Here is a 60,948-nt window from a genome sequence, read left to right on the forward strand (position 1 = left end):
GGGGTTCACAGGTTCGGATCCTGGGCGTGGACCTAGCACTGCTCATCAAGCCATGCTGTGATAGGATCCTACATGAAATAGAGGAAGACTGGCACAGATGTTAGCTCAGCAACAATCTTCCTCAAGCAAAAAGCGGAGGATTGGTGGCAGATGTTAGCTCAAGGCCAATCTTCCTCATTAAAAAAAATTAAAAATTTTGTTTTGGGGAGTCAGCCCTGATGGCCTACTGGTTAAAGTTAGGGCTGTTCCACTTTAGCAGCCCAGGTTCGGTTCCCAGGCACAGAACCACACCACTTGTCTGTCAGTAGCCATGCAGTGGTGGTGGCTCATATAGAAGAACTAGAAGGATATACAACGATGTACTGGGGCTTTGAGGAGGAAAGAAAAAAAAAAGAGAGAGAGGAAGACTGGCAACAGATGCTAGCTCAGGGCGAAACTTTCTCTGCTAAAAAAAAATTGTTTTGTTTTCTGTTGGCTTCTAGGTATTTTGTTCCATCTGAGGTCACAGTTTCATCCCTCATTTGGCCTCTCTCATCTCTCCTGGCACTCCTTCAGATCTTGGAGCCTAGGGTGCATCCCAGCCCTGAGGTCAGGAGGAAGAGCTCCTCCGTATGGCACCCCCTTTTCATGCCATTCCACACCTCATTTTCCATGACTCTCTACACTGGTGTTTCCCAACACTGCCCCTGTGGGACTGTTCCTGCTGCCCGGAACAATCTCGTCCTTCCAGGTCCCACCATGACTTGCTCCTTTTTCTCCTTCAGGTCTTTGTTTAAATGTCACTTTCTAAATAAGGCCTTCCCTGCCACCTTAGTGAAAATTGCACACTCCACCCTCAGCCTGAACCCCTTCCTCCTTCCCTGCTTTCTCGTGTCACCATCTGATACCCAATATATTTTACTTATTTATTTTGTCTCCACCCGTAGAATATATACTCTGTAAGGGCAGGTTTGTATTGGTTTAGTTGATGTAGAGTAATGCCTGGCATGTTGTAGGTGCTGGATAAATATTTGTTGAAAGAATGAATATCACACTACTGAGTTCCTGAATCCCCTGGTCTGGTGACACGGTGCTCAGCCAGCCCTGGCTGGGTCTCAGCAACCCAGCCTGTCATTGGATCTGAGATGCAACCAGCTTCCATTGCTTCCCCATCATTCCTTTCCCAAAGGTAGAAAGCTGTGAATCCAGTACTCCCTACAGCCAGAGGAGTGGAAATTTGGAAGGGGATGGAGAGTGGTGTGTGTGCTCTGGGCAAATGGAAGGTACACTGAAGAACTGGGGGCAAAAATGGGAGGAGGGCAGGAGGAAGAGGCAGGAGCCAACCTCAGTTCATTTACTCCTTGCCTTCAACCTTGAAGTGGAAAATCACTGTGGAGGTGGAGAGAAAGGAGGCTTGGCCCACGGTGGCCAATGGAAAGGAGAGTTGGAGAAGGAAGGCAGGGAGGAGGGGGAGGAGCGGGGTGGGGGGCGGGAGCACAAGGAAGAGGGCTTCTGACGCTCCACCTAGTTTGGCTCACCTATGAGGAAAAAGCATAGATCTGTGCAGTCTATTCATGTGCGTGCAAGTGTCTCTTCACAGGTGTGTGAGAATTCACAGGACTAGGGCTCGGGGGTGAGGTGGGAGGAGATGAATCTGTGACTGTGTGGAGACTGTCTATGAGCACATGAGCATATGTTTACCAAAGCCTGAGGATTGGGGGTGCAGAGAGGTATGCGTCCTGCGTGCGTAGGTGGGAACGTGAGCACCTGTGCATTTGTACTTGGCTCCGTGGAGAACAGTATGTCTCTTTCCAGGCTCTACAGCCCAGAGAGGCCATTGAGAGCTTGGCAAAAGGCCCGAGGAGCAGTGGAACAGGGAAAGGGCCAGACAATAGGGCCCAAGGGAGGGAACAATAAAGGGCCTGGGATTAAACTTGTTGAAGACAAGGGTAAAGGGTAAATTGGTAACTGTCTCATTGCAGAGAAATGAGTCTTAGTCTCTGGCTATGGAGGTTGATTGAAAGACAATGCAGAAATTTAGGTTAGACAAGGAAAAATGATCCTCGACTCCGAAGGTCGTTAGCCTCTGGACTCTCTTAAGGGTCGGGAGGAATGTCTTCAATAATAGGACAAATTCCATCTTCTTAAGGTAGAAAATGAGCAATTCTGCCTGGGACTGCTCATACACACACCCATTTTTTCATTCATATATTTGTTCATTCAACAATTATTGAGGTTCTATTGTATGTCAGGCCTTTGGGGGGATATGAAGATGATTAATACTTGATCTCTTTGCTCAAAGAGCGCATAGTTCTGCAGGGGAGACAAAACATGGATAGGAGTCATGACGATTCAGGAAGCCAGCGATGTGTGCCCTTGGAGAAATGCAAATAGGGCTCTTTGGGAGGATCACTCGCCAACCTCCTGCGGTCCTGGATCATTTCCAGAGTGGAGGCTGCTGGTGATGTCAAGGCGAGCTGAGGTTACATATCTCAGGGATTCTCACGCCTGATCTGCCCAGGGAAGTGGGGCTGCTGGTTAGAGGGCTCCTTCATAAAAAGGAGCAGTCGTTGGCTCTGTGGTCAGAGGTCAAGTTTCAGTGAGGGGATGAGAGGCTATTCCTTTCTGGCCCGGAGTGGGAGCGGAAAAGAGGCCCGGTCAGGGTGAGAACCAGCAACTGGGGTAGGGACAGATCAACATCACTGCGGGTGGAGGGTGAGGCAGGGTCATACAGACAGCTCCTCAGATGCTGGGGCTGTCACACCATTTCACACCCACGGTTGGCAGGACCTGAATTTTGAATTTTGTTTCCATCAGAGAAATGTGCTCGGTGTGGCAATGAATTGTAGTGATGATGATGATAATGATGATGATAATGATGATGATGATATTCATAATCACTTTTCTGCTAGTCACTGGGCTAGGAGCTTTACCTCTATTTCGTATTGGTTCTTTCATTGTTTCAAAAAATATTCCTTGAGCACCTATTCAGGGCAGGGCTCCTGCTGGGTGCTGGGGGATATAGCAGTCAACAAGACAAATATAGTCTCTGCCCTCCTGGGAGGAGCTAGAAAAGCAAAGAATCAATTATAGTGTAATGTGACTTGTGGCAGGCTGAGGGGGTGTCTAGGGCTGTGAGAACACACGGGAGGGGACATGACCCAGCCTTGTGGGGAGGGGCATCAATGAAGATTTCTGGAAGATGGTAATGTCTGAGCTGAGGATGTAAGGATCATTAGAAGCATGAAGGAGAGGCGAGTGGTGGTGATGAGGAGCACAGTGTTCTAGGCAGGGGTGTGGCATGTGCTTGAGCTGGAGGTGAGAATGTGCAGAACTGGACTATAGAATGTATGTGTTTAGAGGCAGGAGGGGTGGGGTGGCGAGAAATGCAATTGGAAAGGGAAGTCAGGATTAGATCATCAAAGGAGCTTCAAAGTCAAATTAATAATTTTGGATGTTTCATTAAGGGCATGGGAGCTATTGAAGGATTTGAAGGAGGGGAATGAAGAGCTGAGAGTTGTTTTTTTTTTTTTGAGGAAGACTAGCCCTGAGCTAACATCTGCTGCCAATCCTCCTCTTTTTGCTGAGGAAGACTGGCCCTGAGCTAACATCCGTGCCCATCATCCACTACTTTATGTGGGATGCCTGCCACAGCATAGGTTCACACCCGGGATTTGAACTGGCGAACCCGGGGGCTGCCGGGGCAGAACGTGTGAACTTAACCACTGCACCACCAGCCAGCCCCAGAGAGTTGTTCTTATTTGCAAGTTTCCTTAGGTTGCAGGGTAAAGGATGGCCTAGGGTTGGGGAAGACTACTGGGGCAGGTGGACCTTAGGAGGGTACTGCGGCAGTCCAGACTGAAGTGAGAGTGGCCTTGGCTAAGGGAGGCCCAGGGGGGACTGAAGAGAATGGATTCTGAAATTGTTTAATACTCTCTGATTGACTGTGGACAGTGAAGAAGGGGAAGAGGATTCCAGAAAGCCAGGCTTCTGGCTTTAGCAACTAAGCAAATGGTGGCATCTGTTGCTAGGACAGGAAGTCCAGGAGAAGGGGACCGATGCTACCACAAAATAGTATTCTCTCCCATTTTACAGATGGGGAAACTGAGGCTAAGAGAGCAAAAGTAACTTGCAGAACCCAGCTGGTGGCTGAACTGAGATTTAAACTTATGACAAAGGAAGTCCAAGCTAATTGCTCACCCCATCGTGGAGCTCCCCTGTGAGGTGGCCTGCAGCCAGCACAGGCCGTGGTTTTGCTGTGGGCGGAGGCCAGGGCCACAGTGAGGAAGTGAGAGGTCAGGCCCGGGAAGGGACGCACGAAGTTCAGCGCTGCAGCAGCCAGTCCTCTAAGGCAAATGAAGATCTGGCAGCTTCAGAAAGGAACTAACGGAGAGACCCCCGAGGCCCAGTCCCTGGGTCCTGCAACTTGGGGTTTCTGTCCTCAAGGCTCCCTAAGCTTTCTGGAGGCCCCTGACAGCTCAACTTTTCCCTCCAGGAATACAAGCTGCCACAACCACCAGGACAATGTGGAGAGTTGCCCTTTCAAGGCACTTCCATATCTATTAACTCCAGGGAGCCTTTCACCTCTGGGGAAAGCTGCAGTATTTTTATACCCTTTGGGGAGAAGACAGAAACTGAAACCTAGAGTCTGTAGGTGATGTGCCCCAGGTCCCAGGTTCTTGAGAGGAGAAAGCACACCTTATGTATCTTGGTATGGCTCATGACCCTCAGAACAGTAGTACCTGGCCCAGAAGGAGCTCATTCAAAGTTTATGGTTTTGAATTGGTCCTGCATGGACTAGAATCCATGTCTCTGGACTCCTGGTCACTCACTGGATGTTGAAAATACCCAGAATGAAACATCCCTGGGGAGAGGGCTGACTGTAGACTCCAGCAGATATAGGATGGTTAGGATACCCCAGTCCTCATCCTGTATCTTCCCCCACCCTGCCACAAGGAGTCCCAACTTTGTGAAACTTACTCTGCTTTTTAAGGGGCAGCCTCAGACGGCCAGCATGGGCATCATCTGGGGTGCTGGTTGGAAATGCAGATTCCAATTAGACCCATTAGGCCTATTAGACTGAGAATCCATGGTGGAGGTAGTAGGGTGCTGTCTTGAATTTGCATTTTAAAGTGGCTTCCCCCATAATTTTTAGGCAGCGCTGTCCTAGGAGATTTTGAGAGAAGTTTCTCCAATGAGCAAATTGAGGTCTGGGAGGGCCCTGGCCTGAGGCCTTGAACAGGAGTTATCCCTACCCCCCACCCCACACTGTTTGGTGACTGTGGCTGGGTTGCCAGGGGAACCAGGCTGTGTAACTTCCTGGCTCTGGCAGTTTTCCCCTCCTTGGCCTTATCTCAACATCCGCCACCCAGTCCAGGGCCTGTGCTGGTCACGTAGGAGGGGAAGCGGTGCCAGGCGTGTGGAGGCATGTCCAGGGCATCGGGCAACGCAGGCCCGAGGACTAGGAGTGGGTGGCAAGAGGGGTGGAGATGAGGTTTTGAGGAAGCGAGGGAGGCTGCAGATTCGTTCATGTCCTTCTGTGTGGCCTGAGGGATATCTGCCCAGTGGGAAGGTGGCCAGGAACAGGGGAGGTGGAAGGGGTGTGACCCTCTGTTTCTCTGTCATGACTCTGGAGGTCCAGCTCCTTATTCATTGCCTCATCCCCCCTGACCCCGCCCTCCCATATCAGAAGGTGATACTGTCCTTCTGGCCTGTGCCCTCTCCACCTCCCCTCCCTCCCCCTCTAGACTCAGCTCCCAGCCCAAGCTTCCACTCCCACCCTACCATCTCCCTCCCCCATCTCCACTCCACCCTACTTTTTTCTCCTTGGTCCCGAATTTCTTCTTGTTCCTCAAACTCTCTCCCCTGTCCCCGCCCCATGCCTGGTCTCTCAGGCTATAGCAGGAAGGCCCTATGGTTTTTGAGGACGGGAAAGAGAAAGAGAGTTTTGAAGAAAGAGGGAAGGCAGCAAATACTTTGAGTAAAATAATTCATGCATTTCAGTATTTATTTATGTTTTAAGTCCTACTTTGTTTTAGAAAGACTTGAAGGCAATTTTGAGAGTTCAAGTATTCCAGGAAGAAGGGGGTAGCAAACTGGCCTCTCAGGCATCCTGGCGACTTAGAGGATTTACAGTCTGATTCCTGATGGTGTTTATACTACACTGAGGACAAAGGCCTCCCCCCACCCCCGGATCCCCCTGCTCTGGGGGAAGGAAAAGGGAAGAAAACCACCAGGCTCTGTGCAAATGGATTTTCGAGCCCCGTCTTCTCTTCACAACCCCTCTCTTCTGGGCTCTTCCCCCACCTTGAAGATAAGGGAACAAGCCCCAGGTACTTAGGCAGGTTGCCCAAGGTTTCTCAGCTGCGAGTGGCCCAGCCAGGGTTCTAACCTTGCTAGTCTGGCTCCAAAATCAGTCACTGCTTTCCTTCTTCACTGAGCTGCCCCAGGGAGCACAATTGATGGGAGAGCTTCTTCAGTCTGTCGGCCATAGAATAGTTAGTTGGCTGTGAACCAGCCTCTAGAAATGGTGCTTTACTGAGAACTCAATGGGTATCCCAGAATTCCCTTCATGGGCAGTTGGTCATCCCTACAAGGGGAGCAGAAGCTGCACAGGGCAATAGAGGTAGGTTCAGAGGAAGGAGGTGGGGTCCCTATCCTGGAGAACTCCCAGCATGTTCATAGCAAAGGAGTTCAGAGAAAACATGAGCCGAGTAGACCATCGCTAACAAAGGACTGGATGCACTTAACACAAACTCTTCCACAGGAACGGGGAAGCCCCATCTCTTTTGTTCAGTCTACATATGTGGCCCTGCTACCCCATCCCACGCCCAGCCTCAGCATCTCTGATCCCTGTGCTGGGAAGTGCACGTTACTAAACGCAATTAAAGCAGAGAGAGAGAGAGAGAGAGAGAAGCAGGGAATCAAAGTCTGTCTTTTCATTTCTCTTAGACAGGAGGCATGCTCAAGTGAGAGGCCAGACTTTTCATTTTAACCAAATGGCTCCTCAGGGTCTTGTCTCCCAGGCTCCTCCCATTTAAGTGTGCTTATTTCATCCCAGAGTCAATTCCTATCCCTCCTGCTTCAGCCAGTGTGGGGAGCTCCTCAGGAGGCCAGCAGGGTGGGGCCAGCCTGACCCGGCACCCAGGAAGGTGGGGTGAGGAGGAGCTTCGGGACCCAGCCCAGCCCAGCCCGGGGTTGCCGTGCTCTGCTTTCAGCTCCGCGGCGCCCAGCTCCTTGCCTGGCTCTGGGCTCCTGGCCCCTGGCCTGCAATCCAGGGTTTAGTCTGAGGCTTCTCTGGGTGCGGCAACTTGATAGGAAGGGTCAGGCAGCCGGAGGTGGGGTTAGGGTTGGGCAGAGAATGCAGACCTGCCCTCTTCCTCAGGCGTCTTCGGCCTCTTAAACCTTCCCAGTTGTTCTCACCCCTCGGCTTGCTGGGCGGTGAGAACGCTGAAAATGGGATGGAGCAGAGGAGGAAAGCAGAGGAGAAATGAGAGCTGGGGGATCGGGGTAGAAGGAAGAAGTCTCCGAAGATGCACAGCAAGTAGAAACGAGAGGAAGAAAAGGAAGGGCACGGGGGAAGGTGGAAGAGGCCAGTGAGGGGAGGAGTGGGCAGAGCTGGCTGAGGTTGGGAGGTGAAAGCACGGGCGCCACCCCGGCCCCCCTCAGATATGGATATGGCTGTGCTTTTGAGCCAAGTTTTGCTGAGAAGGGAAAGGTTGCCTCCCTACTTATCAAGGGCAGAACCAGGCTTTGTGAGGCCTAAGGCTTATACAATTTTGGAAGCCCCACCATAATTAATACAAAATAATTAATACAAAATTAATTACAGGTGTGAACATTTATTTAGAATAATAAATCACAACAAATTATAAATTTTTAAAAATCTGGCAAATGCTATAAACATCATAACATCTAGAGGAGTAACATAAGATGTGTATGATTTCATTGCCTGACATGACTCTAAACTGGTTTTTACCCATAACCTTTTTTGGCTGCTTATTGTCTCTTCAAATGACAATGATTTTATCATATTACTTGATATATAGAGAATAGAACAATAACTTGGGCTTTCCTCTAGTGTGGATTGATCAATGCTTTTATGATTATTGATAGGTTAGAATGTTTCTTTCATTTGACAGTTTGTTGTTGGTAAAATCATTTTTTATGATTGTTGTCAAATTTGGGAAAATTTGTGCTCCATTTCTTTCTTCTATGCGTTGTAGGATTTCAGGACGTTGTTCAGTAATTGATCGTGAATGTTCTTTGAATTGACGGCACTCATTAACCAGATTGTCATAGGTCCTCATGTTAGTGTTTTTATGAGTTTTATGCAATGTCCATCCATGTCGATGTTTTATGTCAAACCAATAAGAAATTTAACATTTTCCTAATGTGTTCCTATGATTTTCTTCTCCTCATTCATTGGATTATCAAACAATCCAAGTGCCTGTTTATTCTATTCAAAATTTGTCTATTGCCCTTATTGAATTACCTTTTTTGGTATAATCTGAAAATTTTTATTCCAATTTGCTTCTCGATTTCAAAATAATTCCTACCGATTTCATGGTTCATTTTTTACCACTTTTGTTTCATAAAGCTATTAATTTTTCTATTGAGATTATAATTGACATAGTTTCAGGTGTATGACATAATGATTCAATATTTGTATATATTGCAAAATGATCACAATAAGTCTAGTTAACATCCGTCACCACACATAGTTACAAATTATTTTTTCTTGTGATGAGAACTTTTAAGATCTACTCTCTTAGCAACTTTCAAATATACAATACAGTATTATTAACTATAGTCACCGTGCTATACAGTACATCCCCAGGACTGACTTATTTTATAACTGGGAGTTTGAACCTTTTGCCCACCTTTACCCATTTCACTCATCCCCCATCCTTCCCTCCCCTCACCCTCAGGCAATCATCAGTTTATTTTCTGTATCTATGAGTTTGTTGGTTTTTTTTTTAGATTCCACATATAACTGAGATCATACAGTATTTGTCTTTCTCTTTCTGACTTATTTCACTTAGCATAATGCCCTCAAGGTCCATCCATGTTGTCACCAATAGAAAGATTTCCTTCTTTTTTATGGCTGAATAATATTTCATTATATATACTTATCTATCACATTTTCTTTATCCATTCATTCACTGACGGACACTGAAGTTGCTTCCAAGTCTTGGCTATTGTAAATAAAGCTGCAATGAACAGAGGGGTGCATACATCTTTTTGAGTTAGTGTTTTCATTTCCTTTAGATAAATGCCCAGAAGTGGAATTGCTGGATCATATGGTAGTTCTATTTTTAATTTTTTGAGGAACCTCCATTTCCATAGTGGCTGCACCAATTTACATTCCCACCAACAGTGCACAAGGGTTCCCTTTTCTCCATGGCCTCGCCAACACTTGTTATCTCTTGTCTTTTGATAACAGGCTTCTAACAGATATCAGGTGATATCTCACTGTGGTTTTGATTTGCATTTCCCTCATGATTAACGATGGTGACTACCTTTTCATTTACCTGTTGGCCATTTGAATATCGTCTTTGGAAAAATATCTATTCAGATCCTCTGCTCATTTTTTAATCAGATTGTTATTTGCTATTCAGTTGTGTGAGTTCTTTACACATTTTGGATGTTAACCCCTTATCAGATATATGATTTGCAAATATTTTCTCCCATGGGGTAAGTTGCTTTTCCATTTTGCTGATGGTTTCCTTTGCTGTGCAGAATAAACCCATTAATTTTTAAGAAAATTTTCTGTTCTTTAATACATACATTTAAAGTTGACAAAAGAAGAAAATATACTCTTGATATATATCCAAATCTGTTAAATCTCACCTGTATTATTTAAATCTTCTAAGAGACTTTCTAAAATGCAGTTTAGAATGACATGTTCAAGTTGTATCAACGTTTTGAATAAATTTTTTGCATTTTGTTTATGTTTGTGTTTCTCTTCCAAGCCTTTGAAAATATATTATAGATCCTTGAAACACCATCGTTACCTAACAAGGTGCAGTAGGCAGAATAATGCACTCCCCTCCTCCAAATATCCACCTCTTCATTCACAGGACCTGTGAATATTTACCTTACACGGTAAAAGGGACTTTGCAGATATGATTAAGTTAAAGACCCTGAGATGAGGAGATTATCTTGGATTATCTGCGTGGGCCCAACCTAATCACTTGAGTGCTTAAAATCAGAGAGCCTTTCCCAGCAGAGGGAGATGTGACTCCTTTGGAGAGCTCAGAGATGCAGTGTTACTGGCTTTAAAGATGGAGTAAGGGGACCATGAGTCAAGGAGGATGGGTGGCCTTTAGACACTGTAAAAAGGATTCACCCTGGGGCCGCTGGAAGGAATGCAACCTTGCAGACACCTGGATTTTAGCCCCGTGAGACCCATGTGGAACCCCAGAACTGTAAGATAATAAATTTGTGTTCTTTTAAACTACTAAATTTGTGGCAGTTTGTTACAGCAGTAGTAGAAAACTACACATAGGCTTGAATAGTTTTTAAATGGAAAGACGGTCTTATTAGACCTAGAAAAATACAAGTAGGCATGTGTGCTTAAAATACTTTTTTTTTTAAAGATTGGCACCTGAGCTAACAACTGTTGCCAATCTTCTTTTTTTTCCTGCTTTTTCTCCCCGAATCCCCCTAATATATATATTTTTTATTTGTCATATTATTTTGTATTATTTGTTTTATCAGTTGTATATATTTTTTTTAGTTGTGGGTCCATCTAGTTGTGGCTAGTTGTGCTATGTGGGATGCTGCCTCAGCATGGCCTGATGAGCGGTGCCATGTCTGCACTCAGGATCCGAACTGGTGACACCCTGGGCCGCTGAAGCAGAGCACGCAAACTTAACCACTTGGCCACAGGGCCGGCCCCTAAAGTACTCTTTTCTATGAGAGGAATGCAAAAAGAGAATGTATCACTGTTGGAAAAACAGAAGAAGACACAAAGTCTAGGTCCTCTCAAGGCAGTTTTTTCTCTGATGAGATGCATAACGTGTTTATAATTATATATGCTGCATTACTGGGTCTCTCCCTGGTCAGAGAGAACTTCAGTTTTGAAGGCATCGATAGGAACAGAATCTCCACTTACAATTTGACACAATGAAGGGTTCGAATTTTTTCACAGTCTGGCTTCCGGTTTTGTTTAATTCAAACCTTGTTTTCCCTCCGCTCTGCAAATACTTCTGGTATTTGGCACCATAGCACATATCGATGTGGAGAATATGGCTGGCACTTTCCAGTCTGGACATCAGGTGAGTTGGCATAGTGGACTAGTGGAAGGAGTGTTCCAGGCAGCCATTCCTACACCAGGACAGCAGGCAGTAACGTAACTATACACGGAAATAATGGAGAACCACACAAACATGTTTTACTAAATCCAGAATAAATCCCTAACTTAGCTTATTTCTGCAAAAAAAACCATGGTCAAGTAGACACATCGCTAAGAGCCTTGATATGAGCCTTGCATGGGGCTCATGAAAATAGGATGCCTGAAGCTTAAGCACTGATAGCTTCGAAGTAAATTTAAACAAAAGCCTGGGAGGTGATTCCCTCACGCTGCACTCTATCGTCCCTCCTTCCCGCCTCAACTTGACACCTTTCCCTCAGAGAGGCCGCCTGGGTTGAGAAAAGAACAGAAACTTTGAAGTTTGGACCGTTCTCTCTCTTCACCTCAGTTTCCTCTCTGGAGGATAAGAACTACCCCATAGAAATGTGGCTCTGAGGATTGGTGGAAAACTTACCGGAAGCATCCGATCCACAGCGGGCTGGTTACTTCACCTTCCCTCCTTTCTGGGCTGCAGGGAAGAGGGGGTTATGATGCCAAGGCTGGGAAAGGACTGGTGCCAGGAACAGAAAAGTCCTTTCCTGATTCCCAAGCCGGTGGGTGTGCCCCTCCTTCAGATCTGCCCCTATTGTAGCTACTCTTCTCTCCCCGCCTCTGATCCCACCTCCAACACTTGTGCCCGCCGCGCCCCCCACCCCCATCCTGTCTTTTTGAGCTTCCCAAAGGAGATAAGGCTGGGAAATCTAGAGAAGGAATGTGAAGCCTCCTTTTAAAACAGCTGGAGGTGACCTCTGCTCCCTTCCTCCATTTCCCTGGGGCTTGTGAAGAGCCCTCAATGGCCCTAGCTCGGCAGCCAATCCTCCTTTGGCCCAGAACACGTCACAAGATGAAGCGATTGGCTTTGAAACACAAAAGCCAAGTTGGAGTGAGCTTCAGAAAGGCGGGCTGTGAGCGTTTGGAGAGAGGTTTGGGAGGGGGAAAGCAGCACAGAATCACAGTCACCACTTCTTTTTGGCCTAAGAATTCAGCTAGTCACCCGTTGCAGGAAAAACAAGTACTGGGCCGCGTGGGAGGGTTCTGTGAGGCTTAGGGCAGGCAGGCCGTGGGGGTCAGTTCCGGCTGCAGGTTCAGAGCGATAGGGGCCAAACCGAATTGGGAAAATCATAAAACTCCTGAAAACCCTTCTAGAACATACAAATGGGGAAGCATGAAAAGGCAGGTTCCCCTAAAGCCAGTTCCATTGATTTCGATTCAGGTCCTCTAGCAGGGCCTACATTTTATTTTTAATAAACTCTCTCAGGTGATTCTGAGCTGGAGGTCTGAGGCCCACATTTTAAGGAACTGCTCCTGAAACTACATACACATCCTCACAGCTGGAAGTTCTTTCTTTGGTCTAACCAGACTCTCTCCTGTTGCGACACTTGTTTCTTCTGATCCTGCTTGCTTTTCTGCAGACTAAACTCTCATCAGGGTTTGGCTAAACACCGCAAGTGCACTGGGGCAACGGTAACCATGGTAACCTAAGAGGAGCGTCCGGGGAAAACCGTGACCCTGGGCCTCGCTCTTAGAGGGGCTGCCAGGAGTTCGACCCCCTGGGCCCATGCTAGCCCCGTGAGGATTTGGGTCCTGACCCAAGAATTCAGCCAAAGCCAAAGTGAAAGCGGAGAGCGCCAGAGCAGGTCAGACTTTTCAGAGCCACAGTTCCCGCTCGAGCCCCGGGCCGGGTAGATTCGAGGGAGGGGTGCGGGCTCCTGAAGCCGCCAGCACGCCGCATTCGCCCGCCGGAGCTGATGGGCCGGGCGGGGCCGGGGCCGGGGGCGGGGCCGGGGCCCGGGAGCGCGGGCTCTTGGTTGCTATAGCAACGCGTCAACACCCAGTGCCTCGGTGTCTGTGCCCGCGGCGGAGGCGACGGAGGCGCCGAGTCAGGGCGTGCGGCTGAGATGGTGAGGTCCTGGGTGGCGGAGGGGAACCTCGGATGGGGCCTCACGTGTCCTGAACTGGGTTAGGGTTCTGAGCGGGGAAAGCGAAGAGCTGGAGGAGGGCAGAAGATGGGTCTGGGTCTGGGGTCAAGAAGGCCCAGGAGCGGGGAAGACACCCCTAGAAGAAGGAAGGGAAGTCCTGAGGGGGATCCAAGAGAGGAATTAGGGGTGGGGTCGGTAGGGATTGAAAACGTGTAGTGGTGCTGAGCCGGGGAATTGGGGAGAAAGGGAGGTCCCACACCTCTTCCCTCTCCCTCCCTAGGCTGGGACTGTGGGATGCGATGTGGAAAAACCACTGGTGAGGAGGCCAGATAAGGGGTTATAGTACCTCCTCTGCCACTAACAAGCAGAATGACAAGGTGTAAGTCACTTAATGTCCCTGAGCCTGTTTTCCTTTTTGTGTGTGTGGGGGCGTTGGTGGGGGAGGGGTGAGTGGGTGATGGCCTTGGGTACTCAGTAGGTACTCAACAAACGTTTCCAAATGAATGAATGCATGCATAGGGAGGGTACCAGGTTTGAAAGGCCGTGGAGTGGGTTTGGGACTGGTCTGGCAGGCCTGGGGCTCTGGGATGGGGAGGACCACCGGGTGATAAGAGTTTAGAAGAGACCAGCCCTGGGAGGGGCTATGAAGGGGATGTCTGGGCTCCAGTGAGGAGGGTGTTGGTCCCTGAGGGGTAAGGGAGAGGAGCAGAGAATAGGTGTTGAAGCCTTGGGTTACTGGAAATAACCTGAGAATTTCAGGGGGCATACCAGATGGCAAAGGTGGCTCCTTGGGTGTACTTGTGGACACACTTCATGCCCAGAGGTCACACTGCTTTTCTGAGACTCAGTGGTTCAAATTCAGGGTCCCCAAGTAGAGACTTCAGAAGAGCTTTGTTAATTATAAAATAAACGCATCTCTAACAAAGAGCAGTTCCCAACTTCTGAGGACCCCCTCTGGTATTGCAATGGGGGGCCCCTTTCACTGTGCATTTTATTATACATAATTATCCCCAGCTCTCCTCAGTGCTTTACAGGCACAGTGGTGTATGTCTGTGTGTGAGGCCCTAGTGTCATGCCTGGCATCTGAGGGCACACAGTAAATGTTAGTTTTCATTTTCTCCTGTTTAAAAAATTTCATATTTCCAAGCCCAGTTAATCAGTGAGTTGCACCTGGGTTAGATGTGTGGGCTTTAGCGCACTCGGATCAGGGCCTCCCCACCCAAGGGCCACTCAGGGCAGGAACTTGGCCTGTTGACTGAGCCCTTCTGAAATCCTTTGGACAGGACTGGGCACACGGGCACCTTTGAGAAGCAGTGAGTCAAGTTAGTGTCCTCTGCTGTTCTGGCAGGCCAGGTGTGTGTGCGTGTGTGTGTGTGTGTGTGTGTTTGTGTGTGTGTGTGTGCGTGTGTGTGTGTGTGTGTACGTGTATGGTGCTACTAACTAGCTTTTGAAAGCGTTTGGAGGAATGAGGAGAGGTGATGGTGGGGGTGGTCGTGCTCAAAATTAGGCAGACCTCCAGGACTCTTATGAAAACAATGAATAACAATGTTCTCCGGAAGGAGGGACGGGACCTCAGCACTGACTAGGGTGTCATCTTCTGATGCTATCCCACAGATAGCCAACCTGGTCCTATTTGAGGAAAGAGGTGAAATGAGTGGATCGGATCATTAGTAAAAGCCAAGATGCCTGGTGCCTGGGCATCCCCACCTTCTTAGTAACCAAAGCCTACAGACAAAGGAAGGAGAATCAGGCTGAGAGCTCAAAGCCTGAATTTGTTAGCCTGCAGTGGACCTTTTTGCAAAAGAGGAAGTAGATCCCAGGCTGGAGAGGGCATCCAGGAAAGGACAGGCCTTCGTCTTTGTTCAGTTGACAGGTGTTACAGTTACATCAGGGAAACTCCACACTGACCTGTTCCAGCCCCGTTCCAGCTCTGTCCTGCCGGATTTGAGAGGAACATCCGGGATCCTGGGACATACCACACTGTGGTTTCTTAAGGGCTGCACTCTCCTGTGTTCAGAGGCAGGGCACCAGGCCCACTGTTACATTTTGTTTTCAAATAAAGATATTTTTTTTTTCCTGGTTGTAAAAACAGTTACCTACTCATTGCAGAAAATTATTCAATACTGTACAAGAAACATCTTAAGATGAGGATGCTCATCTGAAATTACTGTTAGAAAAATTTTGGTGAACATTCTTCCACTAATGCATTCTGGGTTCATACCCTTCATACAAACATTTTTACAGCAATACTTACATGTTTCTTATAATCTGCTTTCTTTAAAACTTAGTATGTTATGGAGATCATCCTATATCAATGACTAAGTCAAAAGCATCAGAGTCTCTCCCAGAGCCCCTAGCAGCGGCGAAATTTTTGTCCTCCTGGGGTGGGATGGTATTTGAAGAGAGAGGGGGTCAGCTAGGTTACCAAGATGAAGATATCAAAGCAGGGCTGGTGTCTTTATCTGTCCCCAATCCCCATCTTCCCCAATTGCCCTTGCCTCCTCAACTATTACAACCCGTTTTTATCAGTCTCTTTTCCTTTCCTTCAGGAGCTGCCTCCCCACCAGGAAGACTAGCCACACTTCTCTCTAGGCACTGCTCAGCTTCTTGGGGATATTTATTTGGTCATGCTAGAAATAAAGCCAGCCCTTCACCTCCTCAAAGAACCTCTTGGCTACTGCCTCTGGCTCAGAGGGCTCTAACTTCCCATTTCTGCTTGGTTCTTCATTTTTTTCTAATACTTGTACACAGTGACCTCCCTAATCCTTCTTGTTACTCTTGGCAAAACTGGTTATTCTAACCCTGGTGTTTGGCTTGTGGCTTCAAAGTCAGCATTTCCCCAGTGAGGTTTCCTCAGCCACCCAACCCTGGAGCTCAATGCCTCCCTCTGCCCTGTCCAGTGGCCACTTTTCTGTGGTCATCTCTTTTTCTTTCTCTGTTCTGCCTTCTAGGCTCAGGCACTCGAGTATCTCTTGGGTAACTTCCTCTTGACTAGGGTACCAAGGGCGTAGGAAGGAGGCGATGCAGTCTCCGCCCTGGAGGAACCTATAGTCTGGTGGATACCTGAACACAAGAGAAAACCTGCAGGAGCCTTTGAAAAGAAAAGGGAAAACAAATGCAAAACATTAATAATACTTTCCATCTGTGCTCCACAGCCCTTTCACATGCATTATTTTCCACAGTGCAGACCACATGCATGATATGGAAAATGTGGATGCTGGAGTGACCTGGAGTCAGGCAGGTGTATTCTGGAAAGACTTCCATCTCAATCTGGTCTGCAGCCCTTGCAAGGTCATCTTGCTTGGTTTCATTCATTTATTCTTCACCAAGTGCATATTGAGCTCCTACTGTGTGCCAACCACTGCACCTTTTCCCTTAATTATATATGGAACTCACACCATCCCTCATGATCCAGCACCTTCCACCTTTTCCAGTTATTCCCAATGCTTGGCCTCAATCCCACCTATTGCAGTTTCTATTCATTTCCTCTTATGCTATTTTCAGTGGAAAGGGGAGCAGTTGCTCACCACTCACATATAATAACCCTTCAGAGTCTGTTATTAGGCATCCTTGGGGATGCTACATTTACCTTTCAATAAATCCAAGCTTTTCGGCTCTGCTGTATTGGGCTGACTGAGGCTGTGAAGGGAGGCTCCCTCTGTAAGCCTTTTGCTGGTTGTGCCAGGTGGTGAGAGAAAGGGCACACACAGCAGGGCTCGTGGTATGGAGCAGAGCCAGCTGGAGAATAATTGCCCAATTTAGTGTGAAAACCTGATGCAGGTGGAACAGGTGCTTGGGGTGTCTGGTTGGTCATGGCAGATCAGAGAGAGCTTTCAAAACACTGTCCAGTGCTTAGTGACCTGGAAGATGTGGTCCGTTTTCCTGGCCACCCTGTCCCCTTGACCACTGCTGATCCACAGGCTTGGCAGACCCAATGTCCAGCCCATTCTCCCGAGATATCCCCTGAGAGAACTGTGGGAGATGTGGGCTTCTCCAAAGAGAGATTTGAATCAGCTTTAGATTAAGCCTGGAGTTGTCCTGCAGTCCTCACAGAAACCTCCTCCTGGAGACAGACTTCCCCTCTTGGGGCTGAGCTGAGGCTAGACTGACCTTTGGGAATGGAAATTTCATCAGTCAGCATTCTTGGTTATAAGCAGCAGAGCCAGAACTCTAATTTAAGTAGCAGGGAATGTATTGAGAAGATTTTGGAGAGCTTGTGTGCAGTCTTTACACCAAGACTGGGAAACTAGGCTTGGAAAATGCGAACAAAGGGAGGCTCTGCAGCTGGAACTGAGGCCAAAATCACAAGCCAGAACTGGTCTGCCAAGGACCTGTGAGGCACGGTTGCACCCCAACCCTGGCAGCTTTGGACGTGGGGTCCTGCTGCTGGGGTCCTTATCAGTGTTGCCTCAGACACTGGGTATGGCTGCCACCACTGCCTTTGTTGGAAGGTTTTCCTCGTTCTCCTTCTTGCATCACTAGTTCCCTATCCATTGTCAGGCTTGGGTGATCTGATTGGGTAAGCCTAGGTCCTTTGCACAGGCTTGGAAGGCAAATATCCGGTGTTTTCAGCTTCTACAATCAGAGATGAGCCTTGTCTCCCACAACTCATTAAATGGGGAACTCTCCAAACAGAGATATGGGGTGGTTAAAAATGAGCGAATGCACACTGAAGGGGAGTGAAAGAGCACGCAGTAGACATTAGGAACCGGTTTGCCTGATTGTAGCTGGCAATCATTCATCCTTCATCCACTGAAGCTTATTAGGCATCAACCATGTGCCAGCCATGGGTGAGATGCCTTTCTCTGCTTAATGCCCTCTGGTCCCCACTGTAATCTTGTGAAATTGTGGAGACATGAAGGAGGTCAGATAGTACTGTCAGTTGGGAAGGGGGCTTGGAGCTCAGGCTGAGAAGATTGGAGGTGAAGAGGACATATACATTTCTGGGGAGGCAAGCCCACGTGGCCTCACAAGAGGATTTCTTTGTGGGAAATTGGGAGCGGGCTGATAATGAGGTTGTCCTCCTGCCATCCCCATTTCCTCCTCCTTCCTTCCATACCACACGATGACTTGGCCTTCTTCAGCTCAGGGACTACAGGAATGTTCCTTCTTGCTGAGCCAGTGTGCCTGGCCCCTACCCAGAGAACTCCCTGCGTCTGTGGGGGCTGTCCCCTACGTTTTACCCAGGGCTTTCCCTCAGTGGCTTTTCCACGTGCCCACCCACCTCCTCCCAGCATGGGCTGGTGAAGTGTTTACCTTGCTCAGGGTGCAGATGGCACTCACTACTGATGACCCAAACTTTCTGCCTCTCCCTGCAGCCATTAAGCACGACTGGCGTCCTGAGCTCGTCTTCTACCACTTCCAACAGGTCGCGGAATAGGACTCGCTATCGGACCAAAGCTGTGAGCTCTGAGGTGGATGAGAGCCTCTTTGGGGGTGTCAAGGTAACCCTCTCCTAATCCCTCCAGGTAGCTGCCACCTGGAGGCAGTGTTGTTCAGAACAAAGCTAGCACTGGGCCAGTCACCCCCCTCTCCCAGGTAACTGTCAGACGAAGACAGAGGCAGTTCTGAGACCCGATGGGTGGAGCTCTGACATCTAGTGGGGCCCATGCAAACAGGGCACCTGGCTTCCTCCACCCATGCAGTCCTCACGTCTGCACAGCATTTAAAAATCTGTTGTGATGTCAAAAGGAGGCTCAGCCGTAGAGAGCTGGATAGTTGCTCAGTGAGCGCCCCACGATGAAAACGTCTAAGGGCCACTGGACCGAGCTTGCAGACGCTGAGCCACGTATCTGCTCCTCATTCAAGAACAGCATCAGAGTAAAACATAAAACCCTCACTGCTCCCAATTGCTCAGCTAAAACAATTACTTTGCTTTGGAAGATGAGCAGGTCTTTATTTGCACATATCATCCAGACTAAGAGGTTGACAACTCCTTTAGTCTAGAGAAGGAGAGCTGGAGCGTTACCTGGAGTAGTTTTGGTGCATGTGAAGTTCAGTAGGTGAGAAGGAAGAGAGGCAAAGAAAGAAAAAGAGACGTGGAGAGAAGGGCAGCTAGAGATTAAGAGAGAAAAGAGAAAGAAGACAGATGCCAGTGGTGGTGTGAACAGCCCTGGCGGCGGGCAGGCTGGGGAGAGGAGAGTTATCTGTTCCTGCTCCTCACTATCCTCCTTGTGAATCAAAAGGGGCTTTCCAGAGGGTTCAAGACAGGCATCTTTCTCATTTAGCAGATCCCCGCTCTTCAGGAGTTTTCCTATTGACGAGGAAAGAATCAAAGGAATGCAGTTTCACTTACAGACATTTTTTTGTTTTGGGTCCACAAGGAGTCTTCTAGTCAAAGTGAAGTAGATCTGGAAATGGCTGAGTTCTCCAGGAGTAGTCCTGGTGGCTTAGCAAAAGTGGGCAGCCAGGAAAACGCCTGTTCCGGCCCCGTTCCTTTGGCCTTATTGCTGGGTGAGGCAGTCTCTCAACCGGCAGTAGGGGGCAGGAGTGGCCTGTTTCGTGGCCAAGTGGTGCCCGCTTAGAAGCAGAGATGGGCACCAGGTGGCAGCAGCACTCTGGGACAGTCTGTCAAAGTGAGGTTCTCAGGACAGGAAGGACCTCCACTGAGGTCGCCCCCTGCCTCCACTCAGGATCAGATTTGTGGCATCAGCGACAAATGAAATTCCCTCCTGTGTTAAAAACTTTCCTGAAGTAAGCCATTTCATTTGTTTATTATCCAACTCCTTCACGGTCAGAAAATTTTGAGAGAAATCATATATCTAATCTGTATTCTTCTTGTTGAATTCTAACTCACTGACTTCCTCACCACGTTAGATTTAAGAGCATGTTTCCACCAGGCCATTTAGCCACTTCTAACTCTCTCAATAAGGCTCTTTTGAGGATCAAAGTAAATGAATCATTAGAAAGGATTAAAAATTATAAATATTATAGTTTGGATGAGTCTGTAACAAATTGTATTGCTTCAAATCCGCGGTGTGGTCCAAGAGAGATAATTATTTCTTTTTTCATAAATCATGGAGGGAGGAGAACCTAGAGACCCCAAATTTTCATTCCTCACGGTTTTAGGTTAGGAATGGAAACACACTAGCAGCCCTTACCCCTTATCCATCCAGGAGTATTTGCACGAGTTGCAGAGTGGCCTTGTTCTCAGAAGAGCCGGTCAGTATAGGACACATCAGTTATGTTCAAGTGCAGAGCACTACGCTGCTCTCTCAGTGCCCTAGCAACTCTTAGGGGTCCTGCGGTCTGGGCCCCAGCCAGGCTTGCTGCCACTGGATGCCTTGGAAGCCCCAGGAGAGAGGAAGGCTACACTTGAATTTAGGACTGATTAGCACAAAGTGAGGTGATCAGCTTCTAAGATGTCCTTTCCTGACCCCATAGCCCCTGGCCCAGAATGACAGCCCCATCGTGCTGCTCCGAGATAAGCATGCCATTCAGAAAACTCTCACTGCCCTGGGCTTGGACCACAAGCCAGAGACCATCCAGCTCATCACCCGGGACATGGTCCGGGAGCTCATGTGAGTGTCCAGGGCACGGTGCCCTCTCCTCCCAGCCTGCACTTCTGCTGAGGACCTGAGCAGGGCGATGGGAAACCCATCTGGTCATTCTGTCAGTCCAGTCCCCACTGCTTTCCTATTCGTTTCTCCTTTTGTGTTTCATGGTTCTCTTTTCTCTTCTCCATCTTGGCCTCTCCTGTCTCTCCACTTCTTGTGTCTATTATTGCCATTGCCCTTGATTCCAGATCCTTTCTCTTCCCTTTCTTCTGGCTGCTGTGGGACCTAAAGTGCTGGTAGAGGGGAGGTGCATAGTGGGCCCTTTCTGAGCCCCTACTAGTGCACTTGGTAAAGAGGAATGGTCCAAATGAGTCACTTCCTTTTGGCTGCATCAAGAATCCCAAGCAAAGGAAAACTGATCAGATGCCTAATTAGCCCCCTGGCTGCTTCCCAGGCTCTCAGGCCAGAAGAGGAAATTCCCAAGGGCCCTTGAGTTCCTTTGGGATTAGCTCAATGTGGCTTCCTGGCCGGAGCTGCCCCCTTGCTTGGGCCCCTCCTGTGGGGTCCGGGCCTAGCTCAGCGATGTGAAAGGAGCGAACAACACTGTCGCTCAGTGGTTTAGCTCTCATGCTAGTGCTTCATTCTCTGAAACCATTCTCCCAACTCTGGCTCCACCCACTAAAAGCTTGAATTCCCAGAAAATGCTGCCTGTGTCACGAGCTGAGCTGGGACACAGCTCCAGGAGCCCTGGTATCAAATGGCTAGCCATGGTTGGCAGCCCTGCAGCCAGCCCTGGGGCCCAAGGAAGGCTTCCTTCTTGGAATGGTCTAGTCTTGAAAACACGGGGGAGGTGAAGCTGCTGGTTATTTGTCAGGGCTGCTGAAAGCAGCACGAGATGCTGTCTCAGATTCAGATCATTCCTGGTCCTTCCAGATCCCGGGTTGTTTTGGGCCACACCACTCAGTGAACCATGAGGTCTTGGCTAAGCCCCAAATCTACTCACTCTTTCGGTCCACCTCCTGTACCCTTCCTCCCACTACTTTTATTGGATGGGGATTCACTTCCTGCCTCAGACCATCTGCGTCTTGTTGCCACGTACCTGTTAAATTGCCTCACCCAGAAGCAGCTTTCCTCCACCCCCCTGCTACTCCCTAATCCATCTTTAATGTATGTCATTTGTTTATAATCATTATAATTAGATATTGGTTTGTTGAATGCGTTGTGCAGCTAGAAAAGAGAGGTCTATAGACATGTCTCCAGCTGTTGTTGATCAGAGATTTTAATTAATATTTAGGGTTCAAAGCTTCACTCTGGGGTGGAGAGACAGGGATGTTTAGGTTTCTCACTAGCATCTGTTTCAACCTTGTCTGGCGTCCCCGTGCCCTTTTTATGTCATCCTTAAGGAATAATCTATTTTTAAAGTTCAATTCAGCATCTTTGTTTTGAGTTCTCACTCTGTGCCCAGCACTATGCCAGAGACAAGGCTAACAATGTGGTTAAGACAGAGTCTGTGTCCTGAAGGAGCTTGTAATCCAGCGAAGGAAACAGACCCTGCCCCGCTGGCCATAACACAGGGAGTGAGAGCAGAGCTCGGTGGGGCTCCGCGGAGGAGGTGGGCTGTTGGCCTGGTTGGGGGGGGAATTGGTGTCTGTGTACATGAGGTAGGGTCACGGACGCTGTACAGAGAAGGTAACACATACTGGACATTTTAGAAAAAGTCCTTACAATGTCTCTTTTTGGCCTATGATGCCACTTCACCCTTGCCTGGGACCCCTTCTCCCAAGTGGACCCATAGTGCAGTTGGCAGTCTCTTCTGCCATTGGCCGAATCCCCATTGGAGGGCTGCTGCTGATGGGGTCGGGGGTAAAACAGAGAAGCTTGCAGCAAGGTGCTGACAGCCTTCCCCCTCCTCCCCTCTAATTTTGTTCATTCCTTGTGTCAGTGTTCCCACCAAGGATCCCTCCGGGGAATCCCTTATCATGAGCCCTGAGGAGTTTGAGCGGATCAAATGGGCATCCCACGTCCTGACTCGAGAAGAACTGGAGGCCAGGGAGCAGGCCTTCAGGAAGGAGAAGGAAGCCATCATGGTAGCTAACTTCCCTGAGCCCTGGTCTCTGCAGATGGGGGGCAGAAGAGAAATGTGCTGGGAAGGGGCCAGATTCCCACGAGACTGGGAACTCTAGTTAGGTGGCCCTGAAACAAGGCGTGAATGTGTCCTGAATGAAGACATGTTGTAGAGTGAAGACCAGGTGTGTGGTCCACTGGGGGGCAAAGAGAAAGTGAAGGTGGAGCCAGGCTGAGAAACTTCTGGGTCTGATAGCATGATGGGGTGAAGCCAAAGTCATTTTGTCACCTGTGGTAGGCAGGCCAGTGCCCAGGCCACAGAGCACAGGGAATAATACCCTAGTGATCCAGACTGCTCTCCCATAGGATGCAGTGAGCACACGCAAGAAGATCATGAAACAGAAGGAAATGGTTTGGAGGAACAACAAGAAGCTGAGCGACCTGGAGGAGGTAGCCAAGGAGAGGGCCCAGAACCTCCTGCAGAGAGCCGACAAGCTGCGGATGGAGCAGGAGGAGGAGCTCAAGGACATGAGCAAGGTGGGGACTCTTCATTCTGCCCTGCTCTGAGGACGCTGCCACTGTCTCCTCTTACTCACACTCTGGACGGCGTTGGCTCCAGCTGGAGATGGGGCAGGGAGGGGTGGAAGGTGAGGGGCTGGCCTTGGGTGGGGTGGGGAGACGGGGGAGAGTTGCACCTGCCACAGAAATTGCTTTGATCAGAAGGAGGACTGGCTCTGCCATGTGCTAGCTGTGTGACCTTGAGCAAGTCACTTGCCCTCCCTGAGCCTCACTTTCTGCATTTGTAAAATAAGGGTGGTAAAACTACTTAGCAGAATTATTAAATAAGCTAATATATGGGAGAGGCTTTGTGAATATGAGGATATTACTTTTATTTTTATCCTGCTAGTTCAAGTCTGGCCACATACAATGGTCTAGACAATTGGGTTCTCTTTGATTCCTGAAGTGCTTCCTTTAGCTGAGAGCATAGAGACCAGAGACTCATTTGAATTCTGTTTTGTTGCTCATTTGCATGTGGTTCATTTCTTGACCAAATGAAAAATGCTGGCTCTCCAACCCCTTCATCTACAATTTCTGTCTCTCAGGTAAATCTTCTCTACTTATACCTCCTTTTATTTTCCAAAGCTTTTATTTTATAGTTCTTATTGATGGCCCACGGTTTTTCATCTCCTTATGTGTCATGTTGGGCTCTTCCAGCTTAAAAACCTAGTGGCTTAGCCTCTGCAAGTGTTTTAGTTTCCCTGAGGAGTAGAACAGGGGGTCTTAACTTGGGGTTCATGGTCCCTAAGGTAGGGGCCATGAACCTCTGAGGTACGGAAGTTTTGTGTGTCTGTGTGTAAGTGAATTTTATGGAGGCGAAGGCTTGTAGCTTTCATCATATTCCCGAAGAGAAATCCATGACGTCCCAGACACTAAGCCCCAGTACCCTGAAAGGTGCTATTCTGGGCGTCTCCTTGCACGGACTGGCACTTAGCAGGAGCCTGTAAATCTTAGATTTGAACTATATGAAGAGGAGAGGTAAATATAAAAATGCTCTTGCTTTTCTGGGCTTGTGAGCAGCCATCCACATTTCCAGCACACTTGATAGTATTCTGCTCCCTTTTCTCCCGTGCTTCCAGCTTTCACACCCCCTTGGTGCCTTCCTCCCAGACCTAGGGCCACAATTTCTCTTCCACTTCCCAGATCATCCTCAATGCCAAGTGCCATGCCATCCGGGATGCTCAAATCCTGGAGAAGCAGCTGATCCAAAAAGAATTGGAGGCAGAGGAGAAGCGGCTGGATCAGATGATGGAGGTGGAGCGGCAGAAATCCATTCAAAGGCAGGAGGAGCTGGACAGGAAGAGGAGGGAAGAAAGAGTCCGGTAAAGAAGTGGTTTGGGTGTCGTGTCTCCCTCCCTAGGTCATTTGCGCGTATCTGTAGGTCCATGTAGCTTTGCAAAGAGGGAGGATAGGAGAAATTGTCATTATTATCATCTATTATTATCTCAAAACCTTTAGGAAGTGATTCACAAAACCGCAGAACTTCTCAAAGCTTATTTCCAAGATCATAACAGGTGCTTCACAATCTGGCCCCCATTCAGCCTCATTTCTCACCATTTCTTGCCATCCACACCACGCTTTTCCCCCTCCCCCCCCATGCCAGGACTTGTCACAAGTTCATGACTTATGTTGTTCCCTCTGCTTTGAATGCCCTTCTCTTTCCTTTTGCCCCTGGAAAAGGCGTTCTCTTCCTTTAGTGTGGAGCTTTGCTGTCACCTCCTCTGAGAAACCTCCTCCACCTCACCAGGCAGGCTAGCGGCTCCCTTCTCTGGGCCCCGTCACATTGTGTTTACACCTGGCACACCACTGCTTGCATTGTGGCTCTCTGACCCTCACTAGACTGTGTGCTCATTGAGGACGGGGTCCCTGTCCTATTCATTTTGTAGCTCCTGGGCGTAGCAGTGTTTGGCCGTTAGTAGATATGTAATACATATTAGAATGAGTAAATTTATTCCTCTTCATTTTGCAGAAAAGGACAAGTCCTGGAGCAGGTAAATTATAGAATCATAGTGTCCTAGATTTAGAACAGCAACCATATAATATAAGAATTGCCTCTATGAATAGTCCTTGTGTCATATTGAATGGCAATTCTCTCTCCCCATCTGCATTCTATACTCTTGTCCCATTCATCTCTGTACTTCCAGTAGGTACCAGGTAGACTATACTAGGCTCCCAGTAAAAGTTTATTTAATGGCTAAGCAGCTCTTCATCTTCGGCATAAATAGCTCCAATGAAGGAAATATCTCTGCCTCATTAGGCAGCTCTTATGATTTGAGCTGGTCCTTATACTGAGTCCAAACTTGCTTCCATGTAACTCTTTTACTTCTTACTCCTGTTGATTTCATCTGGAGTCATGAAGCCATTTAAGTGCTCTGAATGTGAATCTCCTACTCTTTCCTCTAGATTCCTGTCCTAATTTGTGTCTTCTCTCATTCTCCCAGCCTTTACTCATATATCCTGGGGTCTGGATGCTTCCAAGTTTATTGGCATCCCAATAACACTTAGGGAGTCACTAGCAACATGGATTGGAGAATCTGGTTTCTTTGCTTTTAACTGGTGAGCTAGGGCACTGCTGAGTGGAGAGACTTCCCCAGACTCAGCTCTGTCCACCCGCAGCTGGCAGTCTTAAAATGTGAGATAGGATATAAGAAAGACAGCTACCAACTAGGCATGGGGGGGGGGGGGGGGTGGGAAGACAAGACACACTGGGTAATAGCAGAATTGCTGGAGGAAGAAGTCTTGGGTATTTAATTCTGTGAAGCCCTGCAAAGCCAGCCTGGGAAGCTAGCTCCCTGTGATTACTCTGGGAAGGCTTGGGAGGTGGCAGGATTTCAGAAGCTCTTTACACACTGAAAGGGAGAAGGTGTATTATGATGTGGGGTGCACTCGTGGGCAAACAAATGAAGAAAAAGAATCTCAAGAAGGGTGAGCCTCAGAACGAGGAGCTCGGAAGAGAGAGGACTGACCCCTAGGACACTCTGGGGAGGGACGTCGGTCTGGGCCCATGAAGAATAGTGATTGGGGGGGGGGCACTTGTCAAATTGTTCCTGTGATGCCTCCCATCTTGGGGGTTATTTGGATGGATGTTAGAGCAGAGAGAGACACGGACCTTTGATTTCTAAGACACTGTGGTACTGCTCCCTCCCAGAGGAAGACGGCATATCGTGGAACAGATGGAAAAGAACCAGGAAGAGCGATCGCTGCTTGCTGAACAGCGGGAGCAGGAGAAGGAGCAGATGCTGGAGTACATGGAACAGCTCCAAGAGGAGGATCTAAGGGTAACTGGACAGATAATGCCAAGTTCCACCAGCAGCAACAACAACATCCTCCAAGATTCTGGGGTTTCATGGTGTGGACTGATTTTCTGTCAGGCACATGCTCATTTCACATCGTCATCACCATCAACTTTTTATTGCCATATTAGACATTTATTTGGCAATGGTGCCATGCTGGGGGATGAGCAGTACTTTGGATAGATGCTGTCCCTGCTCCCAGGGACTTGGGGTCCGGGACTGACATATTCATGTGAATGGACACATAAAGGAATTATATGGCTGCGTGCTTTGCACAAGTAAACATAGGGATGTTTTATAGTCTTCTTTCAATTATCCAGGGATATTATACACTTTGGGGATGAACAGTAGCAGTATCTTAGTTCCAGGCTCCCTGCTGTTACCTCATTCAAAGTAGCATTCCAATGTCATTAATTGTGTTGAGGAGCCAGACCTTTTTTTCCTGCTAGCCTAAACAAAATTATTAGGCATACCCATTGCAAAAGAAATGACGACATAACCGCCGAAACCAAGAAGACTTAAAAATTACTTCTTTTCTTTGCCTTATTTGATCTGTTGCAATAGACAAAAGCCCCTGGCACAGTAAGGGACTTAACAAGCATTGGGGGCATTTTTTCTTTTTTTCTCTCAATTTTTTACTTTTGACAATTTTTATACACATAGACAAGTTGAAAGATGTACCTCATCAATTCTTCACCTAGATTTAAGGCTTGTTAATTTGGTAATCTGCCTTAGTTACTCCCCTCTTTTAGATGTATATACATGTTTTGTTATTGTTAAACTATTTGAAAGCAAGCTGCAGATATCTTGACACTTTACTACTAAATGCTTCAGCCAGCATCTCTGAAGAACAAAGACATTCTCTTATGTGCCAACCATACAATTATCACATCCCCCCATGAAAAAATCTAATCCAGTGATTCTATAATATCATTTAATGTTTAATCCACATTCAAGTTTTCCCTATTTTTCCAAAAATGTATTTTCAGGGTTTTTTTCCAAACGAGAATCCAATCAAGGTTCACACCATACATTTGCTTGTCTCTTTAGTCTGTCTTGATCTAGAAAAGTTCCCTCATTTATTCACTTATTTTTGTAACACTGATATTTTGAAGCATCCAGGCCAGTTGCCTTGAAGAATGCCCCACATTCGGATTTGTCTGATTCTTTTCTCATGGTGCCATTTAACTTGTAGAACATACATTCTTTTACTTTTCTCTTCCTCCTCCATGTCTATGGAAGATTGTGTTGTCATCACCCAGTGCATTTGATGGTGGTGAGTGACAGGGGGGCACTGAAGTTTCTCATGGGTGGCCTTATAATGATGAAGGCTTCTCAGGGTACAGGCAGTGTGAGGAGTGGGAAGAAGATCACCTGGATAGTTAAAGAAGACAAGGGGGCGTGTAGCCTTGTGAACTGCCTGAGAAGAGGACCAACAGGGCCAAGAAGACAGAGAGACCCGACAAAGTTCCTGACTCAGGAGAGAGAGAGAAAGGGGCAGAAAGGCGAGGTATGGGGTAAATATACAGGGAAAGGGGTGAGAGATGAAGACTGGAAAATCCAACTAGATTATGGGGAGTGGGAATTGGTGGGTTCACTGAGAAAGTTCCAGGGCTCAATGAGTCAACACCATTACATTGATGTTGTGTCATTGTCCCTTTGATGTCCTTCTAATAGGCACTCCCTGAGTCTCCAGGAAATATTATTAGGCAATTTTAAGGTAGAAACCTGTGCTTCCCCAGCTTGGAACTGCTTTATCATCTTAGGGTGGTTCAAGGGCACTTTCCCCACCTTGCTAACAAGATGGAGAAGAGGGAAGGGGGTTTATTGGGGGTTGCTTTGGAATGGCTTCAAAGACAAGAAGCAGGGAAAATCCTTTGGTTTCTTAGAATGAACAGAACCAACAAAAACAACAGACCAAAGAGTGAGTAAATAGGCAAAGAAGTAAGTAAATTAATACATGATTGTATATGTTATAGATATATATAGATTATAATCTATAAATCATATATTGTAAGTCTATAATATTATAGTCTAAGTCTAATAGACTAATATAGTCTATTATAATATAATATTATAAATTTATAATATTATATATAAATCTATAATCTTATAGATTATAATCTATAAGTCATAGATTATAGATTAGAGGTATGGATTAGATTAGATAGACAGATTAGATAGATTAGAGGTGAGTAGCTTTTCTACCTTTGATGGTCAATGAGATTAAATAATGCCTAGGTTACCAATGGCAGGCCTAAAATTGGTGGGAGGAAGGTAGAAAGGAAGGAAGAAAGGGAGAAGGGGGCAAAAGAATGTGAGAGTTGAAGTGGCAGAAGGGGAAGGGTGGAGTGAGCAAGAGGTATGTACCAAGAGTGAGGGAATGCTGGCAGCCTGACTCAGGCACCTCGTGGACCTGGCAAAAGGCAGACAGTGATCTGGTTCAGAAGCCTTCTTGGAGGAAGGAGCCCTGAACTTGGCAGTTGAGCCAAGCTGGGGGAGGCCCAGCAGAGTTGCCTTGAGTGAGTCAGGGCAGAAGCTGGGTTGAGGAGGAGCTAGAAGGCCAGGGAGGAATTTAGTTTTTGAAGAAATAGAGGGAGCCGGAAACAGTGTGGGAGGTGAGGTGAGTTGATGGGGAGAAGAGTTTGAAGCCAGGAGCCTGAGTTTGATCCGAAGGTGTAGGTAAGCCAGCTGTACAAAATTCCAATGCCCCTCCATGTTGGGACCTGAGAATGTGCTCTGGCTCAGAAGTGTTCTGATCATTGGGAGCTTTCAAAGGCTTAGGGGCTGGGAAAGGCAGAAGCTCCTTCCTTGGAAGGGATCTTGTGTTTCAGGGTCACATTGGTACTCTGATTTCCGTTGCTCATTGTGTTTCTCTGTGTCTAAGATTTTCTTTTCTCTTTCTCACATGCCACTCACTTTGGTCCCTGCTCCCCTGCCTCAATTAGCAATAGTTTATTGAGTATTTCCTATTTTCTTTACATTGGGTTACATGTTGTTGGGAAGAGAGGAAGTGTGACACACGGCCCCTGTCCTCTAGCTGGGACAGAATGAGCGCATAGGAAATGAATGGGGACCTACAAGGCAGTGTGTAATCAAATCCCAGGAGATGTGGCACCATCTCAAGTACAGAGGGAATTCAGAAATTAAGGGAGAATTGAAAGTTGAGGCAATTGAGTAACATTTCCAAAGACTGGAACTTTAGACAGACTGGGTTTCAAAATTCTAGCTCTTGAGTTAATTGGCCGTGTGGCCTGGGACGTCACTTAAACTCAGGGTCTCAGTTTCTTTGCATGAGAGAGATAACAAGGCCTATATTTCAGAGTTTGGGAGGGATTTGGGTGTTAGTGATAGGCTATATAAAGTGTCCAATGAATAGAAAGTACTCAATTAGGGCAACACTTATTATTTTAATCATCACCATTTAATAGAGACCAAAAGTTTGGGTTTTAGGAGAAGGAAATTGAAGGCAGGTGGAACACACATGAACAAAGGAGAGGATTTGGCACGACATGTGGGAGACACTGAGGAGAATTTTAAGAGCCTCCACTTCCTGAGAGCATATAGAGATCCACAGTGTCAGGAGCTGCCACAAAGTCTAGTTGGATGAAGACTACAAAGAGGCCATTTGGCTGGAGTATGTCATCGACGACTCTTGAAAGGACAGCTGTAAGAAAGGATGGTAATGGAAGCTAGACCACAGACAGTGAATTTCCTCCCTGCTCCTCCCTGTGTCTCTCTGTCCTTTTGTGCCAGTATCTTTTGCTCTTGTCGCCTTCTACTCTGAGGCTCTCTTCCTTTTGCTGGCAGGACATGGAACGGAGGCACCAGCAAAAACTGAAGATGCAAGCTGAGATTAAGCGTATCAATGACGAAAACCAGAAACAGAAAGCAGAGCTGCTGGCTCAGGAGAAGCTAGCAGACCAGATGGTGATGGAGTTCACCAAGAAGAAGATGGTAGGGACTTGGTTTCTGATGCCTGGGACTTCTGAGCAGGAATGGACTGTCTGTCACAGGCAAAGGCAGGCCTGAGAGCTAAGGGAACTCCAACACAAGGTTCCATGTCTTCATTCTAAAATTCATGCCCTCAGTTCAAGGGCCTTACTTCTTTTTCTCTTCATCTTGGCTAGTCCACTTGTTCATTAACAGAGAGTAGCCTGGAAAGGACACCCAAATTAAGGTGTTATTGTCCTTGTTAACACCTCTGATTAGAAGTTGGGATGAGGGTCAGGTGCAGGCTGGAAAGAAAATTAAAACTACTGGTGGAAGTTAAGTTTTCGTGGATTCCTCATGATGTGGATAATTATATCCCCAGTAATCACAAGTCAGCTGCCCCGTACATTTCTTGTGAAAATTCTTATATTGGGCATCCTGTATGGGGTGCTAGCTCAGAAAATAGAGCCTTCTCTCCTTGCCCGCCCCCCCTCCCCCCCATAGAACCTATAAGAACAAATCCATCATGGTCCAGAGAGCAATACCTGCAAACAGTTACAGGGAGATGCAGCTCATGAATGTGTGCACTCATTATTCTGGGGCAAAACTGAGTAGTGGAATGATTGGGGTCTGTGAGGAGTGAAGGGTAAAAGAAAGCTTCTTAGCATAGTTTATATGGCATGAACATGGATTTATGTAAAAAGAGAAGGCAGGACTCAAGGTGGCAGGAAGGCTGTTCAATTCTTCATGTGTTGGTCCTGTCTCCCCCGCTAGTTTGGAGGTTCCATGATGATACCACATCATACTTCTCTACAGTAGTGGTTCTTAATGATGGGCAGGTGTGGGTATAATCTGCAAAGGCGTATCTGATATACCTATATACTCCGAATGCAAACCACAGAAAATAAAGCTCAGCGAAGCTTCGTATTGGCTTTAGCTTTCTTATTGGATGCCAGGGAGATGCAGGCAACAGAGTGAGAACGCAAGACTAGGGACAGAGATGGTTCGTGCATAGTAATGATCACACAACTACCATTTATGGAGCACTTAGTCTGTGTATAGGCTCTGTACTAAGTGCTTTATGTGTGTTGTCTCATTTCATTGTTACAGCAACCTTGTGAACCTAGTCATTGACTGATTCAAAATATCCTGAAGCCTTCAGTGTAAGTCCAGTATCAGACTAGGCTGAAGGTACCTAGAATAATGCTTTCTACATCATATGGAACTCCACCACTATTTCCCTGAATGGGTGAAGGTGGTGATGATAAGCCAGTCATGTGTAGGAGTTGTTGAACAGGTTTGCTGGCTACAGCATGGAGTCTGGGGTGGTCATGATAAGAATCGAGATGGTGATACGGAAAGCTGAGAGCAGTTGTTGGGGATGCCTTGGGACTTGAGCAGAGCTGGAAGCATGGAATGATGAGAAATCACAATATAGATTTCTGAGCAGGAGAGGAATATGTCTTGTCTTCATACATGGAAAGGTCATTGGTGGGAGGAGCTAGGAGAGGCTGGAGACTGGCAAAGAGATCAGGCACTTGGGCATGCCCACAGCCCACTGTAAGTATCCAGATATATTCAAGTCCTTCCCTGACCTCAGAGTGGTCTCTGTTCTTGTGGGGGAGGGGAGGGCCAGCACACACACTGCCCTTTTAGAGCTAAAGGCAGAGATGGGTTGTGGAAGCCTCCAGAGTTCCCTGCCCTACATCTAGGGCAAGGTGGAACAGAGAGACCGGCTTGACACCCAGTCAGCTGTGCACAGCTTGCAAGCAGTCAACTCACTGGGCTGCACAGAAGTCTGGGCAGGTGGGACGAGGCCTAAGGAACGTTCTTTATGGGGAGATCACATTTCCACCCAACCTGAGCCATTAGTCTTATGATAGCCCAAGTATGATAGTTGGGAAATTTTTAGAGATTTGTTCAGAGAAAGAACAAAATTAGCAAAGGGAGCTAATTTTGATGGTTCACTCCTTAGGGATCTGCTGACTACTCTGGGACTGCCTAAAGCATGGTTGGCCATTTGCCCAGGGACTAATAAGATAACCTCCACCTGCTGCACTTTACAGGCCGGGCAGGAAGCCACAGTTCTTACTTCTAGAAGCTTGGCCCAGTGGCCTTGCCACTTGGAAATTGTGAGGTAGTGGGAGGAGCGTGAAGGCTGGGCTCAGGATGCCTGCATTCCAATCCAGTTTGGCAGTTTATGAGCTGTGCAGTCTTGGGCAGGACCCTTGATCTCCATGAACATGAGTTTCCTCATCTATAATATCTATCTCATGAGATGTTGGGGGACCCTCTGGGATAATGCAGGAGAAAGCATTTTGTAAACAAGCATTTTACAAATGCTAATTGGTTTGATGTCCATGCATTGTGAGTCCTTTTGCCCTAGCTTAAAAGGAGTCAGGAAGGGGGTAACGAGAGACTGTTGTGGGGGCTTGGTTTCTCTCTGCAAGCCTGGGGCAATGGGAGCTATTCAAGTCCTTTTCTTCCTGGCAGGCTCGAGAAGCAGAGTTTGAGGCTGAGCAGGAGAGAATCCGGAGGGAGAAGGAGAAGGAGATAGCCCGCCTGAGGGCCATGCAGGAGAAGGCCCAGGATTACCAGGCAGAGCAGGTACCTGTTTAGTCTCCACTTCCCTTGGCCTCTTCCACCCCCTTAACTAGTCCTTTGACAGCCTGTAAAATGGTCTCACAGGTGGAGATAGGGAAGAGAGGACACAAGTTATCTAGACTTCAGTAGTCTGAGAATGAGGGGGTGGGCCTGCTCCCCGTGCTCACGGCAGCAAGGACTGAGGTTCAAGAGAAAGCTTTCGGCTGCTACCTAAAGAACTTTCAACCTTACCTAACCATTGAAATGCGTCACCGGAAGAACCTGTGTCATTAGCAGTTTTTAAAATTAGAAGCGATGCAAGATAGCCTGGAGGTGTTTGAGGTTTAGGGAAAGAACTGGGATGAGTGAGGTGAAAGGACAAGATGACCCCTCAGGGCATCTTCTGACCTGAAAGTTATATGATAGGATTCCATTGACTCCTTCCCAGAAGAACCTTGCTGCTAGAGAAATTCGTGGAGCTTCTCAAAGCAGGCTGTGTCTGAGTCTAAGTAGGTGTCTCCCTAAGGGCACCTGGTTGGTATCTGAGGTTATTTTGCACCCTCACTGGTCTCCCCATCCTTTCCTTTCCCAGGATGCCTTGCGGGCTAAGCGCAACCAGGAGGTTGCAGACAGAGAGTGGCGCAGAAAGGAAAAGGAAAATGCACAGAAGAAGGTGGAAACAGAGGCCAGACTGCGGAAAAGTCGGCTGGAACAGGTGGCTTTCAAGGAGCACACTCTGGCTGTTCAGGTGCAACGGGACCGAGATGAGTTCGAGAGGATTCTTCGGTAGGAAGGGCTGGGAACCTTGGCTTCCTTTCCTGGTACTGTGGAAGGGCTGGTTTGTATTGGGTAGAGAGGAGCGTTCCGGCGTGTCCACAGGTAAATGAGCATCCATCTTGACTGGGTTGGTGGGGTCGTTGTAACTAGATGGATAGTTGAAATATTTCAAAGACAGTTGAGCCAAGAATTTTATGATTAGAGAATTGGAAAACAGCAACTGGAAGTGTTTAAGGAGTTGGGGATTATTGGGATTATTTATGCGAGCATCAAAAGTGTAAGTAGACGTATAAATCTGGTTCCTCTGCCCTCACCCACCTCCATGTCTCCCTGCAAGTGAAGGATGAAACTGCAGCAGGAGAGGTGGAGGAGAGATGGAAAGAAGAACTTCAAACGCTAAGGGCTATGAGTCGTTGGAGCGGGGCTTTACGGGAGGTCTTAGCCATCTATTTGACGTAAATTCAAGGCTCTGTGCTGGACGCTATGGGGGATATTAGAGATGAAGGAAACACTGTCCTGGCCCGTTCATGTAGGAAGGATGTTAGAGACTCACAGTTTGATGGACCTCACCTGTGTTTATCCATCTTTCCTGCCTTGCCCGCTCTTTATCCTTTTATTTTTGTTCTCTCTGTTGGCTCAGTGATCACCTAACACCTAAGTGGGATCCAACACCTACGTGGGAACTAAGCGTTCACATCTCTCACTATCCCTGCCCCCCTCCTCCTGTACCCCCAAAGCAGCTGGCAGTCACAGCTGCTCTGCTTCCTACCAGTCAGTTCTGCCACCACCAGACCTGGCCCCCGAGGTGTTCTCCTGGCTCGAACTGTTCTGGCCTGACCTGGAATGAATCCCTTCTTGCTCTGGTTCAGATGCTAAAAGATCAGAATTTTTCAAAAGGAAGCAGACCAAACAAAATTAGAATTGGCAGGGAGTGGGGGAAGATAAAAAATTACAGAAGTTATGCTCAGATAAGTAGAGATTGAGTGGTGCAGCCCAGCCAGCTTTCTTGGTCTATGTGCTCCAGGTCCTTCTTCTTAGTACTGCCCAGTTGCATGCCAGACCAGACCCCTGGGCCCCTGGCCAGAGGCAGAGCAGATCTGTAGGAATCTCTGTCCTTGCCAGAACCAGGTTCCTGGTCTTTTATTGGACTCTCGGCCCCAGCCTGTCCCCACTGGCTGCAATGCCCTTTGGCTCTATAGCTTTCCCTGCCCTCAAGGGTCATGCCATAGTCTCTGGATAGCTGGTGAAGAAGGCAGCTTCCTTAATGGTCCCAAAGATTCTGCCCCTGGGCTCTGGACTGCCTTTCAGATGTCTTCCCTCCCTTGCCTCTATGCCCCTGGACCTCTGTGTTGCCTTTAGCAGGCACTAATAAGTGTTAATGCAAGGAAATTAAGGTCCTACTTTTGTCATTGACCCATTTGTCTCTGCGTTGCTTGCCTGAAGCATACATACTAGTCAGTTATTAAAGCTGGACCAGCCTTTTGGAGAAGTTCAAGTTCACCCATCATTCTAGGTTAACATCTACACCTAGTGTCTCCATGGCCACGTGACTACCATGGTGGGTGTCTTCAAGTTCTAGGAGTGTCTCTGCCATAGCCAGCAATTCAGCTTTTCCTACTTCAAAAGCATGTCCTCCTTGGGCCGGCCCGGTGGCGCAGTGGTTAAGTCCGTACGTTCTGTTCCGGCTGCCCGGGGTTCTCCAGTTCGGATCCCAGGTGTGGACATGGCACCGCTTGGAAAGCCATGCTGTGGTAGGTGTCCCAATATAAAGCAGAGGAAGATGGGCATGGATATTGGCTCAGGGCCAGTCTTCCTCATCAAAAAGAGGAGGATTGGTGGCAGATATTAGCTCAGGGCTAATCTTCCTCAAAAAAACAAAAAAAAAAGCATGGCCTCCTCTATGGCCTATATATGGACTTCCTGATTCCAGACAGAGGGATGCCTTTAACTCTCAGCCTGCTGACTAAGCAGAGATAGCTCACCTACCCTACCTCTACCCTACCTACTGGTTCTTAGAAGTGCCTGGGAGCTTTCAGAATGTACTGATGCCCAGGCTCCACCTCCACAGATCTGATTTAACTGGTCTGGGGTGAGGCCCAGGCATCAGTAGTTTTTGAAAACTCCCAGGTGGTGGTAATGCAGCCAGGCTCCATGATCACTGCCCTAACCCTATGAAAAGACCAGGCTCTTTCCCATTCGGATTTTCAACTGCCTGTCACCCCAGGGGCTCTCTAGTGACACTGACAGGTCCCCTGTTTCCACTCTGTTTCATGTAATGTGAAACAATAGAAAACTGTTCTCTATATAGGAAAATAATGGCAAGGGGAAGAGGAGAGTCTTCCTGCTACCAGAGACGTGTCTGAGCAGTGGGGATTTGGTGTCTAAATACAGACGGCAAGGGAGCCAGCAGTTCTCTTCTGATAAACTGGGAAGGCTCTGTAGCAGGTGTAGAAGTTTTGGAAGTGTTTGCATGGTGTGAAAGAGTTGCTGGGAGCTGAAGGAATCCCCCATGGATGGTGGATCCTGGAAGATGGCTGGAGGGACATGAGTAAGGGAAGTGGTGCTTTCAGCACCTTTGTTGGGTTACGAATGACCCTGGGAAAGAGAGCAGGTGAGAGGTGCCTGCCTAAGATGATTTTACATTTTGTTTTTGATTGCATTGAAAAGAAATAAGATGTTAGCTCAAGTTGGCCTCTGACTGCATTTCCTCTGAGATGTGAATACATTTCATGTAAGTTTTTCTGAGTCTATCTGGTCTGCATTAGCCATTTCCCCGTGATGTCAGGGTCCATGAAGTATTCTTGTGGAAGAGGCTCCTAAGAGGAATTTGGAGAACTGGATCAATAAGAGAACTAGGAGATATCAGGCTGAGTTCCTTCCTTCTTCCAGCAACTAAGGAGAGCCAGCTAGCACTACAGATTTTACCACTTCTTTTAACTTCCTAAGCATCCCCTTTGTTGGTTTTGTTAATGTCATTATTATCGTTAGTGGGAAGGAAGAAAGAGAGAGAGAAAGAAAGATATCTTAGAACAAGCTGGAGAGGAGTTATGCATTGTTATAAGAAAGTAGGAACGGTAGCTTCCAGTGGGTGAAACCCTGGGTGTAGAGCCAGCTACTTGGAGGGTCCAGCGAAAAATGAGAATGTGGGGCCCCTTGTTCACAAATTATTAAGAATTTCAAAACAATGACAGCAGAGCATTAAACCAAACATAGGGCCCTTCTAAGCATGTCCATGATGTACAGTTACATCCCCCGAAGTCAGTCCTGTCTGGTGGGAAGGGGGAGCATGCGCAGAGGCAGCCTTTGGGGCTGATCTCTGAGCCACAGAAGATGAGGGCCAGAGTGTGGTCTCTGAGGCACGTCCACCGGAGAAGACCCCCCAAGAAGCTCCCCCGCTGCGTTTCCTCAGCTGGGCCGGCTCAGCCTAGCCCACTCGACAACCTGTGTCCATCCTCCAGGGCTCAGAGAGAGCAGATTGAAAAAGAGAGGCTGGAGGAGGAGAAGAAGGCGACGGGGCGCTTACAGCACGCCAACGAGCTCCGGCGCCAGGTGCGCGAGAACCAGCAGAAGCAGGTGCAGGACCGGATCGCCACCTTCGAGGAGGGCCGGCGCCTCAAAGAGGAGGCTCAGAAGCGGCGTGAGCGCATTGATAACATCAAAAAGAAAAAGCTGGAAGAGCTGAGGTGTGCTGGCATCCCTTCCTCCCCAGCTCCTCACCCCTCCCCCAAAGAGATGGTATGGCAGGCTGGAAAGCGTGGCATTCAGGGAATGAACGGGCCATGACAGAGGCGCTCAGGGAAGGCCCCTTCTGACCGGAAGCTCAAACGGGGCTGTTGCTGTCTGAAGGGGACTCTAGCAGAAAGTTCTGGGACTGGGACATCCTGGCTCTCTGGGCACTCCTTGGCAGGATGCTGGAGCCTTGACGGGAATGTGTTTGCGGGGTGGATTGTGGAAGCAGGGCTGGGACTGCACGCTCCCGGTTTCTGTAAACGCTGCCCAGAGCCTGCTTCCTGCTGCCTCCTCTCTGGTCCCACCCTTCCCCTTACGCCTGCCCTGTTTTTCCCCTGCAGAGCCACCGGCCTTCCTGAGAAGTACTGCATTGAAGCTGAGCGCAAAGCTAACATCCTGCCAGCCACCTCTGTGAACTGAGGGCTGCCTGTGTGTCCCTCGGGATGCTTTCATGAGACAGATTCCGCCCAGTCTCTGGGTATCCATAACTGCTGCTAACCTAGACATTTCAGAGTTACAGATTAAATCTATTCTACTTCTTTAAGGAACAGCCTAGCTTTCTTGACGTGGGGAGTGACTGCTACAGGGTACTGAGCGTGGAGCAAAATAGATTACAGGAGACTTGGGCTATGGGTGAGTGATGCTCAGGGGCAGAGAATGGGAGGGTGCTCTCTCATGATCATCCCTCCTAAGCTAGGCGGTCCCCTTGTCCTGGTGTTTCCTGGCCTTTCTGTGACCCTCTGGGATGCTGTCATCATGTCCACTTTCAGCCAGTCTTGTCTCTGCCCCTACTCCACACTCTACACCCAGTTCAGAGGCATTTCAGGACAAGGAGCTAGAGATACTCTTAGGGGGTGCTGGGACAACGGCTGGGCTTAGCTGGGGAAGGAGGTACTGGGGTTGCCCATGGCATACTCATGCCTATGACTCAGACCCCAGATGTGGAAAGGGTGGTGTTTGAACCTGGGGCTTAATCTCCTGTCTCTTCTCCTGCCAGAGGAGCCCACTCCCTCCAGGCAGACACCTGCCCTGTCCCCCACTGGGACATGCTCAGGGTCCCGCCCCTCATCCTGCCAGCCCAGTCCCCTCACTCAGACACAGCTGCTTCCTTCACTCAAGTGGCTGGCTGGGCTCTCTTCATCCACCTCACTCGAACAATTGGGGCTCCCCAAAGCCATCTTTATCTGTGTTAGCTTGCCTCACTTTTGCCCCAAATACTCTTTATTCATTCATTCACTCATCCAAATACTTACTGAGTACCTGCCATGTGCTAAGTACATTCTAGGCACTCTGTGAATGCACCAGACCTGGTTCTACCCTCACAGAAGCTTCTCATTTGTGCTGGTCTGCTCTTGCTTTCTCTTTCTGCTGCTCCCCACCAAATTTCTTGCACCTTTAGAATAGTCGCAGCCTTTGTTGGAAGGACCCTGATTATCAGGCTTCCATTTTGGGCTGAAGTGCTAGATTCCGAGGATGGAAGGATTTCTCTGTTTTGTATGCCTTGGGGACAAAGGGCTTCCATCCAACTCCCATCCCTATGGCACTCACCCCTGCCCCTGCCGCCACCCCATCTTCCATTTCTCAAATCCAGAGCCCAGTCTTGTCTCCCTTGATGGGTCCTGAACTAGTAGAGGCAGAGGACAGCTGCTGGGTGCCTCCCGAGCCTTTACAACACCACGTTACAAAGGCCTCGGGCAAGAGCCCTCTTTTTTGCAGGGTCCAGGGGGAGTGGCAAGCTGCTTCCTGGGCTTCCTCTTCCTCAGGACAGTGGCAGCTTCCCCAGGCTCTTCTCCACCTTCCCCAGCAGGGAAGACTGTTGCATCACCCACCAGGTGGGCAGCCCCACCAGCTGCCTGGGGAAGAGGCTTTCTCACCTTCCCTGCTCAGTACAACTTCCTACCTAGGGAAGCTGATACCTTCCTCCCTAGGAGTCTGAAAAGATGGAAAGATGTGGTACTCCACTTAGGATGAGAGAAGAAATGGCAATGCCACTGAGGATTCTGGCATCCTTCTGCAGCTGGCTTACCGCTTAGGTTCTCTCTGACCATCGCCCATTGCACAGTTAATACCTGCAGGGACCAAGGAGCAAGCCCTTACCTGTTTCAGGGGACCCTCTTCCCAGGAAATCTGGAAAGGCTGTGGGTGCCTGGAGTTTGCCCAGCTCCCCACTGAAGTCATCCCTCTCAGGGCTGGAAGGAACCAGCTCCCTGGAATGCAGGTCAAAAAGAAAGGGGCGTCCATGCTCATTGCTAACTTCTGAGGCCATGTAGAGAAAAATAGGCCAAGTTCACGGGTTGAAAATAAGACTAGCACTTCAGAACTGCTGCTGGTGCAAATGCAGAGCTACATGGCCTGAAAATGAGACTGTATTGATGTGGCCTGGGTATGGGACGGTGGGCAGTCATAGGTTACAGGAATGAGGTCTGGCTTTGGAGATGGGGGAATATAGCCATCTCCGAGCAAGGGAAGATGGTTTGAGAGAGAATCTCAGAGTTCTGCCCTCAGGGTTGTCCCCTCTAGAAGTTCTTGGAATTGGCCTATGGTGTGGAAGAGAGGTTCAATTTCTTCTCTCAGGATTCCTGAGAAGTCCCAGACAGGCTTCCTCAGGCTTCAGGACTGGTCTGAATCATTAGCAGGAACCTAGTTCCTAGAAGTGGGACACTCCTGACAGCCGGGCAGGCAGCTGGCATCTGAGGCCAGCTGGCTACATTTGGGCGTCTTTTATAAACCCTCCACCCCTCTCACTCAGGAATGGCAGTGGGGATAATTACAGGGAAAAGTACCCTGGCATTAAGTGGGGGCTGGTGGGGTCAGGCTATGTGATAGCGGTGGCAGAGCCATCAGGGGACTGCATGAGCCCAGCTTGCAGAGTGGAGGTGGGGCCTGGAGACAAAGAAGAGAGAAAATGCCCCGAATTGTTTTGAGGACTTAGTGGGCCCATCCATCAGGAACAACCAGTCTCAGACTTGTTGCTAGAGGTTGGGCCTTTGGGTGTGTGGTGCTTTCTCCTAGGGCTGGCTTCAGCTCCTGAGCACTTCTTCTCAGTGCCCAGGGGTGGAAATGAGCTCCGTGCACCCCTCCAAGCCACCAAACCAGCTCAGGGTGTCTGGGAAGCTGCAAAGGGTGGTAGTGCTGGAGGAAACTGGAGATAAGTAGGAAGTGCTGTTGGTGCATTGTCTTTGTTGATGTAAAGACGTTAGAGGCTTGCAAAAAAATGTGCCAGGCTACTGACTTTGTTGTATGGGTACCTGATAGACTTCCCAGCTCCCTTTCTTCTGTTCTTTGGGTCTTCTGGTCCTTGCAACGTCAGACTGGTATAACCTGGAAAACCCAGTGGTTGGGCTCCACCTTGGAGCATGAATCAGGTCTGCAGGCAGCTGGCTCCCGGGCACGTGTCACCTGGCTCCTGGCTGGGCTCCATGCTCTACCTGCTCACATGTGCGGTTGCCTGCATCATGCTCCACCGTGGCTTGGAGGCGGTCTCAGAACCTTTGCAACTGCTACAGAAACAGCTCCAGTTGGGGATGACTCAGCCCTGGTGGCCGAGCCGGGCTGCCCCTGACTCAGTGGAGTGCTGGGATGTCCTCCCCCACCCCTGAAAGTCTCAGCATCCCCATCTGTGACTCGAGTCACAGCTGGGCATTAATTGGTTTCAGTAAAAGCACTTTGATTAGGCTTGGATGACAAGGGCTCAGAGAGTTCAAAGCCAGTCAGGGCTTTTGGGGTGAGGAAGGGTGGCAGCTGTTTAGGTGACAGTGGAGGGGAGACGCTGGAGTCTCAGACAAGACGTCTGGGCATGGAGGCCGTGGAGTTCCTCCCTCTCATCAGTCCTGACTGTTCCTTCTGCAGAGTGGGGGCCTGGGCAGATCTGTGGGGAGGGGTAGTGCCCTCCAGACCAGAGGTCTCTTCCCCATTCCAGGGGGCTGCCAAGGTGACCTGACCCCCTTCCCTCTCCTCCATATTCTTTTCTTTTCTTTTCTTTTCTTTTTTTAAAGATCGGCACCTGAGCTAACAACCGTTGCCAATCTTCTTCTTCTTTTTTTTTTCTGCTTTATCTCCCCCAACCCCCCCGTACATAGTTGTACATCTTAGTTGCAGGTCCTTCTAGTTGTGGGATGTGGGATGCCACCTCAACATGGCCTAACGAGTGGTGCCATGTCCATGCCCAGGATCAGAACTCTGGGCCACCGGAGTGGAGCATGCAAACTTAACCACTCAGCCACGGAGCCGGCCCCTCTCCTCCATATTCTGAGAGCTATCCTGGCAAATCATGCCAAGGTTACCTGGAAGAAGCTCATTTCCAAGATCATGGAAATCTAGAGTCCCAGAAAAGGCTAAGTTATTCTTGATTTGACTGGCTTTAAATAGCTTAGGCCTTCCATCTGTTTTAGCTTCCATAGCTCACACCCTCCCAGCTGGGATATTCTCCTTACAGTGTAAGCTCTGCATTTCTTCCTGCATTCTCCTTGTCTTCTTGGGAAATGAGCAGCCATCACCTCAATGCCCTTTCATGACTTTGAGGCAGGGACAGGAATGGGATTGAGATTTTGGGTGGCTTTCTCAGGAGAGTTCTAGAAAGAGGAGTCAAGGGGGTGGGTGGGAGTGAGGAGCAGGAGAAACTGCCCAGAGCTAATGAGCTTTTCTGCATGGCCCCTGGGGAAAGACTGTCCCCAGGCTAGTGGGGGTGAGCACCAAATCATAGAATCTCAAGGCTAGAAGTGATCTCAAAGACCCTCTAGTGTTTGAATCTCCTTTGTAAACTCTAATCAAATGGTCGGACAGTCTGAGCTTGCATGCCCTGAGAGACAGGGTGCTCATTACCTCGTAAGGCAATCCAAACCATCTCAGATCAGCCCTGATGCTCAGAAAGTTTTTCTGAATACTGGGTCACTATATGTCTTCCTTTGCATCACTGTGGGGTACTAGTTCTGCTCTTTGCAACAACACAAAACAAGTCCAGGCTCTTTTTATGGGGCACCCCCTCAGATATCTTCTACTCCAGCTGCTTTGCTGCCTGGCCCCATGTGGGGAAGTGTCCAAAATTCTGGAAACACAAGGCTCTTCTGAGCACTTCAGGGTGGGGAGGGTTGGTGAGTTGTTGGAGGAAAGAAGGAGGGGAAAGTGGGGAGCCTTCTACTTTATCCATTGGGCTGGGCTTGTTGCTTTTCTGCCAGTTAACCCTTTCAAGTCCCAGCCAGCCCTGGCTGAGCTGTGTTGCCTCTGAACCCCACCCACTCCGGCACCACCTTCCCTTCTGCCAGTGTCCAGGCAACAGGAAACAAACAGGGAGATCAGAGGGAGGGCTGGTCAGGATGGCTTAGTGGGGAAGCTCTGAAGCAGACACACTTGGATTAACTCTGACACCTGCCAGCTCCCACACACCTTCCCTGGCAACTCCGGGAAGGAAGACAAGCCTGGGGCTGCCCTGGGGCCCGAGCCGGACCACAGTTATCCTCTGCACATATGTGTCGGGGGAGTCCAGATGGCAAAATCAAAGGCAGATTTTATTTCTACAAATTCAAAAGTCAAAGGCCCATTGGACGCATGGATTAATTCATCACAAGGTCTTTCTCTCCACTCTAACATACACACAGTTCAGGATGATCAATCTTAGTTGCCTAGTCTGTCCCGAGGGCCTGGCTCTGGTCCCAGTGGGTGCTCTGGTGGATTGAGTAGAAGGTCCCCACAGGTTCAGTTTTCAAGGCTCTTCCCTCCTCAGTCCAAAAATAACCATCAGCTGTCTTTCCTGACTCCACTCTCTTCTCTGCTGTGTCTGGCTGGGCCCTGGTTTATCTTCTGAGAACTGAAATACTCTCTGGTCACCTGGCTCCACTCCCAGTCCTCCCCGGCACGTCATTAGTTACCCTTCAGATCTCTCTTTCAGTGTCATTCCCACCAGGTTAGGGGGCCTTGCCGCATATCACCGTAGCTTATCACGTGTAATAAGGGGTTGGCGCCCCTTCCCTTGTCTGTCTCCCCCACCAGCCTCCTCTAGAAGGAAAGACACTGAGTTCCATTAATCTCTGCTTCCCCAGGGCCCAGCACAAGGCCCAGCCCTGCATGAATGGATGAAGGTTCTGCAGGATATGGCTGATTTCCGTAAGGTGAAAACATCTTTTATCTTCAGTGTCTTTTAATTCTTCTTCAGGTTTGTCATCAGGAATTCACATACTCTTTACAAGCGAATTCTTCTTTCCTCCACTGTTCCCTGGATAACAGCTCAATTCCTAACATTTAATCAACCACCCTTTGCCCTGGTGTTTTGTGGATAGACTGGTGGGTTAGGCCACCCCTTTCAGTGATGGGGACCATTTCAGTGCAGTTTGCTTTTATGAGTCCAGGTCAGCTGCAGGGTATCACTTGATGGGAGAGCTCTGGGCATATCCAGGCTCCTTCCTGGGCTCCCCCCTTCTTCTGAGGTGGACCAGCAGGAATCACCAAGGCTTGGGAAGCCTGAGCAGGGGCTCAGGGAGTCCCTGGGTGGCATGTGTCCGAAACTCTTGCCCGTCAGCCCTGATCTGGGCTTCAATCCCTAACCCCGACCCAGATCTTGAAACTGAACCCCACACACAGATCTTGTCCCTCTCTCTGTAACGAACCCTAACCCTTCCTTGTCTGGCCTCGACAGTCTCCCATCATACCACCTGTACCACCTCTAAGTTGCCTACTCTTCTCATCCAACCATGCCCTCACCTGGCAATCCTCCAGCCCCAAGCCTTCACTGAGAGCTGGGCGGAAAGGCAGCAGCTGCCCTGGCTCCCTGGCTTCTCCGTGACTGTGTGCCTCTGTCTGCCCTCTCTGAGATGCAGTATTGTGTTGACTATACCACGGCTATTCAGGACTCCTGCTCCCAGACCATTTCCTCAGAGGTTTTCTCTGCACTGCCACTCCCAGGGCTGGCTGTACACTCCTTGGTGTTGCAGGGGTGAGCCTAGGTCTACATGGGGTCTTGGGAGTGGGGCTAAGCAGCCTGCCGACTGTGTGTTGGGGGAGTTTAAAAGGGTCAAGTTGTAGACCTTGGGCCCTGAAGAAGAGATGGGGGCTTGAGCCCGAGCCTCGGGAGCCTGGGGGTAGGGGATGGGGGTAGGCCAGGCAGGTGAGGGTAGGGTACAGGGCTTGTGTAGAGTTGCTGAGAAGGGCACTCTGGAGGAAGAGTAGATGGGTCAAGGCCTCTGTCTGTCCTTCCCCAAGACGTTCTGGGGTTGGACTGCGCCTCATCTCCGAAGCAGTCTGGGCTTCTCCAGGTCCTGGTCCCCTCTCTCCCCACCTCCTCTATCTCTGTTCACTCCTTTCTAAGCCTCTGTCTTTGATTTTGTTTCTGTCTTAGAAGAGAAGCAAATACCACTCAAATTGGGGCATGTGCACAAAAGAGCGGCCATTCTCCCCCCCCCCCCCCCCCCCGCCCCACCCAGAGCCATGGATTTCTCAGGGAAAGCAAGGGGCCCTTTCAGAAATTTGTGTGCTGGGTCCAGACCACAGCCTGGCCCCTCTGCCTCTTCTCTCTCCCTAAACCTCTGGATGGGCCATCTGGATGCCACATGTGTTTCTCTGCCCCTTTACTAATCACTGTCTCTCCCTGGGGGCACAAAGGGAACCCTGACAGTTTCCTGGATTTGTCCAGACCTGTATGGGATCTTAAAAGGAAGTGAGTGTGGAAATGGGATGTTTGGGGTGCAGCCTGGGTGGAGAAAAAGGAGAGGGAGGAGTTGGGGTAGGGGCTCCCAGGAGTGGGCCCTCTTTCTCTGCTGAGGAGGAAGCCCACAGAGAAACATGGGCTGTGGGCTGATCCAGAGGGAGGGGGCGGTGGGCTGGACCTGTGCTATGAAAACTAAGCTGATATCCCAGCGCCCTTACCCCACTACTGTCCCCCTACCCCAAAACACTGCAGGGCTCAGGGCACAGGTAGGAAGGCTGACAGCTTCGTTTATGGACCCCAAACTGCAAGGAGGTGGCAATTAGCCCTTAGTGGGTCAAAGGAGAGCAACAATGTGCCCTGCCTTTTGAGGCTTTGAGGGGCCCCGGTGTGGAGCCCTCAAAAGTGGCTTGGCTATTCTAGGAGCATCTAGGCCCTCAGTCTTTCCCAACTCCCATCTCCTAGACTCCAAAACCAGGACCCGCCCCTGGCCCAGTAAAACTGCCTCGGATGGACCCCATCTTCTACTGCAATTTGGTGTCAGCCCCACTCATTGCTAATAGCTTCCTGCATCCCCTCCCCAAATGCCTTTCTGGGGGCTTGACCAGGTGGTGAGCTTAGGTTGTGGAGCAGGATTTCAGAGGTTACATTTGTCACAGGATTAAGTTGTTCCATACCCCTCAGATGGGCTCGTGCATATTTGGAACTCTCCCCCAAATCTTGGGACCCCAATCTACATGTGCCATTGGTATTCTCCCAGAGTGAAGGGATGCAATTCTAGCCAAACTTCGATTTAGTGCATGCAGGCTGAAGTCTTTCTACATCATAAATAAAACCTCATTTTTGATCCCCATGAATCCCCCTGCCTATACAGCTTTACCCACGTTCTAACCCTAACCCAAGCCTATTCTAACTCGAGTCCCAAACTCAATTCTAACCCAGCTGTAACCCGAATCCTAAATAAATCTCAACCCAGCCTTCAGTTTAGCTCTAACTGCATTCCCAAGCACAGCTATATGAAACTAAAACCCTGTTTACCATAACCCGAATCCCAGTCATGAACCCTAGCCTCAGTTCTAGCTGTCATTCTAACCCTAATCTCAACCTTCATTCCCATCCCAACCTCAAATCTGACCTCAATCTCATTCATAATTCCAATTGACCAACCCCAATCTTAACCCCGACTCCAGCCTTCTCCCCAACTCCAACATTTGCCCAAATCCAGACCCAATTTAACTCGAACCCCACCTTCAGTTTAATGGACCCTCAACCTCACTACTTTCTTTGCAGTCTCCCTCTTCCTGGTCCCATCCGTTCTCCCCTCCACCCATCCCTGACCTTCCCCACGGGTGGGTCTAGTAACCCACAGGGTCACCAAGCTATTTTCTTGGACCACTCTGGATTGAAAGTCAGAATGCCTGGGTGTCTCCCTCTTAGTCAAGCCACAGTAGCATCACCTGGGCTGACTCCTCCTGTTTCTCCAGGCCACTGTTTCCCCCCTATAAAGTGGGGATAATGATCCCTGCTCTCCAGAGTGTGCAGGACAATCCTGTAAACCCCCAAAATAAACAAGGAAATGAAAATATTCATTGTGTACATCTGGTGGGTGCCAGAGCGCCCTGTTATTGTTGGGAGAGCAGGGCGAGGGGTTTGGAATGCAGAGATGCGTGGACTCCTTCCTTCCTTATTGTTCTGTCTTATTTTTCCTGGAGGGGTGGGCTCAGCATCCCTGAGCCCCATAACTCTCCCCAAGACTCTTTCCTCACTGCTCTTCCTGTGCCCCCTGTCAGGGATGGGGGAAGGCCCTTGACTCCTCTGAGGGAGTTGAGCTGTTGAATGGGGCCATTCACTGTGTGTGGGGGCAGTCCTGGAGTCCAGGGAGGCTCAAGGCCTGTTCTGGGAACCCCTGGACCCACTAGCAAGCGCAGGCCCTCCACTTTCTCTCTCTGCCCACCAGGACCCTCCCCACCCCAGCTCCAACCTTCCCAGAACTGTACTGGCTTAGCCACTTGACGAGCAGTCCCAGTTATGAGGGTCCTTGGTCTCCTTTTCTGTGCATAGAAGCACAGACACCAAATGATCCCTAAAACAAGTCCACACAGAGGGGCTCAGCCCTTCTCGACATGATGCACGGGCATGTCCCAGTGAGTGGGTGCACACGTACACAGGCACAACCCTTCCAGGCCCTCCTGGTGCTATTCCCTCCAGCATCCCCTGACCCACCCCATCTGCTCACCTCGCTCTGTCCACACTCCCTGAGACCTCTCCTTCAGGCCTCACTGAACTGGTTTTAGTTCTGTGTGGGAGGTGAGGGGCTGGATCCCTCATAATGCCACCAGCTTCCAGGGATTCCCCTATGCTCAGGGATGACCTTGCATCAGGGATGGATTGGGGCACAACTCCAGAGGGGGCGGCCAGGGGAAGACCATGTTTCCTCACACACCCCTTCCCTCCCTCTTTCAGCTCAGGAAGGCTGACTCCCTTTGAAGTCCTGGGTCCCTTTCATCTGGCTGGGCCTCCCCTCCAGCCCCAGTGCCCCCTTCCCTGCTGCCTCAACCTGGGGTCGGGGGGTGGGGACCCTGGAGAGTCGTGGATATATATGTGAAGGCGTGGGGATGTGGAATGCTGGAGGCTGCACTGGGAGGGTGTGTTGGACACCTGTGCCCTGGGGTGACTGTTGACCCTTCAAGGCCTGGCCAGCCTTCCATCCCAAGCCTGGCTTCTCCTTCCTCTTCTCCATTTCCCCTGGGGAAGGAGGCAACAAATGAGTGGTGAGGGGAACTCTGTGGACGCTGTGAAATGGGGCGACTGTTGTCACCTCAAGGATGTGGCCAGGAGGAAGTGGAAATTTAACAGATGCCTAATTACAAGTCCCACTGGCCTCCCTGAGCCACTCTCGGGATAGGGAAGAGCTTGGGTAAGGGCTGGGTAATGCCTGGGTAGGCCACTCTGTCACCCCGCTAATTAGGTTTCCTGGGACTCCTCCCCAAGGCGGGGACCAGGCCCCCTCCCTCCCATAGAAATAACTCTGGCTGCTCCCCAGCTGGGCACTCATTGCACCTTCCTGCCACCCTGGGCAGTGTCTGGGTCCTCAGCTCCCCCTCCCTCCACACACCACCACTGGCCCACCGCCAGCGGCCCCCGGGATACCCAGCCCAGGCGGAGGAAACACCGAGCCTAGAGACATGGGAGTTCGAGGAGCATTCCACCTTCTACTCGTGTGCCTGAGCCCAGGTATGGGGCTGGGCAGCTGGCAGGGATGCCCACATGACACCAGATGGGCAGGGAAAAGGGCAGTGAGGGGCTCATAGAGGAGCCTTGAGGGTGGTCTGAGATACCCTGGCAGGGTGCTTCCACCCTTGCCCTACTGCCACCTGGGTCTGGATATTGCCATGGAGCCCTCCCCCGAGGAAAGCTCCAGCCTAAAGGTGTGGGGCATATGTCAATGGGGCAGAGGTCTTTGATGGATCCTCATCATCACCCAGAGCCTGTGGGGCTCACACATGCACGGACATGCTGCGAATGGGAGCACAGGGCTTGCGTGAGCTCCTCTGGGAACCGGGGGTGGGGTAAGAGGGTCAGGTGAGCAGCAAAGCTGGGTGGGGGCTGAGGAGGAGCCTGAGAAAGCTCCCTTTTCGTCAGTCTGTGTGCTATTCCCAGCGGGAGGGCCCTCGCCCCACTCTCAGGCCAGAGCTAAGGGTAGGGAGCTGTTTGCCTTGAGGGGGCAGAGACCGGGGCTGGTGTAGTCTGAATGGGCTGCTTCCAGCCGGCCAGTGAGAGCCCAGGCCTGAGAACTCTGCTCCAGGCCCCTGGGCTGTGAGAACTCCAGGGTAGTGCCCCCTCCAGGATGAGGCCTGAGGAGGGTGGGGACGGCAACTCCAGGAGCCCCTCACCCCACTGGGGCACACTTTGAGGGCAGGGCTCAGGATGGGATATTATGGCTGCCTGCCCAGGTTGGGGCAATTCTCGGCCAGGGCCATTCTATGTGGGCATCGCTGGAAATGGCTCTGAGACCCTCCTGGGGTTTAGATTCAGGATGAGGGGTCGGGGAGGAGCTTGAGAAGGAGGGAGCATTTTCAGGCTTTGTATGAGTGTGTGTGCGTGTGTGAATGATTGCATTTCCGGCAGGATGTCTGCAACACCCTCTCTGTCTGGTGAGAGCTGGGCTGGCCAGAGCCCACTCGGGAAGTGCCAGCCATGCTATGGGGACCTGGGACATCTCCATGTGTGTGGCGTGTGTCGTGGGCTTTGTGCATTTATGCACCAATACCCTCTCACGGGGCCACCTTTTCTCCCCTCCCTCACCTTCGGAAGGAGGGTTAGGAACTCTGCAAGCAGCTCGAATACTCACAAAGGATTTCCAAGCTCAGAGTAGACACTACTACTGAAGTGACACCTCCCTGGAGGGTGCAGCCCTGTACTTTTGTGGAAGGACAATTAGTCACCACCATCCTCCTTCCTGGAGAGCCCATTGTGATTTCCCTCCCTCTCTCCAAGTCTCCGCATTCAGCTCTCTCTCCCGCTCAGGCTTTCTTCCTTCTTTCCAGCCTCTCTCTTCTCTCACCTTCCCTGGAAGTACTTCCTCAGTGCCACAGCAAGAGGAATCAAGGTGAGACACCAGGAACAGCCTCCCCGGGAGAGTGAGGGGTGCAGAAAGGCTGGAACCCTTGGGAGGACATTGAGAAAGCTTTTAGGGAGATTGAAAGGCTAGGGTGAGGCTCCCTGGCTGGGGACAAGGGAAGACACTCCGCCTAGTGCAGGGTGGAGGCCCTCTCCTTCCAGCCCGTCCCTCCTTCCCAAGACCCCTTCCTTGAATACTTACCCCGCTGCGTGGCTGGCCCCGGGTATGGGGAAAGTCCTCTTGCTGTGGGTTGCTTCTGGCAGCCCTTCCCCAGGGTGGAGCCTCTGCTCTTTGCTGAGTTCTGGCTCATGCCTGGCTTGCCTTGTGCCGCCCTAGGATCCGGCAGATGGCATCAGGATCCTTATCTCAGGAATGAGCTGCTGTTCTCTTGGCCTGGGGCTGGAGGAGCATCACCAGGTCCCGTTAGAGCCCCAGCAGCCAACCTGCCTGCTCTGGGTTACCCTGGAGTCTAGCAGGCATTTGGTCATGGCTGCCGGCCCAGCCACGGTTCCGAGGAGCAATTCAGTGATGCCTGAGGTTTTGGGGGTGTTGAAAGGGCACCTGCTGGCTCTCTAGAACCAGACTAAGCTTCTACAGGTGTGTCTGGTCTTGAAGGAATGCACATGGGGGACTCCGTGTATGCGCAGTCGGCGTGTCTTCCGGATTAACGTTAATATGTTTGGGTGCAGATGTGAGTCTGTGCAGATCTGACAGTGTCTGTGTGTATAGGAAGGTGGGACTGCATAGGTATGCATCTGCACTTGGAAGGCTTGTAACAGTGTGTCTAGGTGTCGATTTCTTCGGCTGTGACAGTGTGTAATTGTGTGTGTGAGAGGTTCTCTAAGTGGGAAGGTGGTCCCAGGAGAGAGCCAGAGAAGGGCAGAGCAGAGGTTAGGGGCTGGGACTCCAAGGGACTTGCTTGCTGACTCAACAAAGAATTCAGGAGAGTGTGCTGGGCCGGGTGAGGGGCCTGAGGAGAGAGGGTTGCAGGAGACTGGGAGATGGAGTGCTACCTGCCCTACCTGCCAAGGTTGGGGCCCTGGGCACACCCCCCTTCATATTCCTCTCTAGGTCCAACCGGTTGGGGCTATTGCTTGCCTGGGGTCAGGGTAGGGAGGGAGAGGAGCTCAGCCCTGAGTTGCCAGATCCTGGCTCCTCACCCAGGGCTGACTCAGTGGAGCTAGTGCTGGCAGTAGTGGGAGGGGCCCCAACTGGAGCTAGAAGGTGGGGGCAGCTGTACCCGAGCTGCACAATCACACAAGGGGAAGGACACAAAGTCCACAAGGTCACATGTCGGCATGCAAGGCTCACACTGCCCTACAGATGCATGTGGCCATAGTCCGAGGCACACACCATCATTCACTATCACACAAGAACACAGCCAGTCTCCTGGTCACAGCTGCCCACTGTCACACACAGGCACACTATCACTTAGAGCACTTACACAGCCAGGCATACAGGCATATAGTCACAGATACACACTGTCATACACAGAGACAGACACAGACACTGTCTTCTGCTCCTTGGGCTGGAAGGGGACCCCAGAGGCCATGGTGTCCATTCTTCTGCCTCCAGACAGGAGCACCTCACTTGGCCCAGACAGAGGCAGCTTTTAAGGAGTCAGGCTCTTCCATCAGAGCATTTAAAAACTCAGTGTGGTCCATGTGCCTACACACACACACACACGCATGTACCATCATGTAAATATATAAGCAGACACCCTGCCTGGTCACGTGCATGAGTATCCTTACAGGACACATAAGCAGCCACAAATACTCATAAGCACGCAATGTACATATGTGTACGTACTCATACATGCACACACAATCATGCAGACATACAAGCATACAGAATAGCTATGTGTATATGCAAACAGTATTCAGATGCATTCCTACACAAAACCAGAATATAGACATACTTACACAAGCGTGCATAGACATGCATATACCAATTCATACACCCACATACTCAGAGCAGCTCCTCCTCCCTACGGAACCCCTACTGAGACCTGGGTTGCAACCTACAGAAAATGGTGGAGGGAGGGGCTGAAGCTGACCACGCAAGCTATTTTTGCTCCCCTCACCCCACGTGCTCTGCCTGGCCTGTAGCACTGCTGTCTGCTGTGCGGATCAACGGGGATGGCCAGGAGATCCTGTACCTGGCGGAAGGTGATAATGTGAGACTGGGCTGCCCCTACATCCTGGACCCTGAGGACTATGGTCCCAATGGGCTGGACATTGAGTGGATGCAGGTCAACTCAGACCCTTCACATCGGGAGAATGTGGTGAGTGCTGTGCACAGGGTTCCCCTTACCCTACACTTCATGGTGTCTTCCTGTCGGCAGCCCACACCCTGAGGGAAAAAGGAGGGCAGACAAGGAAACTAAGACCTCGAACCTCCCCCAAGGTCTCTCAGGAAATGGGGCAACAGGGATGAGAGCTTTGCAATCACAAATCAAGCCAGCCAGTTCATCCACCTCCTCCCAGCTCAATCCAAAGGGAAGATGAGGCATGGTCTCTGCCTTTGAGAAGTTCTCAGCCTGACTTTATACTTTCCAAAGTGCTTGATGTCATCTGATCTCACACGATCTATAAGAGGTCAGTGGATCAGGCATCATATTCCCATTTTTCAGCCAAGAAAACTGAGTCTGAGAAGTTCAGTGAATAACCCAAGGCAGCCAATCTACATGGCCCTCCTCGGCTCTGCCTGTCTCACCACCTCTGTTTTCTTCTCTTCTTCAGTTCCTTAGCTACCAGGACAAGAGGATCAACCATGGCAACCTCCCCCATCTGCAGCAGAGGGTCCGCTTTGCAGCCTCAGACCCCAGCCAGTATGATGCCTCCATCAACCTCATGAACCTGCAGGTATCCGACACAGCCACCTACGAGTGCCGGGTGAAGAAGACCACCATGGCCACTCGGAAGGTCATTGTCACCGTCCAAGGTATGGCTAGACTCCTCTGGGAGCTTCTTCCCCAGACTTCAGAGCCAAGGGAGGCTTGGCCACCCTGAGCCTGGCTCTGCCTCTTGGCTGGGCCCTGGCTCAGAACTGCTTGCTTTCCTGCAGCACGGCCTGCGGTGCCCGTGTGCTGGACTGAGGGCCACCTGACACACGGCAACGACGTGGTGCTGAAATGCTTTGCCAATGGGGGCACTCCGCCTCTCTCCTACAAGTGGGCCAAGATCAGTGGGCACAGCCGCCCCTACCGTGCTGGGTCCTACCATTCACAGCAGAGCTTCCACTCTGAGCTCTCTTACCAGGAGTCCTTCCACAGCAACCTGAATCAAGGTGAGGGGGCCCCAGGAGAGGGGAGCGCGAGAAGCAGAAGGTAAGGACTCTGGGAACTGCTGGGCCTTCCGTGGTCATCAGTGGTACAAAGTCAAACTTAGAAGCCCTGTAGGAGACTAGTCCTCTGAGCCTGTTTCAGAAGCTGCTATTGAGGGAAGAAGAGGAGGCAAAAGGGGGGAGTCAGTCAAAAGCAGTATGGTTAATTTGGAAGGAGCATGGCCTAAGACAGACAGAGCTGGGCTTGAATGCTGGCTGGACCACTGATTGGCTGTGAGACTTGGTTGGGCAAGTGGCTTAACTTCTCTGTGCCTTGGTTTCATCATATACGAAAAGGGAATAATAATGTTTGCCTTCCAGGGGCACGTGAGGATTAAATGGGATGAGGCGGGTAAAGTGGCTGGCACCCAGGGAAGCTGGCTAGTACTCACAGTCGAAGAATATCAGAGCTGGAAGGCACCTTAGAATTCCTCTGGTTGACCCTGTCCTCTCTGTACAAATGAGGAGACCAAGGCTCAGAGAGGGGACATATTTCCCTAAGATACCTAATGGTGTCTCTGTCCTATTGCTGGTAGAGGGGCCCTTCTTTGCCTCTCTGTTCCAGGAGGGGCAAGGTGACTCACCTGGAGAGTGGAGTGGACCCGTGTGTGTATACACCTTCCCTCGTTCCACCCACACACAGCCCACAGGGGCCTGGGTTAGGGTGGAGCTCTCAGAGACCAGGCCCCTCAGCCTCACTAGAGACCCCTGGTTCTCCTTCAGTTGCAGGCCTGAGCAATGGTGACCTGGTGTTGAACGACATCTCCTACAAGGATGACGGGCTGTACCAGTGCACAGTGGCCAACCATGTGGGCTACAGCGTGTGTGTGGTGGAGGTGAAGGTCTCAGGTATGTGCAGCCGCCCTGGAGGTCCCATGGCTGGGAAGGTTGGATGGGAGGAACTTGGGCTGTATTTTGGAGCCTCATCTGGCTCTGCCTTCCCATTGCCCTCAGGGCATAGGTCTCCACCTAGGGTAGCTGGGAAGCCCTGGGAAAGACATGCAAACGTAAGGGGTTCACTTGCATTTCCCCATATACTCCTCACTGGGTGTCCCTGAGACCCCCCTGAATCCCTCTCCCTCTTCCCCACAGGCCCCTGCCCTGGCACCTCCTGGTTAGCCAGGCACCTGCCACGCTGCAGAAAGGCTGACTCCTCTTTACTTCTCTCCACAGACACCGGGCGCATAGGCATCATCATCGGCGCAGTGCTGGGCTCTTTGCTCATACTGGCCTGCCTGTCGGTGGGCATCTGGGGGCTCATCTGCTGCTGCTGCGGCGGCGCCGGGGTTGGCGGCGCCCGCGATGCCTTCGGCTACCGCAACGGCGGCGGCGGCGGCGGGGTCGGCGGAGGGGCCTGCGGCGACTTGGCTAGTGAGATCAGGTAAAACCTGATGCATGCTGCATGCTGCTGTGCGGCAGGGGACCGGCGCCCTGCCCCTCCTCACCCTTGCCTACCACCGGCCGGCTGGGACACCCACCCCAACCCTGTCCGCCACCGCCGGCGAGTGCTGGGACCGCAGCATGTCGACCTGCCAATCATCGCATGGCTTTCCTCTCTCCCCCTTCCCACGTCCAGTCTTCACTTCTGCTCCCCTGTCCGCCACTTCCCTCCTGTCCGTGCACCTGTCTGTCCGTCTCGTCTAGACTGTAAGCTCCTAGAGGGCAGGGCATGTATGCTTTTCACGTTTCTCCTGTATTGCGCCGGTGAGAACTCTGGACGTGCTTATTTAAGAAAAGTTAATAATAAGAATAGTGCTAATAACATATCAGAAACGAACTAGAAATAAAAATAGAACAAGACTAGTCGTGCTAATGATTGCAGTGCCCTAGGGATAGAGGAAAAGTTGGAAAAGATTGAGGGGCAGGAGGTGAGGAGAAGAGGGAGAGAGAGGTCAAGGTCAAGGTTAGTTAAGGAAAGGACAGGGAAAACAGCTCCTGGATCTCCAAGGTTCCCTCCCTGTTAAAGCCGGTGGTTCTGCGAAAACATCTGAAGGGGACTCGAGGGCGTCCAGATGGGGCTGCCTACTGTGGGCTGTCCGGACACATGAGGACAAGCCTTGTCTAGAGGATGGGGATGGTGGCCCCAGGGACCACTGCGGGGTCGCCGGCCTAGGAAGAGGCAGAGAGGAGGGTAGGTCGAGGCTGAGGGAGGGAGGGAGGCGCGGGAGACGAGAGGTTGCCAAGAGCCCCCGGCTCTGCCCAGGCCGTGCCCACGCCCCGCCGCGGAGGAGCCCGCTCACCCGCCCGCCTGTTGTTTTCCACAGAGAGGACGCCGTGGCGCCGGGGTACAAAGCCAGCGGGCGCGGCAGCCGCGTCACCCAGCTCCTGGGGTACCCGACGCAGAACGTCAGCCGCTCCCTGCGCCGCAAGTACGCGCCTCCGCCCTGCGGCGGCCCCGAGGACGTGGCCCTGGCGCCCCTCCCCGCCGCCGCCGCCGCCGCCTGCGAAGCGGGCCCCTCCCCAGTCTACGTCAAGGTCAAGAGCGCCGAGCCAGCCGACTGCGCCCAGGCGCCGCTGCCGGGCAAGGACGGCCTCTTTGTGTGAGCGCGCCGCGCGCCGGGCTGCGCCCCGGCCGGGAGGAGGGCGCGGGGCTCTCTGCCTGCACCTGGGGACGCTCTCGCGCCGGCGCTGACCTCGTCTGCCCCGGGCCGCTCGACGGCTGGGGGACTGAAGGCATTTCCCTCGGGCAATGAGTAGGGAGGCGGAGCCCCCTTCCCCGAAGTGGGAGAGGGCGGGGGAAAGCAGAGAAAGGCCATCGAGAGCCCTCTCCGTACGCCCTGGGAGCTGGAGGGAGGAGGAGGTGTGCGAGCGCTTGAGGCTGGAGGCCGGGTGTCCCCAGCCAAGGCAGAGGGCCCCGGGGGCCAGGTGGGTGGGGGTCTGGACTGAATTGTTCTGTGTGTGAGAGCTGAGCTCCGAGGCAGCAGTGTTAGCACAATAAAAAAACTGTAAGACTTGAGACTGAGGTGACTGTTGGTTCCACGGAGGGTTGGGCATAGGGTCAGGGTGGAGGGCCCTGCTCAGGGCGGTGGGAGTGGGAGAGGTTGCTCCCTGTCGTCCAGCATCATTCCTGCACCATTTCCGCCCTTCCCCTCCTTGGATAGGTAGCTGCCAGAGTTAGAATCCTACTCCTTCCCTATACAGATGGGGCAACTGAGACGCTTCAGGCTGAATTTTAAACCCAGAATCCCGTTTTTCTCTCCCATTCCAGAAGGTCAGAAGAGGCGAAACAAGGGGCTGGCAGAGATGACCTCTCTGAATGTTCCTGGACCATTCTGAGCATCTTTCTTCCTCCTCCCCTCATCTCTCTGTTCCTGACTTCCTCATCTCTACCAGATGTATGCTTTCCTTCTCAACAACCAGGAACGCTTTCAGAGTCATGCTTGTAGGGTAGAAAGACCTTCAAGATCATCTAACCTAGGCCCGTTTTAATGGAAAGGGGATGGACATTTATTGGGCACCAACTAAGTACCAGGTATTTTCCAATATTTTGTCTTATTTAATCCTTACTTTTGTCTTATGAGGGTGTGCACTGTCCCATTATACAGGCAAAGGAACTGAGGCTCAGAGGGGTTAGATAGATTGACCAGGGCTACAAAGGTAGTAACTCAGATTTTGATCTAGGCATATTTGACTGTAGGACATCAGGCTGTTTCTCTGGATTTGAATTCCTTCTGCATCATTCCTGACCAAGGATGTTTCAAGCTCTTCTTGAATACCTCCAGTGGCATCTCACTACTCCCCAAAGCAGTCCATTTGGCCTCTGACTGTCAGAGATCTCTTTTTCCTCTTGAGCCCAATTTTTGTCCCCATATAACTTTTATCCCTTGGTCCAAGTTCTCCTCTTAGGGAGCCCCAAGCATTGCATTTCCAATTCACCTGCCTCTAGTGGACTAAGTGGTTGTACTCCATACAGGATGGCTGCGACAGGCACGCAGCTAGACGTGTGTTTGGTGTAGGGGTTGAGGGTCTTCTGAAAAGCACAGTATTTCGAGGTCATTCAGTTCTCCCTGCCTCTCCCAGCCACCTGCCTGTTGAGAGTCCAGCACTTTCTTCTCTCTTTACCTCTTTTTCCTTGAGGACAATCTGGACTTTCTAATTCTTCCTGCTTCTACTCTGGGGCCACATGAAGTGTGGTGTATGGATGGACCTCAAAGTATCTGAGTTTCAAGTTTCTTAACTGGAGAAGCCCTGAAGCCCTGCTTGGGTATACATAACTAGGAAGTCCTTCTGGTTGGCTTGGGTATTTGCAAAAGGGTGATGGCATTACTGCTGTGCCTTGATAGTGCTTGGGAAGAGAAAGGATGGTGGGACAGAGGGAGCCAGGGTCAAATGTCTTGGGGTAGGGGTGGGGAAGTGGGGGTGTTCCTGGGGATGGTGACGGGGGTAAGGGATTAAACACTGAGGGAGCACAGAACTTCAGGAACCATCCATCCATTTATTTGGACACGTTTATGAGCACCCATATGATGATTTGTTCATAGAAAGTTAGATCGTCAGCAGGGCACTGGGCCTGGCGCACTTTTGCCCTACAACAGGGCACTGAATAGGATGACTTGAAGAGGGCCCTCCCAGTCTGAGGAGCCTCCTGCAAGGTGATGAGGAACAGAGGCAGCCAGCTGGCTGTACAGGTTGTGTCGAATGACCTCATCTTCCCATTCTAGGAGCCAGGGAGCCATGCTCAGACTTAGCCTTCATTTGAAAGGTGAGAACAGCCAGGCACTGGCAAGAGAAGCTCATTAAAAAGCAGTAAGAGAGATTTTAGAGAGACTCTGGAAACAACTTACTCAACAGAGAAGCCGGGGAAGTTCTGGATCTGAGGCTGGGTCGCAGTGGTTATCAGGGCACTCACCACCCCTGGGTGAGGGGGGAGGGCAGTTTCTGCTCCTGTGATTTTGACTCAGGGACACGTTGGTGCTTTTTCATTTCCCCTGCGTGAAACCTTGTCTGTTCACAAGAACACTTGTGGTGGTACCTGTTTGACAGTGGCTTTGGGGACGGGGTAGGGAAGCCCTACTTTCTAGCATTTGCTGTTTCCATGATGTAAATTCTCCCACCATGGCTGATTTCAAGTTACCAACATGATGTCCATGGTGTGGAGTCGGGAGACAGGTGCGGTACCACACCATTGTAGAGCATTTCCACCATACCCATACCCTAGAGGTGGATAACTCGAGAGCTGAGACAGTGGTGAACTGCAGTAAAATAATTAGGAAGTGATGAGTTTTGAGCACCTATCTCCTCTGTTTTAATATAATTTATTTAATTGTAAATTTATATAATTTAACTTTTAATAATGGCTGCATTTAACAACTGGCTTGCAAAATTTAGGCGGGCCTTGTCACCAGGCAATCAGGAGGCTGTGTACACAAACGCTGCCTCAAGAGAGGGAATCTCAAGTACAGTCCTGGTTTTTCTCTCTTTTTCCTTAGAGATGCAAATAGCACACAGTCACCTGTCTCTGTTCTTCTTCCTAGTTCCGCCTTTTGCGTCTCTCTCCAGTCTTGCTGGAGCTGAATTCTAGTTCCTATGGTCACTGAAAAATAATTTAGAGAATTGACGTGTCCTTGGTAACCATGAGAAACCTAACTTGGCGTCCACAGAATTTCCGTGAATTTGTCTCTTAGGGCATCCGGCCCTGGGAAATCTATTCAAGAGACATTCTGAGTCATTCCTGACTCAGTTTCTTCCGTGATTCTCTTCCCCAGGTTTTGGGAAGTCATCCTCCAGTCATCTTCTCTTAAGCCCCAAATTCGCAAGGCCATGATTGATATGAAATCCCGGTGGATTTTCTTTGTGTTCCTGGTGACGTAACTATTAGCACGCGTGCTGCTCAATTACATTTCAATTACTCCAGGACCAGTCAGACTCTGGGGAGGGATTAATTTTTTTTCCTGCCTCACTGGAAAAAAAGGAGATTTTCGAATTACCCAATCCTTGTTTGGGCAGTGGCCTGTCTGGAGGCAGGGAACTGGATGCAAAATTTTACCTCTGTCCCTTGTGCTTCCCAGGGAGCCTGCTGGTGACAGCCTTGGTGACCCCTGCTCTAGAGTTTATTTGTCCATCCAGCCTGTCTGGAGTAATCATTTCATTTATTCCTGGTGTATGGAAACAAAACCATTCGTCTCCGTTTAGTTAGGTTACGAAGGAAGTGCTGAGAAACACGAGACCATGCAGGCGAGGTGGGGATAGGGGCTGCTTTGGGAAATCTGGATGACCTTGGACATGGTCACTGTGCCTTCCGGTGGGGAGTGGACAAGATAGCCTTCTGCCACCCCTCTGCGGCTCTTGCTCTCAGCAGCTTTCTTGGATGTGTTTTAGAAGGACAGGCAGGATGGGACACTGAGTGCTGGGGAGGAGTCTGAAGCCCTTGACAAAGGCAGGAAATGGAGGAGAGGAGGATGGGGCAGAACTGCCGAGCTCATTTTTACAGAGGCTGAGTTTGCGGTGATGGTGGACCCATGTTGAATGTATTGGGTAGAAATGAAGTAAAGGAGAGAGGAAGAAAACTTGTAATAAATATTTCTGAGTTAGTCATATTCACATATGAAAAGGAAAAGACCGCAGTTTTGGGATCAGACAGACCAGAATTCATAGTTATTTCATAAGCTCCCAAAGCCTCAGTTTCTTCATCTATAAAATGGAAGAGTAAAAGGGGTATGTTGTGTGAAATGCTTATTACAGAGGCTGGTGCATAGTAGGGGCTCTGTAAATGGTCAATCCCCATGCCCCCAGTCCTCAATATGTAATTTCATCTCCCACAAGACGGCAGGCCTAGAGGCATAGATCCAACCACACAGAGGTGGGGGGTGGAGGCTGAGGCAGTGGAAGGTCCAGAGGGAGGGGGTTGGAGTGAGAAGAATGAAGTCCTGAGATTGAACTTGGAGATGACTCACCATACGGGAGAAGAGGCAAGGAGCCCAGGAAGCAGCAAGTAGAGAAGGAGGAGGAGACCCAGGCTTTGCCTTTGAGTCCTGGAATCCATGTGCGTGTATTAATATTGACAACAGTCCTCATTAGTAAGAGTGCTACTGCTAATAACAGGAAGCACCTGAAACACAAGCTCGGCAGGGTCCTGGAGTCAGGCCTGGGGACAAGCTGCCAGAATCCTCTGGGCCGCCTCCCTGGACCCAGGTGTGCCTTCCTGTGCCCTTCACATCTGTCTACCTGCTCTCAGCTCCTGGCACTCGGGCACAAGGTGCTGTCCTCTGGGCCCAGTGACCACTCTGGTGCCCCCTGGAGCATGGACCTTGACAGCACTTCCCAGGTCTCTACACAGCTCTCCCAAAGCTGAGGAGGAACCCTCCCAGCAGGGGCCACATAGATTTCCTTAGACATTTTTGGGAGAAACAGTTCAGTCTTGGAACTGAGCTCCTTCAGCTACTACAGGACCCACTTCCTGCCTGTCTACTCCTGTCAGTCCCCACAGGCACCCTCTGGTTGGGACCCCTCCCCTTTGTTCTTCTTGGATGCCGCCCACAGCCTTGTGGCCTCTCCCTGCCATGACCCGCCTGAACTCGCTCAGCTCTGTGGCTCTCCAAACACTGGGATTCAGCTCCCAATCCTGGCTCCAGCCCCAGCCCCCACCTGGCCTCAGCCCCTTTGCCAAGGCTGCTTTCCTTGCCTGTGACTCTTGCTCTCTCTTTCTGCCTCACATCCTCTTTTGTAGCCTCCATGGGTTCTTCA

At 50.3% G+C, this 60,948-nt stretch overlaps 2 protein-coding genes across 8 annotated transcripts; both read left to right on the forward strand.

The window, feature by feature from the left end:
* Positions 1–12,851: 12,851 nt before the first annotated feature.
* CFAP45 (cilia and flagella associated protein 45) lies at positions 12,852–45,056 on the forward strand. 6 transcript variants are annotated; one of them, XR_006891713.1, is made up of 13 exons: positions 13,157–13,236; positions 18,573–18,698; positions 20,638–20,774; positions 22,693–22,837; positions 23,181–23,351; positions 24,516–24,694; positions 26,521–26,650; positions 30,476–30,622; positions 33,092–33,205; positions 33,774–33,967; positions 37,417–37,641; positions 38,029–38,165; positions 43,723–45,056. XR_006891713.1 is itself a non-coding variant. In XM_046683819.1 (12 exons), exons 3-12 carry the CDS (start codon positions 20,758–20,760, stop codon positions 38,105–38,107), a joined length of 1,401 nt encoding a protein of 466 aa, XP_046539775.1. In that variant the 5' UTR covers positions 12,852–12,972; positions 18,573–18,698; positions 20,638–20,757; the 3' UTR covers positions 38,108–38,465. The 6 variants fall into 6 exon arrangements, 5 of the variants coding, with proteins under 5 accessions (XP_046539775.1, XP_046539776.1, XP_046539773.1 ...); XM_046683819.1 differs by lacking the exons at positions 13,157–13,236; positions 43,723–45,056 and adding an exon at positions 12,852–12,972 and having other exon boundaries at positions 38,029–38,465; XM_046683820.1 differs by lacking the exons at positions 13,157–13,236; positions 43,723–45,056 and adding an exon at positions 12,954–12,972 and having other exon boundaries at positions 18,623–18,698; positions 38,029–38,465.
* A 3,302-nt stretch (positions 45,057–48,358) lies between these two features.
* VSIG8 (V-set and immunoglobulin domain containing 8) lies at positions 48,359–56,666 on the forward strand. Of its 2 annotated transcripts, XM_046682660.1 has the most exons (8): positions 48,359–48,554; positions 52,050–52,225; positions 52,683–52,884; positions 53,008–53,229; positions 53,989–54,114; positions 54,439–54,646; positions 55,530–55,805; positions 56,474–56,666. In XM_046682660.1, exons 1-8 carry the CDS (start codon positions 48,506–48,508, stop codon positions 56,649–56,651), a joined length of 1,437 nt encoding a protein of 478 aa, XP_046538616.1. In that variant the 5' UTR covers positions 48,359–48,505; the 3' UTR covers positions 56,652–56,666. The 2 variants fall into 2 exon arrangements, with proteins under 2 accessions (XP_046538616.1, XP_046538617.1); XM_046682661.1 differs by lacking the exon at positions 56,474–56,666 and having other exon boundaries at positions 48,360–48,554; positions 55,530–56,221.
* Positions 56,667–60,948: the final 4,282 nt, after the last annotated feature.

The sequence above is a fragment of the Equus quagga genome, chromosome 13 (assembly GCF_021613505.1).
Source record: "Equus quagga isolate Etosha38 chromosome 13, UCLA_HA_Equagga_1.0, whole genome shotgun sequence".
In the NCBI taxonomy this organism is placed as follows: domain Eukaryota; kingdom Metazoa; phylum Chordata; class Mammalia; order Perissodactyla; family Equidae; genus Equus; species Equus quagga.

Coding starts and splice junctions, on each gene's coding strand:
- VSIG8 (XM_046682660.1), top strand. CDS start 48,506: ATGGGAGTTCGAGGAGCATTCCACCTTCTACTCGTGTGCCTGAGCCCA. Junction 54,647..55,529: donor GACTTGGCTAGTGAGATCAG/GTAAAACCTGAT, acceptor TGTTTTCCACAG/AGAGGACGCCGTGGCGCCGG. Junction 55,806..56,473: donor GGCAAGGACGGCCTCTTTGT/GTGAGCGCGCCG, acceptor CTCCCATTCCAG/AAGGTCAGAAGAGGCGAAAC.
- CFAP45 (XM_046683817.1), top strand. Junction 18,699..20,637: donor GCCTCTTTGGGGGTGTCAAG/GTAACCCTCTCC, acceptor CTGACCCCATAG/CCCCTGGCCCAGAATGACAG. Junction 30,623..33,091: donor AGTTCACCAAGAAGAAGATG/GTAGGGACTTGG, acceptor TCTTCCTGGCAG/GCTCGAGAAGCAGAGTTTGA.